The sequence below is a fragment of the Neopelma chrysocephalum genome, unplaced genomic scaffold (assembly GCF_003984885.1).
Source record: "Neopelma chrysocephalum unplaced genomic scaffold, ASM398488v2 Primary Assembly neopelma1_96710, whole genome shotgun sequence".
Classification (NCBI taxonomy): domain Eukaryota; kingdom Metazoa; phylum Chordata; class Aves; order Passeriformes; family Pipridae; genus Neopelma; species Neopelma chrysocephalum.
In genome coordinates this window covers 1,283,133-1,347,287 of record NW_020925354.1, presented here as the reverse complement: position 1 = coordinate 1,347,287, position 64,155 = coordinate 1,283,133, and the positions used below count along the sequence as shown (strand labels likewise).

General features: G+C 42.3%; 3 protein-coding genes and 2 long non-coding RNA genes across 17 annotated transcripts; 2 read left to right on the top strand and 3 right to left on the bottom strand.

Annotated features, from left to right (window-relative positions):
- Nucleotides 1–4,098: 4,098 nt before the first annotated feature.
- On the top strand, nucleotides 4,099–15,536 carry HMGCS1 (3-hydroxy-3-methylglutaryl-CoA synthase 1). Of its 2 annotated transcripts, XM_027709228.1 has the most exons (11): nucleotides 4,153–4,232; nucleotides 7,750–7,777; nucleotides 8,767–9,224; nucleotides 9,604–9,729; nucleotides 10,222–10,386; nucleotides 11,083–11,251; nucleotides 11,377–11,547; nucleotides 12,334–12,440; nucleotides 12,780–12,905; nucleotides 13,176–13,339; nucleotides 13,739–15,536. In XM_027709228.1, the coding sequence occupies exons 2-11, from the start codon at nucleotides 7,764–7,766 to the stop codon at nucleotides 13,829–13,831; spliced, it is 1,593 nt and encodes a 530-aa protein (XP_027565029.1). In that variant the 5' UTR covers nucleotides 4,153–4,232; nucleotides 7,750–7,763; the 3' UTR covers nucleotides 13,832–15,536. The 2 variants fall into 2 exon arrangements, with proteins under 2 accessions (XP_027565030.1, XP_027565029.1); XM_027709229.1 differs by lacking the exon at nucleotides 7,750–7,777 and having other exon boundaries at nucleotides 4,099–4,232.
- A 1,251-nt stretch (nucleotides 15,537–16,787) lies between these two features.
- On the bottom strand, nucleotides 16,788–25,751 carry NIM1K (NIM1 serine/threonine protein kinase). 2 transcript variants are annotated; one of them, XM_027709231.1, is made up of 4 exons: nucleotides 25,681–25,751; nucleotides 24,880–25,118; nucleotides 19,872–20,140; nucleotides 16,788–17,927 (listed from the first exon to the last, which is right to left on the bottom strand). In XM_027709231.1, the coding sequence occupies exons 1-4, from the start codon at nucleotides 25,749–25,751 to the stop codon at nucleotides 17,178–17,180; spliced, it is 1,329 nt and encodes a 442-aa protein (XP_027565032.1). In that variant the 3' UTR covers nucleotides 16,788–17,177. The 2 variants fall into 2 exon arrangements, with proteins under 2 accessions (XP_027565032.1, XP_027565031.1); XM_027709230.1 differs by lacking the exon at nucleotides 25,681–25,751 and having other exon boundaries at nucleotides 24,880–25,482.
- Nucleotides 25,752–25,786: 35 nt separating this feature from the next.
- On the bottom strand, nucleotides 25,787–43,504 carry LOC113981690. The gene is made up of 3 exons (XR_003538495.1): nucleotides 43,315–43,504; nucleotides 40,406–41,391; nucleotides 25,787–26,062 (listed from the first exon to the last, which is right to left on the bottom strand). It is a non-coding gene; the product is annotated as an uncharacterized LOC113981690 (long non-coding RNA).
- LOC113981691 lies at nucleotides 42,610–48,260 on the top strand. 2 transcript variants are annotated; one of them, XR_003538498.1, is made up of 3 exons: nucleotides 42,610–42,725; nucleotides 45,990–46,090; nucleotides 47,431–48,260. It is a non-coding gene; the product is annotated as an uncharacterized LOC113981691 (long non-coding RNA). The 2 variants fall into 2 exon arrangements; XR_003538497.1 differs by lacking the exon at nucleotides 42,610–42,725 and adding an exon at nucleotides 42,949–43,333.
- ZNF131 (zinc finger protein 131) lies at nucleotides 44,084–60,225 on the bottom strand. 10 transcript variants are annotated; one of them, XM_027709224.1, is made up of 8 exons: nucleotides 57,170–57,306; nucleotides 56,447–56,585; nucleotides 55,700–55,801; nucleotides 54,553–54,697; nucleotides 52,416–52,779; nucleotides 52,091–52,313; nucleotides 48,271–48,401; nucleotides 44,084–46,346 (listed from the first exon to the last, which is right to left on the bottom strand). In XM_027709224.1, exons 2-8 carry the CDS (start codon nucleotides 56,568–56,570, stop codon nucleotides 45,684–45,686), a joined length of 1,752 nt encoding a protein of 583 aa, XP_027565025.1. In that variant the 5' UTR covers nucleotides 56,571–56,585; nucleotides 57,170–57,306; the 3' UTR covers nucleotides 44,084–45,683. The 10 variants fall into 10 exon arrangements, with proteins under 10 accessions (XP_027565025.1, XP_027565024.1, XP_027565021.1 ...); XM_027709223.1 differs by lacking the exon at nucleotides 57,170–57,306 and adding an exon at nucleotides 54,802–54,955 and having other exon boundaries at nucleotides 56,447–56,558; XM_027709220.1 differs by lacking the exon at nucleotides 57,170–57,306 and adding an exon at nucleotides 60,144–60,225 and having other exon boundaries at nucleotides 52,091–52,779.
- Nucleotides 60,226–64,155: the final 3,930 nt, after the last annotated feature.

Here is a 64,155-nt window from a genome sequence, read left to right as displayed (position 1 = left end):
TGCATTTCCTGGACCTACTTTAAAATACAGGCTTTGATATTTTTGTTTAAATTTCCCAGTTCTTCAGATTGGGTGTTGTCTTCTATCACGTTATCCTGGAATAAGTAGACCAAACTGCGATGATTACGAGATCATAGAAGGCCACTCTCCACTAACAATTGTGTTTCAAGTTTGAGTTCCTGTGCATTCTTTTGGGAATTAGAATGACTTTTACTAGTCATTCAATCTAAAAAAACTTTCTTCCCTGATACTGGTATATGAAATATCAAACCAGCACTTGAGAGATCCACTGTCTTGTACAGTTTCACTTACCCCTGAACCCTAACACACATATGTAGAAGAAAAACCTTCCCGTTTCCAAACTTTCATTTGTGTGACCTCACACCCTCTGTCCCTGAGCATTATTTTTGACCTTTGCTATTTTGTACTTGGCAACAAAACAAAATCAATGCCTTTTTCATCTCAACATCTCGTTCTGTAGAAGAGATTGTTAGGGCACATGACTTTGTTTTCCCTGAAAATGCTGGATAAAACTCCCTTTCCAATGGGTTTAGGTGCCTAAAGATGTAGTTGGCTGCATCTGAAAACCCTAGTGAGTATTTTAGTGGCTTAGAAGTGTAACTTCCATTGAATTAAGTCCGAGTTAGGCTTGTAATAAATATTCTTGAAAATTCCAACAAATGCACTTTTAAAGGGTTTTAAGAAAGAGCTTAACAGATGCTTATCATCTAGATTTTCTGCTTATTCTAAGAGTTATTAACCTAATGTGACAGTCTCTATCTCTCTAGGAGGCTTTAAAACAATGTTACAGATAGCACTGCTTAAGAACTACTAAGCAGAAGCAAAGAAACTGTTGGATGTATTGAGACAAAACCAGCACCCCGAATTTGATACTCTGGCTTAAAACTAGAAGGTGAATCATCAGACTGCAAACACTTTTCTTTCAAAACAGTATCAGGTTAGGAGTTCCCGCCCACTTTTATATAGCTGAAAAACATTGAGAAAAACTCAAATTCAAACTCCTCTTTTATCAAAACAGGCTGGATTTTAAAGGAGGAAGAGAATGTGTGCTCTCACTAGCACCATTCGAGCATGTTTCTGCTCCAAGGTTATTCCGAGTCATGCTGAGTTTCTCTGGTAATAGCATCTTTATTAAATGGACCTGTCTTTTCTTAGGTTTCCTGTTCTAAGGTTACTGAAGTGCAGCATTCATTTTGGTGCATTAGTACAAATAAACAAATTCAGCCTTGATTGAAAATCTCCTTGGGCAGACTGGTTCAGCTCTAGAGCCATGAAAGGGAAATGACCTGCATTCTCACTAGCTGGGCTGCAAATAGTACCATCACATGTCTGGAGCACAATTTGCTTAGAGGACTATAATTAATTACCTAAGAGGTTTGGAACAAGATTCACCAGCAACTTTAATGATATTAATGCAATCTTTATGAGAAATGAATACAAAACAATTGTAGTCTATTGCAACAGGAGTATAGGCATATCCTTTCTTGTGAAGAAACATTTGTAATTCTTTTTGTAAGTATTCCCTTGTAATACACTCAGTGGCAGGAAAAGCAATAGTCTTATAAAGCTGAATAAAAAGAATAATGCTATTGACAACAATTATAAAATAAAGTGTACTGATTAATAAGAAAGAGTAGTTTTTAGTTCTTAGGCTATTAAGAATTAGTCATCCAACTAGCCTGCAAGAGGGGGACATCTGGACTGGATATAAATTTAAATTAGCATCTGGATCCATAAACATCCTGAGGAGGCAAATACATTGCTTTTAGCAGCATAGAGACCAGGTAAGTTTCTACCTACCTGGTAGAGATATCTAGACCACAGAAAAGAAAGCAATAATATGGATCACCTCCCCAAGCTAATTAGCAGTTAGTAATTTTGGCAGCTTTTTTTTAAATCAGATCTGTGAAGATGTAACAAAGAAGATTGCTTTTTACATCTGCATTTATTGTTGACTACACACAAAAAAACCCCCAAGTACAAAACCCAATTCAGACTTCACAGTTGTGAAAGCAAATATGACATCTGTCATAAAAAAAACACCACATAAGTGCAGGCTCACAGGTGAGCAGATTTACAGTGTCAGGGAGCAGGAAGGGCAGGTGACCTCAGAGCTGGACACAACAAGGCAGCAGGCAGGGCAGTGACCTCGCCAAGGACACGCTCCCACGGTGCCCAAACACACATGTAGAGCAGGGCCAGTGACAGCAAAACGGGATCAACCAAGAGTCCAAGTTTCCAGGCAAATCTGTGGAGATGAGTAGGTCGGAGCTGAGGCTGGAAAGTCAGTGGGTCAGGATCAGCAAAGATCAAAGCCAGGCACAGGCACACTGATGGTGCCTATCAGGCTAAGGCCCAGGTTTGAACAGGGCTCCCAAGTGAAGGGAGAGAGGCTGCCCAGGAGGCTCCTCACACCTCCCTGTCACTCTGCTCCCTCCAGTACAGCCCCATCCCAGGCTACACGAGCAGGTCAGACCAGAGCCAGCCCTGCACACAGGTAGCTGAGCCCCCAGGGAGCAGGGAGGGGGCTGCAAAGCTCCGAGGGGCACTTGCAGCCCTCAAATGAGCTCCCACAAACTCAGTGAGATGAACTGATTCATCTGCCCCTGAGCACCTGTTCCCTAAAGCCAGGACAGTTCAAGCACCCCCATGTCAGGAAACTTTTAGCCACCAAAGCACATAATGGTATTAGGAACCCATTTTGACATCTAGAACAAGGACACAGATCTCATTCTGGTTTTTTGGTTTTGTGGGTTCTTTTATGGTAGGAATGGAAAAAAAGAAGCAATTGGAGTCTTAGATTCCTAGAACGGAAGATGAACTTTCCTAACAAGTCCCTTTGGTCTGTAGGCACAGGAGGTAACAGCATCTCTACATGATGTTACTAAGCCATTACATACCGAGTTTGCATTTTGTCAATATGTTTTTTCAGAACAACAAGTGGAACTGGCTTCTACACAGACTGGCACAAGCTTATCAGGAGACTGCAGGGTAACATGTGCAATCAAAACTTTTCTCGATTTCTCGGTAGTATTTCTCACTCCTTTCAAGAGAGTTATGTGACAAATCTGTGATGATTTTGCATGACAACAGCAGAATAGTCACAAGTTCAAAACAGACTGAACAAACAGGACAAGAGGTAGCACTTTCAGTGACAGTTTTTCTCTTTCCTTTGCAGTATTTTTACCTGCCCCTAAGATGGTGGTTTAACACCCTGAGGTGTCAGGTGGTGGCCTGTGCTAGCTGCAGCAATCAGATGTCACAGAGCCTGACAGCTGCCAAGGGAGCACCATTTCCCTGACCTGAGCAGTGCTTTACAACCTAGTTATCCAGGCTGTAACATTTGTGTTTGACTTCTGTCATGCAGCTTCCCATCGGCAGCAGAGGTTTGTGCTCCCCGTTCTCTGGGGATGCCCCATGGCCTGCGCAGCAATGGATTAGGTGGATATAAATCATGGCACGCCCCGGAGGCACGCGGGGATGGACGGGGAGCCCGCACATTAGCTAATTGCCAATTTGTCAGGCAGCGGCTAGCCCGTGATGTGCAGCTTGACACATTGCGGATTTAACGAGCTGGGACGAGACTGTGACGGGAAGATCCAGGGCAGGGCTGCATTCATCACACTCATCACATCCTCCGTGAGGCAATTCTGCTGGAAGCGCCCGTGCGAGTCCTGGGACCGAGGCACGGCGGCGCCGGGGCACAGAGGGGCCGGGATGCTCCTGGGCCGGGACACGCTGGGTCTGCGATGATGCTCCGTGTCCAGGATGCCCCGAGAGGCGGCGGCCAGGGCACGGGGACACTCCCGTTGCCGGGCAACAGCCTAGAGCGCGGTCCGCGCCCGTCCTACCCTCACCCGCGGTCGGCCGCGCGCTCCCATTGGCTTCGCCAGCGAGGCGCTCGGCTCCCATTGGGCGCCCGCCGTCCCTGCCGTGTCCCCATTGGCGCACCGCCCTCTGCCCACGCTACGTCACTTTCTCACGCCATTGCCCTCCGCCCGCCCCTCCCGCCGCGGGCCGGTTGGGAGGCGGGGCCCGGCGCGGCCGCAGCCGTGATTGGTGGGTGGGGCTGCCACTCAAGGCGCGCACCGGGCGGCGGGCGGTGCGGCTGCTTAAAGGGGCCGCGCGGTCGCCGGTGCTCTGTTGAGTGAGTGCGGAGCCACACCGGGATCCACGCCGGCAGTCACACCGGGAACTGTCGCCTCCGAGGGGTGAGCGCGGCTCGGGACGCGGAGGCCCTCGGGGCCGGGGGCGAGGGGCTGCGGAGCCGTGTGTGGGGAAGCACACGTGGGGCGGCGGGGCTGGGGAGCCGCAGGCAGGGCTTGGGGACGGGTCGGCACAGCTGGGAGAGGTGTTTTTAGGGGATGTGTTTGGAGTAGAGCCTGAAACGCGGCGGGGGGAGAGATAACAAAAGCAGGGGGGAAAAGGAGGAAACGAAACAAAAAGAAAAGGAGAAAAGGAAAGAAAGAAAAAAACAAACCAACAAAAAATACCCCAGAAAGGCGTGTCCTGGTGTCCTAACGTCGGTGCCAGCCGGAACCCCGCGCCGGGCGCTGTCTGGAGCATCTGGGAGTATCACAGCCCCTGGGGCGACGTGCGGCGCCCCCTGGCCGGGCAACCAGGCCTCTCTCGAAGGAGCCGCATCCCGGGACAGGGATCCCGGCCGCTGCCCACGGGGGAAGCCCCTGGCTGGATGAGCTGCCGTGGGTGGATGATGCGGGGCTCTGCCCCCGCCTAGGGGCCACCGAGAAGCCCTCGGTGTGCCCCTCCATCGCCTCTCAGTGTCGCGACAGAGTCGCCCTCCCAGACCGGGAAAGGCGGGGCGAGCGTGTCCCCCTGCCTTCGCCGCCGCCCTTCGGGTAGAAGCAGCCTGGAGCTGCTCCCAAGGATGCTGCCGCCCTCCTTCCCAATGGGGTTTGCCACAGGGATGTGGGCATCCCGGCGCCCGCCCGTGTTGCTGACGGAGCCCCGGTGTCGGATGTGCCGCCAGCCCCGCGGGTGGGACAGCACGGCTCGGTCCGACGGTCCGGCGCTGTGGTCTGGAGCTCTGCGCGGTTCGTCCGTTTTCCGGCGCCCACAGATAGGCGAGCATCCCACGGGGGTGCCCGGAGCTGAGCGTCCCGTGGGAATGTCACCGCGGTCTGGGCGGAGGAGCGGCATCTGGTGGCAGGAGCCGTGCGGGGACAAGGCAGTAATGTCACAACCCGGGGCTGCCACCAGCGCAGTCCCTCCCACCGGTTCCCCGGAGCCAAAGGCAGCACTTGAAGCAAAGAAGGCCGGGGCTTGTTTTCGAACTTTGAGTAGAATGTTCTGTTTGAATTAAAAATTTAGGCAGGAATTAAAAGAGTCAAATTATTGACATAATATGCTCGAATTCTTAAGAAAGACGATGAACGCCACCAGTTGTTGTGGGAGAACATGTTTCTGGTAACAGCAGCAGAAAGCAGTGGCTTGTCTTATGCTGCTTGTTCATTCCCAATGAAATCCTAAGATGACTCAAAACAAAGCAGGCTTCTCATTTGTTTATATCAAAGCATTTGGGATTGTTGGTCTTTTAAAAGAAATCATACTTCTGAGAAAGTTGTTTGCTGTTTGACCAGGAGGACAAAAGGCTGCTTGTTTTAAACCAAGTAAACACTTTTTTTTTCTGTAATGACTAACTGACATAAGATGTCATATGTCCCATTTCCTTCAGTGATCAGAGCATACTCATAAAGCAGTGCTTCTCACTGCAATACAGCCCAGTAGCCCAGACTGCTGCCCTGTTAGGAGTATCTGGGGAGCTTGGTATTTGGTGAGCCATGGGAATGTGATAGAAAGACCCTCCCTCTAGTTGTCTTCTGCACAAAGTTTTCTGATAAGAGACCTGCAGCCAGTTAAATGCCAGTTTTGGATCTCAGACCTCTGTAAGGAGCAAGTACAAAGCACACTGTTTTTCCTTAGCCCCCCCAACAGTAGAATTCCTCTTGGCATACTGCTTTTCCTAATAATTCATTGCCTGGTTAAAAGCTGCTGTTCTTCTATGGGTACTGCAGGTCGAGTCCATTATGTGCTCCATGCAGGCTCTGGGGAGACCTTGCTGCAGCCTTTCAGTACTTAAAGGAAGCTTACTAAAAAAAAAAAAAAAAAAAAAAAAAAAAGAGGGAGAGGAACTTTTTGGATGGGCATGTAGTGACAGGACTAGGGGGAATGTTTTCCAGCTGAAAGAGAGTAGGTTTAGATTGGATATTAGGAAGAAATTCTTTACTGTGAGGGTGGTGAGGAACTGGAAGAGGTTGCCCAGAGAAGCTGTGGATGCCTCATCCCTAGAAGTGTTCAGGACCAGGCTGAATGGGACATCAAGCAACCTGATCTGATGAAAGGCATCCCTGCCCTTGGCCCCAGGGGGTTGGAACTAAATGGTTTCTAAGGTCCCTTCCAACCCAAACCATTCAATGATTTTTTATACTTTTTAAATAAAATGAAGCCTCTGAGATTCTCTGCAGCCTCCAACTTTCAACTTTCTGGCTCTTGGAGCAGTAGTGAGCTCTGGTCTGGGCTCACCCTCAAGGTGGCAGCTAGACATTGCTGAACTGGCAGCAGCTGGTATTTCCTTTTGGAAAAAATCCTTTTGAAAGATAATGAGGTATTTTGTGCCAGAAAGAGACCTGAACTCCAGAGCCCTTTTCCCAGCAGGGATCTTGGGATCTCACTGTGGGTGGTGTGTCTGCATTCATATGGGAGCCGAAAAGCAGCATCCTCCTCCCCAACAGTGGCTGTGCAGATTTGGGGTAAAACAGAGCCAAGTTTCATACCCCAGCGCTGCTCCGTGACCCCTGGCCATGTGTGTGCCTGGCTCATGGTAATGCTGAGAGGGGATGGGACATTGCCTCTCTCCGCATGAGAGGGGATGTGACCATGCCCCGCAGCTCCTGGGGATCACCACGCTGCTCCCTCCCCTGGCTGCGGCTTTAGCAAATCAGCTGCTCCACTTCCAACAGCATCAACCTGCTGCCGTGCGACAACAAATTCATAATCCTGCCCAACAGCTCTTCCTGGAGGCAGGAATAATGTTTTTTGGAGGGTTAGTTTTTGGGGTTTTTTTTGCAATCTGGATCATTTAAAGCAGTGTATGGCACCGCTCCACCATGCAAATAGTAGCGAGGTGCCACCAGTGTGGGGTAGGGTGTGGCCAGGTATTGTCCAAAAGAAAAGAAAACAAAAAAAAACCGCAGGAAACCTCCCCAAACTGGAATTTTGGGTGCTGGTGAATGTTTATTATTATTTATTGTTGGGGGTTGTTTTCACCTCAAGCACGGTGGTGAAGCCAACCACACTATCTCGGCACTTCTAGACCGTCCCCCCCACCCCCTGAGGCGGGAGGGCGTGGCCGTTCCCGGCGCACGCGCGCCTCCCGCGGCCCGCACGCGCATTCCGCCGGGGTCGGGACGCTGGGAGCCGGCCATGGGATTCCGCCCTGTGTAAGGGCCGGAAGCGGCGGTGGGAGCGGAGAGCAGAGAAGGAAGGCAGGAATGCGTCCGGGCCCCGCGCCGTGCCGGGAACACGCTGCGGGAGGGACGCGGTGTGACCCTTCCGGGCCCATTCCCGGGGCTCCCGGCCGGCTCTCGGCTGGGGTATGGATAACCTTGAGGCGGCGAGGGCGGCAGTAGCGGGCACAAACGACAGGAAATTGGTAGTTTTGCTTAAAGCAATATTTGCTGTAGGGGCGTTCTTTATTCCTTTGTATAGCTCGTCGTGGTTTTATGGAAGAAGCCGGGTAAGTCAGTGCAGCGGTGCCTGGAGCTCGGTAGGGAAGGGGCAAGGGCTCCGTTAAGGATGCAAGGCAAGGGACAGGAGGATGATGCCTCTCTGTGTAATAGAGGTGGGGCTGAAGGAATAGAATGAAGTATGTCCTGGAGTGTAATATGTCCTCGGGTGCAGTGACGGGAAAGTCATGGGATTAAAACAAGGAAACTCGGTCTCTCAGGGAGAACACTGTGTGTTCATCTCCTCTTAGCCTGTGAAATATTCCTCCAGGCTCGGTGTTGGAGTTGGGAGTTCCAGTGTTCCGGAATGCTGAAACAGAGTATGTTTGAAGGAAACAAACAGGAAGACCCCAACGACAATACAAAACACCTCCCCCTACCTCGTGCAGAAAGAAACCCCAAACATAAAACAAAAAAAACCCACTCTGAAACAATTCTGCTTTGTTGCAAGTATAAACAAAACACAGTGACCTGTGTCACTTCCTTTAAAATTAAAAACAATTTTGAAAAGCCCTAGCCTGTTTTAAGGTAGTGATTTTCTGGTAAGGATAAGTTTTCAATTTAAGTTCTCGATTAGCAACATTAAAAAAAAATGTCAGTGTCTCTAGCTTGGTTGTTATATGCAAAATCGAGACCTTGCATATAAGCAGAAGTAAGATAATGAACATTAATTTCTCAAACACTGAACACTTACTAAGTGTGTGTTTTGCCTCAGGAAGATAATTTGGGCTTAACCTACATCTCTTCATCTTTGGGGCTGAAATTTATATTTTCACTGGAAAGTACTTCTTAATAAAAAAATGTTACAAAACTCCAAATGATGTTTACTGAATGCTCTGACCAAAGTTTCACCAGAGGCAAAGGCATGCCTTTTGCAAATGACCTTGCAGAATACGTGAAATATAACTTTTTACATAAAACTACAGAAACTGAAAGTAGATCCCTCAAAATGGATGTGAATAAAGCAACTGGTTTTGTGGGTTTCTTTTTTTTCTTAAAGATCTACCACGATGCCTGGGTCTCTTCCAGTGAATGCTGAATCCTGTTGGCCCAAAGATGTGGGAATTGTGGCACTGGAAATATATTTTCCCTCTCAGTATGTTGACCAGACAGAGCTGGAGAAGTATGATGGTGTGGATGCTGGGAAGTATACCATTGGGCTAGGCCAGGCCAGGATGGGGTTCTGCTCTGACCGGGAGGATATCAACTCTCTCTGCTTGACTGTGGTCCAGAAGCTCATGGAGAGGAACAGCCTTTCCTATGATTGTATTGGGAGATTAGAAGTTGGAACAGAGACCATAATTGATAAATCAAAATCTGTGAAGACTGTCCTGATGCAGCTGTTTGAAGAATCTGGTAACACAGATGTAGAAGGAATCGACACCACCAATGCATGCTATGGAGGCACTGCTGCTCTTTTTAATGCTATTAATTGGATTGAGTCCAGTTCTTGGGATGGTAAGTTCATGGTCTTTTCTTGAAAAGTTACATCATCCTTACATCAGTCTGCCCTACAATGACAGTGTTCATTTCTAACCATATGAAACCCAGAGGGTAAACTGTTTTTCTCTTCTGGTCTTTTTCTTAAATGCTGTGGCCATTTGCCACTAGTTCTGTTACAGTGTGAAGAACAATGACATAGCTACGAATTGCTGTTCTCATGTAAAGTTTGGCAATTGCCAGAAAATAAAAACTTGGGGGAAAAAGTCAGGATTGAAGATCCCTTTAATCTTGGTGTCATCTCCTCAATAACCAAAGTCTAAAAGTTGCTGATGGATGTTAAGACATGCCAGACGCTTAGCTGCTCCTCATGGTTTTTCCTGTGTGTTTTTCTCAGGACGCTATGCCCTCGTGGTGGCTGGAGACATTGCTGTCTATGCCTCTGGGAATGCCAGGCCGACTGGTGGGGCTGGTGCTGTTGCCATGCTGGTTGGTCCAAATGCACCCTTGATCTTTGAGAGAGGTTAGTGCTGTGGGAGGACACACACTGTTCAGGCAGATTTGTTCTGAAGCCTGTTTCCCTGTTTTTTGTGCCTTGCTGGAGTGGTGGATTAACTCCCACTAATGTCAGAAATTCTTCTGTGTCTCCTCCTGCTCTGGGCTAACTCAGCCAAGTCCTGTTATAGGATGAAGCAGGAAACAACTAGAGATGGTCCTATCTGTTTATTTCCTTGGGAATTCTCCAGTAAAATTGGCAGAGTGGACTAGAGCTGAATAACACAACATTCTGCTTCCAGGACAGTATGATGACTGTCTTTTGTTGCTTGTTTGTCATGCTCAGTCTTACTGTACTTAACAAGCAAGAGAACTGTGTGAAACCTTACCTAAAGGGTGCTATGAAAACCTGCTTGATGGAGGGCCAAAACTGCTTGTTTCCGCACGTGTGCTGTGTTCCAGTTGACTGGGAGCAGCTGAGTAAAGCAGTTTCCAACTTCTGTCAATTTCTGCCCACCAGGGTTGCGTGGAACCCACATGCAGCATGCCTATGACTTCTACAAACCAGACATGGTCTCTGAATATCCTGTGGTGGATGGCAAACTCTCTATACAGTGCTACCTCAGTGCTTTGGATCGCTGCTATACTGTCTATCGCAACAAAATCCACGCCCAGTGGCAGAAGGGTATGTAGCCTCTCCTGATGGTACTGCAGTATCTGGCAAGTGCTGGAATGTGTAACTACACAGACAATGTATTTTCAAGTTTTAGATTCTGATCTAAAGACTACTCTATGGGTCTCTTCATGTTTGTGTGTTCTGAGGCGATTGAAATATTTGCTCTCTCTTGTAAGAAATTACTTAATTCTGTTCTCGCATGGTTAAGTTCCTGGCAGTCTGTAATTACAGGCATGTGTTCATGTAAGGTGTATTACCATGTTCAAAAGCATGCTATTACCCACTTTCACCCAGGCTTTTAAGAAATTTAGATTAATATTTAAATGTTACATAACAATACTCTTTTTTTTAAAAATCCAATATGTTTAGTAATTGCTTTACTCAAGTGGCATAGGTGTGGAGAGAGTTAAATGACAGATTATTATGTCGGAATGCTAGGTAGAGATTCTGCTAAGCTTATATCTCTTTATTCTAGAATAAGAGCAAACATTGTTAGCTGGTGCAAAAGATAGTAAGGAATTAATTTTTAAGTAGAAGAACTGTCAGTGCTTTAAATGCACCTGACAACAGTATTTGGTGTTACTCAGTGTCTCTTGTATGCTGACATGTTCCGATGACTGGTATCCTGCCAGCTCCCTGCTTTATTTTCATAGTTGAAGGGAGTACTAAACATAGGTTGTAACACAACACTTCTGCTACTTCCAGAGGGGACAGACAGACGTTTCACCTTGAATGACTTTGGATTCATGATCTTTCATTCTCCATACTGTAAACTGGTACAGAAGTCCGTGGCTAGACTCTTGTTGAACGACTTTCTCAGTGACCAGAACCCAGAAACAGCGAATGGTGTTTTCAGTGGTCTGGAAGCTTTCAGGTGAGAATGGCTGCTGTATTCCTTATTCACATAATCTTACTCTGTTACACATCCAAGGTGTGTTTTTACTTTTTGCTATTTTAGTAACTGTTTCTGAACTTCTTTTTTTGTTTTGTTTTTAATAGGGATATAAAACTTGAAGATACGTATTTTGACAGAGATGTGGAAAAAGCTTTCATGAAAGCTAGTGCAGAGCTCTTCAATCAGAAAACCAAAGCTTCATTACTCGTGTCCAATCAGAATGGAAATATGTATACCCCTTCAGTCTATGGTTGCCTTGCCTCTCTTCTAGCCCAGTAAGCATAAAATTTGGAAAAAAGTCATAGCTGTTTATGAATAAGGACATAAAAGGTTTTTGTTTTAGAAAGACTTCTGTAAAAGCACTGTCTAGCAACCCGTTTCCTACGAGATTGCCTTGAGCAGAAAGACTAAAGTTAAAAAACAATTCTGCATATGCATTCAGGTCAAGTGACAAGCAGACTGAAAATGTGTCAGAAGCTGATGTGAAACAGCTGCTTACTGCCTTCCAGAGTAGGATCTTACTTGTGAGGCAATGTCTCTTCTCAGCCCCAACCTTTCCCCTTTCCCTTCCCCTAGAAAAATGCCTGCAGTGGAAAAGAGAATCAGAATATCTTCTTTGTCTCACTATAACCAAAACCAAATTAAATTAGCATTTAAATTTTTTTTTTTTTTTTGCAACGACAGCCTTTTGCAAAATCATGTTAAGTTTAAATTAAACCACTCTTTCTGGATTGCTTTTTCTTTATTCTGACATTACCTTCCAAGATGTGTTTGTTCATTTTAGGCTTTAGGTCGCTTAAGAATGAAAACTGGCTGCCTTCTAGATAATCATACTCTGTGCATTTCTCAGCTCTGTTTTGCTTAGGCAGCTTTGGAACTCATCACATAACAGTATCTGAATTTGTGTTTTTAAAAGTCAGCATTTATGCACATAGCTAAATGTGTATTGTAGACCATATGATGTGCTGGCTGCTTTTCCTAAGGTAGCTGCAGTTTCTAGTTATTTAAAAGTGACACCTGGGCTTAATTCTCACTTTAAAAAGCTGTTGTTTGATTTGCAGGTACTCCCCAGAGCAGCTGGCAGGACAGAGAATCAGTGTCTTCTCCTATGGCTCTGGTTTTGCTGCTACCCTGTATTCCATCAGGGTCACACAGGATGCCACTCCTGGTGAGTGACATGAGGAGGTGTTAACCACCTCCCTTGCACAGCTCACTCTCAGTGCCCTATTACACAACCCATGAGCATCATAAAACCTGCAGAGCAATGCCTAAAGACATCAGTGCCAAACTGAGGGTGTTCTAGCTCCAGGGAATGTTTGTGTCTCCTTGAACAAATAATATTCTTCAAACTCCATTTATGTTTTGATTGGGTAATTGGGAATACTTTTAAATGACTAACAGTTGAGATTCTATAATGCGAAGTACTTCAAATGGGTTTGAAATGTTAATGTGCTGCTGTGCAGTTCTCAGCACTGGTGCTGCCTTACATGATGGTTCTGTATTGCAGGTTCTGCACTGGACAAAATAACTGCCAGCCTTTCTGATCTCAAAGCAAGACTTGACTCAAGAAAGTGTATTGCACCTGATGTCTTTGCTGAAAACATGAAGATCAGACAGGAAACACACCATTTGGGTAAGAACTTCATAAATATAAATCATTCCTAGTCCTACAGCAAAATGCTCATCACTTATTTCAGCTGACTTTAAATTATTAAGGTGTAGAATGAAGGACATGTCCAACCCTTTCTGCTTCTGAGTAGCTTGTCTTCATTGGCCCTGTGTGGCTGAACTAAAATCCAGAATTGTTTCTTTTCTGTCTTAGTGCATTCAAACTGCAAAGGCCTGTGTTGAGTAAAACTCTCACCAGGAAACAACTAACAGTCTGTTATTCCCTTTTTTACAGCCAACTATATTCCACAGTGCTCAGTAGAGGATCTCTTTGAAGGAACCTGGTACCTTGTGCGCGTGGATGAAAAACACAGGAGAACTTACGCCCGGCGCCCACTCCTGGGTGATGGACCTCTGGAGGCAAGAGTTGGAGCTGTGCACCCAGGCATTGTTCATGAGGTGAACACTCGGCACTCTTTCAAAGTTTGATGTAAATGGTGGAACCATTTACATGTCTGTCTTAGCATGTGCACGTATGTTAAGAGGAAATGGTTTAAAAAGTTATATTAAATACTTTGTTAACGTGCCTAACATACAAGCCAGAAGTAAAGAGTTGAACATGGGATTTTAAGAAAGTACATTTCATCATAAAGAGAATGAAACTGCACAAGAACAAAACAAGAACAAAACTGGCTCTTCTCACAAAATCTGTTTGCATGAAGCATGACCGATTTGATTGACTTTAGGCCAAGCCGTCCAGTGTAGCGTGAATGTTGTTTGACAGTTGGACTAGCCATGAAGTATGAATGTGTGTGAACTGGAAATCTGTATTTAATGGTTTTTTTCCCTTCTTCTTAGCACATCCCAAGCCCTGCTAAGAAAGTGCCAAGAATCCCTGCAACAACAGAAACTGAAGGCGTTACTGTTGCCCTTTCCAATGGGGAGCATTAAGATACCTCTGTGAGGTGGGGAAAGAAAGGAGGTGTGAGGGCAGGGTGAGACAGAGAGAAAAAGGATTGCAGTAGTGCTGAAGTTTCAGTCTACACTAGTACTTCATTGGAGCATGAAAAACCTGTTAAAGCTCCTTGAAAAAAATCATCATAATATGGTGTGCTGATTTTAAAGTATTTTCAGAACACTAAAATCAGGAGTATATTGGAGATAGAGGGACTTGCTAGGTCCTCTGTGGATTCCTTAACATGTCTGAATTTTTTTAATTGCTGAGAAGTAGCTGTAGTCTATTACAAAGTCTTTGTACATAGAAAAAAAAAGAAAGGAGTCTTCTGCCTGCTCTTTCCATGTAAAATGATTTGAAAGCTACACTGTTAACTTCTACCAGTACTCAAGTGTGTGCAAACTAGTCCATGCTTTTAATGTTAGGGTTCTCAGTGCCTTGACAATAAGCAGTCAGTCTTCTGAATACTGCAATTCTCTTTCACTTTATCACCTTCCCTTTCTTCTCCCAGTCTGCCTCCCATCACCCCATCGCTTTGGGAAAGGTATAGAACCAAGTAACATCCATTGTTGGAATGGAATCTCTCTTCCCTTCAAAATTACTGGATTAAGAACAGCTAGGCTGACAAGTGGTTTTCTTGGAAGAAACTCTGTTATCCATTGTGTTAGTTACCATGTAATTTCTCCTAATATCCACGTTATGTGTTTTATACCTGCATTGCAAGTCACAGCAGCCTGAGAGGAAAGAGGAAAAAGAAGGGAGGTAGTAAATTTTTTCTTCTAAAGAAATGGGATCATTGATTTGGCACCTTTCTGGATTGTTAAGTAGAAGTATCTAAGGGAGCAGAATTTTCAAATAAAACTTCTAGACATTATGGAGTTGCTGTAATTGGCAAACAAAGGAAGAGAGTCATCTTCATCAGTTTGTCCGGAACTCTGGCCTCTCACTAGTCTTTATATAATACATTTCCAAAAGAATTTGGCTTTGTACCTTGAAGTCCTTCTCACTATTGGTAATACTGTATAGACTAGTGTCTTTTATTTCTTTTGTTTTGGTTTGGGTTTTTTTCCAACAAGCTATCCATTTTGCCAGTGGTAGATTTATAGTGGTAATGGGGAGCCCATTCTGGTGGATTTTTAAAGCCCAGATTGGAAATGAACTATGACATGAGCCTTTTAAGCCTGTAATATATATATCTATCTATCTATATCTCTATATATAGATATATATATTTAAATTCAGCTAATGTACAGATTAAGTTTTGTTGAGTTTATTTCCTTGCTAATTCTACAAAGCCACATTATCTAATATAAAGTAGCAAAAAATTATTTCTCTGTTAATCACAATTTTTTTGCGTGTGTAATTAAGTGTTTGTATTACCTGTCACTCGCTAAGACTTGATTACTTGCTGTATTTGTGCAGTCAAGCCTTGATAAAATAGTTGTTTAATATAAATTGATGAATACTAATCTGTTTGTTCTGCTAAAAATGATGGAGCAATGATGCATGACGATAGTGTTTGCAAGTATTTTGGTTTAGATTGCCCTCGTGAAACTTATCTTGGCACCAGGAAAACAAACTGTCAAGGAACAAAGTCCATTGCTGGCAGTGGACGAACCAAGAAGTGAGCTACTGGCACAGACCTCCCAGGTCTGTGAGGCTGATCCTTTATTAAAATAAAGTTTGAGATATTTGACACCTTTTGGAGTAGTGCTGACTTGTTGGGTTTTCAGGACACTTTATTTTCAACAGGAAAGAAAGAGGAAACTGGCTCTGTGAAAACCTGAAGTTGTGGGTTCACAGGCTGTGTGGATATTCTGGATCTCTCTTCTTTGTTTCATTCCCAACAAAATGAAGGGGTTACTTAGGCTGGTGTAAAACCACTCCATCAGGGCTATGTCTCAAGATAACTTAAAATGTTTTCATGTGGAAACTGTTTATAGCAGAGGAATTAATCCCCACCTCACAAAATGGAATTAATCTTTATTACTGTCTTACAGAAGATGGTATTGTTTTATCCCCCTCAGAAAATCTGCGAAGGGGACTTGGTTCTTGCTTTGAACATACCTGAGCCTCACTGAGTCCAGTTTCCCAGGAGTGGCTTTTCAGACTCATTCTGTTGCTCATTTCAATTAATTACTCCTTCCAAAGTCAACTAATTGCCCCATCAGCCCTCATAATATATAAGGCATCCTGCCCTTAACATTTGAAAGCACCAGCTCTACCTATATAAACCTTCTGTCAGCTATCTTACCTTAACTATAGTCATACAGGCTCTACCTCTTAGCTTAAGCAGGTCAGCTGAAGAAAGCTACCACTCTTGTCCTTTGCATTGGAGCTGATGCTGTTGAAGATGAAAGTATAAAATCAGCAATTAAAGCTGAAAATTCGAGCATCTACGTCTTGATGATGCTCAGAACAACTGGTGGTGTCAGCCTATCCAACTTTAACTTGCAGTGGTCAAGCATCAAAATCATCTTTGTTCCAGCTTTGGTTGCCAAAGCAGGGTGGCAGGAGTGAGTGCAAGCCTGTAATGCTCAGCAGATACAAGTGGATTTTGCTACTGGTTGCATTCAGCTACTGATAACAAGTGCTACAGCAAGAATTTAAAACTACATGAGTTTTGGAGTACATTTATATCTTTCTTTATTGGAGTGCAATGAGTCCAAGCAGTTCCCGACTGACAGAATCATGCAAGTAGTGGAAGGTGTCAGAAGGTTAGCTGATGGTAGTCCAACCAGTCAGGCATTAGGAATTGCAGCCACATATGCTGCAATTTGTCTTTCGGAATCATGACAAACAGAACTGCAGTCAACAGCAGCATTGCTGTTTCTTAAAAGAAAATGCTTTTTTAAAACTATCTTGATGAGGAAGTTCAAAAGAAGAATTTGCAATTGTTTAGATTATGGTCTGGTCTCTGCTTAAATTTAGTTCTGTGCAAAAACTGTCCTGGTTTGCAGTGGTAAAGTTGTGTCAAGCTGACACACAGCTTTTCAGAAGTTAGCTGTTACATGCCTGTACTAGGAATCTCGAAGTGGGTTAAATGCAGTGGTATGATCTTTACTAAATGATCACCTCCACTCATGATCCTTTCAATTACTGGGGTTCTTGCACTGGCTATACCATGTCTCTAGAGCAAGGGTCAAACAAATGCACGAGAGCTCAGTGTTTGAGCGCTTCACTGTGACTTGAGAAATGCAAAGAAGAGGAGGCATTTTTGGTTTATTCAAAATACAAATAAAAAACCGTAACACCAGAATTTAGGAAAAATCAATAATCCCCTTTGAAAAGTGAATAATCCCCTCTGTCAAATGTGCTGAGTATAAAGTCTGCAGTGCAAATTTATAAAATAGAACACAGCTTGGATGTGTGCTTAATCCCACTGTAAGAATGGATTGCTTTCCTCAAGTCTTGTTCTGTGGGGTCTGAGTGGGACATGACAGGAACAGATTCAAGTGCCCTTTTCTTCTGTACTCTGTGCAGCACAATCCTGTAGACCCCTGTTATTGAGCTGCGTGCATCTCTTCCCTGGTTATTTTGAATGTGCTGCTCTGTGATTCCCAGATCTTCCAGAATATTTTTCACTTCAATTTCTTCTTCTTTGAGCATACTGATGTCTGATAAATACTTAGGATCCAGTTTAAATGTCTGTAAAGGTTTGGGAAACTGTATGCCTTGCATCCATTCGCTGTTCATAATCAGTTTGACAGAGTATCGCTTGGTTGGTATGGGCTGAAGGACTCCTTTTATCAGTTTCTGGCAATTTTCTGAGAGGCAGGGAGGCAAAGTGTACGTCCCTTCAAGAATGCACTTCTTCAGTTTCCCTACAGTATCTGCCCGAAATGGCATGCTACCCGTCATCATGAAGTATAGTAGGATTCCTAGTGCCCAGATGTCCACATAGATGCCTATATAGTTTTCATCTCGGAAGAGTTCAGGAGCAGCATAAGGAGGAGAGCCACAGAAAGTTTTTAAAGTTTCATCTCTTTTACTTACTGTGCTGAATCCAAAGTCTCCCACCTTAACACAGGTGTTACTGGTGTAGAAGATGTTTTCTGCTTTCAGGTCCCGGTGAATGATATTATTGTCATGCTGTAGGACAAGAGGAGAAGTTGGTATTGGTTTGTTAACTGGAAAGTTCTCAATGGCTACCCCTAATTGATTAGTTACCCCACAGGAGAAGGGGAGTTATCTTGGGCAAAGATAACTAGTATTGCAACAAAATTGAAAAAGTATTAAACAAATATAACCTAATTCTCTAATGATACAAACCCAATTGAGTAGGGGGAAATGAAGGATGCTGGGATTTTTTTAAGAACATAGTATAGTCCCAACTATACTAAGTATTTTTGTGAAGCAAATTCATGAGGGCAGAATGGCTAATCCTACAAGACTAGATAGATACCTTCATGTGCAAAATCTGTATTTTTTCAGGGTTCACAACACTTGGTTTTGCAGTTATACTACATGTAACAGCTTGTGGAAATAAGTGCTTATTTAGTTCACTGAGTGAACATAATCACAGAGTAAGAAAGTTACTACAATTATGTTGGGTGATCTAATGTCCTATGAGGAACTGGTGGTGGCAGGAGAAAAGGACCACAGACTTGGGCTTCATGGTATTTCATGTTGCAGGATACCAAGTTTAGTGGTGTCTTCTAGTTTTAAAAAGCTAAAATAAATACATTCACTGTAACTTCTACTTTTTTCCCTTGGAAATGGTAGTAGTTGCTAAGGACTCAAACTGAATTTGTTCTGCTTAGTCACAACATACCTATCTTGATTAGGTAAGGGTTTAGCATCATTTTTGAACTAACAAGAAGGAATGGATGTGTTTGAGCACACTCTGCCCTACCCTCTGGAGTAACAAGGTGCAGTATCTGGAGGCAATAAGGAAACCATTTAACATCCTATTTCAACTGGCATCAGTAACAGGCAGGGATCCTCTGTTCTTGTTGTGGACTGGCAGCAGTCAGATGGGATTTATACAGTCTGGATTTGATGTCTTAACAAAAGTAAACTTGTGCAGAAGTCTGTGTGCACAAGTGAAGAGGTTGGCCAGCTCAGTAATCTGGGTTTAATTCTAATCTGGGTGTAATTTTGAAATGTAAATTAAGTTCCTGTAGCTGCAGGGTATCTGTCCTGTAGAAAAAGTGTTGGAGCTAATCCATCACTTACAGGACATACAATCATTTTGTCAAAATATATAAAAAATGCATACTGTTTATATAAGACAGGAGCAGCGTGTGACCTGGGAACACCCTTGCTTCTGACCTCACCAGAGGCTATTATGTGGCAAGAGAACATGAGCCGCCAGAGGGCACTCTGAGCCAACTTTAACGAGTACTACTTTTACTTGTCAAACTTGTAGAACAGTCCCCCGTGTTTTCATGCTGTGGTTTGAAGTACCTGTAGTTACTATGCAAGGTTCAGAGGACATGGTATTGAAGTAGTTAATTGCTCCTTTCTGCCTTTACAAGGTGCTTTGAGCTCTACACAAATGGCATCATCCCAGGTGCAGGTACTGAAGACCAGGCGAGGGGGAAGGGACTTGCTGGTGTTAACCTCACGCTAAAGTGAGGACCAGGAATGGCCTGTCTTTACGTGACAGACTCCCACGTTCATTAATAAGCAAGCTGGATGTTTGCAACACCTAACGTGCCTCTCTGGAGCACTTTGTTCTAGCAGAAGAGTGACTAATCCCATGTTTTGAAATAGGTGGAGGAAAGAAATGAAGCTTTGTTCACTGGTGCCCATGGCACCTTAAGGCAGACAGAACACTGTTGCAAAAGGGATGATTCCACCCACCAGGTATTCCCACTTCAGTCTTCTCCCAAAAGCTGTTAACAGAGAGGCAGTAACTCGAGGTAGATGTGCAAGCTCTCTGGTATTCTCTTCTCCAGCTGTTTTGCTTTTCAGAAATGTGGGTCTGAAACTTTGGGTAACAGTAAATCTACTAGTTGAAAACCAAAAGATACACCCACAAAATCTGCTAAGACTAGTGAGGGGCAACATGCCTGCGTAAGAGCAACTTACCATGTGCTTCACAGCAGACACAATCTGGGAGAAGATTATTTTACACTCCATTTCTAGCAGCTTTCCTTCTGTACTGATTTTAGTGAAGAGCTCCCCACCTGCTGCATACTCCATCACCAGGTGCAGTTTTGAGAGTGTCTCCACCACTTCATACAGCCTGATGATATTTGGGTGGTGCAGCTTCTCCATGCTGGATATCTCACGAGACAGCAAACGTTGAGTCTTCCGGTCTAGCTTTGTCTTGTCTAAAATCTTAATTGCAACTTTCTCTGAAAAGGAAGATATTTTTCCATGTTATTAGTGCAATAGGTACAAATGGTAATACTTTTTACGACAATGCTTGGTTGTTTCACACCAGACAGACAAACTTCGGGGAAATTTAGAGGCCCTGGCTATAACCCTGAAGGTTTATAATGGAGAGATTTTGAAGTACATGCAACTTAGAGAACTCTTCCCTAACTTCTTCTCTCATCCCCCCCCAAATTCTCAGTTAGCAAAATCAGTATTGTTGAGGTTTGTCTTTGTCAGGACAGCTGTGCCAGTTTCTCCAATGTGTTCATGTATTAATAGTTCTTGATACTGTTCAGAATACAGGAAAAGTACATTTTTATGTCTGTATGCCACAGTGGGCCATGAATCCACATCACACACAAGATTTTATTCTGAGGAAGGGAGAAAAGAGTGAAGCAGAGTACGCTGCAGGGATCCTGTAAGACAGCAAACCTAGCTGACATATGCTGTTCTGGTAATGCAAAGCTGCTGTTAAGTCCTAGATGTTTTCTGTAGCATATCTACAGTGAAGGCAAGGGCCACAAAACACATATACATCTGCAGCTGTACCACATCATCAGGGTAGCTCGGAGCAGGATGAAGAGGTCAATCACAATTGTCCTTATGTTTCTGTATTAGTTTGTAGGTTATGGCCTTTGTCTTCACTATTCTGAATACAGCTGGTATTTGAAGGATTAGTCTGGTTAAAACAGGTTTACAGTGGCTTTGTATAATTTGTCAGGACAGCGAAATTAAACTGGATCACAGCAATAAAAACAACTATTTATTCCTGAAAATAAATATCTTAGTCAACCAATCACAGATTTCTTAGCAATGAATCACTTTTAACAAATCTTTCAGAAAAAAACTTCACCCTGGTTTCTAGCACATGGGAGTAAATTAGGGAAAAAAAAGGGTATTGTTCACTTTTTACTGTAAGAGAAGAGTGAGAAGGGTATTATATTTGTACATGCGTTCTGGTAGAAAAGCACTCAAGATGTTTCTACTTAATGACAAAAAGTTTTTAACTCAAGTTTAGTATTTCAACATATCTAAAGGAAGTGTTAAGGATACTTATGTATATATCTTACAGATCAAGAAAACTCCATGTTTGGTACATTTACATATTTTAGTACCACACATGCATCAATTGATTTCTCTACTGAAGTGCAGCAAGTACTTGAAGCAAATATGATTCTCTTGGAAGGCACTGAATTACCCTTGATGTGCCTGTTTTCAGGAGTCTGTGCTTAGTACAGGGCAGTTTTCTCCATGCTGCTGCTCTCTGACCTCTTTCATGCTTTCTAAGGAGCTCCTTGGGTAGGCAGGTACCTGCTCCTGCGTGGTGAATTGGGAGGAAATGCAGCTACTGATACTCATCCTGGCAGTGCTCTGACTGCTGACTAGCAGTGACAGACTAAAATCCTTGTCATGTTCCTACCATACGGATCTCTTAAACCACAAGGAATGAGCATCAGCTTGCAGTAGGCTACATTCACTCAACTAAATGGTTAGATACTACAGGCAGAACAATTCTCACAATCTTAACCATTCCATTTCATCATTACATCTTGATTTATAAAAGTTGGGGTCATTTGGGCTTTAAAAAAGAAATCTTCTTCCCTTTCCTTTTGCTGGAAACTACTATTCCTCCTTGTCAGTTTTCCTGCAACGTTTTAAAAAGAAACACGGGGGGAAAAGTGCTTGACCACCCTTTCAGTGTGGAAATTTTTCCTACTGTCCGATCTAAACCCTTCCCGGCACAACTTGAGGCCATTTCCTCTTGTCTTATTGCTTATTACCTGGGAGAAGAGAATGACCCTCACTTGGCTACAATATCCTTTCAGGTATTTGTAGAGAACAAGAAGGTCTCCCCTGAGCCTGCTTTTCTCCATACTAAGCACCCCCAGCTTCTTCAGCCGCTCCTCATCAGACTTGTGCTCCAGACCTATCACCAGCTCTGTTGCTCTTCTCTGGACTCACTCCAGTCCCTCAATGTCCTTCTTGCAGTGACTGGCTCAGAACTGGACACAAGATTTGTGGTGTGGCCTCACCAGTGCCCAGTACAGGGGGACAGTCACTGCCCTGGTCCTGCTGGCCACACTACTGCCGATCCAAGCCAGGATGCCATTGGCCTTCTTGGCCACCTGGACACATTGCTGGCTCATGTTCAGCCACTGTCAATCAGCACCCTCAGATCATTTTCCACTGAGCCACCTTCCAGACACTCTTACCCCAGCCTCTAGAGCTGCCTGAGGTTGTTGTGACCCAAGTGCAGGACCTGGCACTTGGCCTTGTTGATCCTCATACCATTGGCCTCAACCCATTGATCCAACCTGTCCAGATCCCTCTGCAAAGCCTTCCTGCCCTCCAGCAGATCAACACTCCCAGCCAATTTGCTGTCATCTACAAACTGATTGAGGGTGCCCTTGTCCAGATCACTGATTATGACGTTAATCAGGGCTGGCCCCAACACTGAGCCCTGGGGAACTCCACTAGTGACAGCCTCAGCTGGATGTAACTCCATTCACCACCACTCCCGTGGCCCAGCCATCCAGCCAGTTTTTTACCCAGTGAGGAGCACACCTGTCCAAGCCACATCACAGCACCAAAGATTTTTCTGTATTCTCTAAACAGCCAAGACAGCCCTTGTGAGAGAAACAAGGTATGTCATCCAGTATGATCCTGAAGTTTTTTCCTCTCTCTCTCTAGAAATCATGTGTCCTGCTGTGACAGACCACAAGGACAACAGAAAAGCACACACAGTGTAATTGTTACAAAGGCTCATGGTAGTAAAAGCCAAAACTGTTTCTCCGTTTGATATAGGGTGACATGTATGGAGAGAGACCATACTTAACACTATGGTAGTAACTGAGGAGCTGAACAGCCCTGACACATATACCACCCCCTACCAGAGAGATCCAAACAGCATTAATAATGAAGCCTTTGTATTTATATAATCAGCAAAAAAAAAAGACTAGTACTCATTAACATTGTGCAGGAACATCATCACCAATACAACGATGTGCATCTACTGCAAAAAACAGAATCCTCTTTGTGGGGGTGGTGAGTGGGTATGGATGCATGCCTGTGTGCACGTCCCTGTTCTTCTGTCTATGTACTGTATTTTATGAGCACAGATAAGCTCACAGGCAGAGATGAGTCAGAAAATGCTTATCTTTTATTCTTCCTTCCACATGACAGTTGCAAATTTAGTATCAAGAAATCAACTCTTTGCCCAGTGAATATTTTAACCAAAAAAAGGTACAAATAAGCAAAAAAAAAATAATTGGAGAGATTTCTGGTGAAAAAGAAACTTTTCAAGAAAAAGGAAGAGTTTTGGTTTTGGTATTTAGTTTGTCCAAGCTTACTGTATTCACCAAGTTCAAATTTTTTCAATCGATTCTATTCAAATGCTAAAGCAACCTGTTTTATAAGTAAGTTCAGCAAGTAAAGGGTTCATCCAGATCAAATTTCTAACTGCCTTTCATTAGCATTCCTCCTGCTCCAGATACAGGAGCAGAATTTCTTCCAGCAGTAAGTACAAGACAGTTACCTCTGGAAGAAAAAAAAAATCACAGAAGAGGAAACAACTTGCCATGGGCCAAGTAGAACTGAGTTGCTTTTCTTAAACAAGCAAAATCAAAAACTCCATACCCAGTTAAAGCAACCCTTGGGCGGAGGCAGGCTTAAAAGTGAAAAATTAACCATTAGTTCTCCACTTAGATTCCCAGTGCAACAACTCTTGCACACAAGTTCTCACCCTCTGAAGTCTGGGCTGAAAGAGGCAGTCAGAGAAAATAATGGGAGATAATACATGGGTTTCAGGGCATATCTTGTTCTCTCACCTACAAAAGGATGGAAGGAAGGACAGCCAATCAGATTGAAAAAGAAAGCTCTGGTATTGCCAAAGTGGTGTTTGTGTTGAATTGTCAAGTATTTTTCTTGGTTTAAATAAGAAAAGCATCCTATCTTCTATGAAGGACTAGAAGGGTTAGGTAACTGCAGTGGACATTTCAGTCACAGGTATAACTAAGAACTTGTCATCAACTGTCCTGTTTCTTTTTCTGCCTCTGTCTGACAATAATAGAAATTGTTCTTGTTTTCCATCAGGGTGACTAGTTTTCTCTGCATCTTTGTACACTTACTATTGTGGCATTTTTCTCAATCTGACTCTCCTTCCAGGGCTTGTTTCCCTGCATCTGCTCAGCCCACACCTATAGCCCCATCCCAGCTGTCTGCAAATGAGTCTGTAAAGCAGGCATAACAGTTGTCACCAAAATTACTGTGACCAAATAAAATCTTGGTCCATAGTAGTACTATTTGTGATGAAACAGAGGAAGCCTTGCTACGTCTGGCTGCAGGCAGGAGCATGCCCAGCCACACTGCCATGGGCATTCACCACCTGTAGCCCTGCAGCCCATGAGCTGGAGCAGGGAAGAGGACAGACTGGCAGGACAGGTTGTAGGAGGGGAGGCACAAACACACGCTTTAAAGTGTCGAGTGTTTGAACCATGGGATATGTTAACACCATGGACTGCAGTGATGAACTTTTCTTGGTTGCTATCTAGAGAAAATGTTTCCAACCTTGACCATTTTTCTGTGACACTGCCAACAGATTCACTCAGCAACATTAAAAAGACACATACAAACTATATGTGTATTTAATGTTCAGGCAACACCTTTCTTCCCATAGAAGGCCGCTTGTATAGGGCAGTCAACATGCAGTGGTGCCTACCTTTAGTTAGGGAATGAATTCCAAGCTTCACTTGTGAGAAATTCCCACTTCCTATTTCTCCTCTGACTCGATAGAAGGCAATTCTCTTTCCCAGGGTTAATTCTTTCACCACTTTTTCATTGTGAGACATATCCTGCATTAGTTTCTCAAATGGGGTCAGCCTGTGCTGCCTGCTGTCTTCATCTCCTCCATAGCACTCCAGGTGCCCATCATCTTCTCCACTATCCTCATGATTCCACCTGGAACAGCGGTGTTTTCTATGACCTCCTTCATTCACATATCCTGTTGTCATAGTCTACAGGGTAATCACTTCCCCATTAACAAAATGTCGCAATAACAAGCTTAAATGAAGTAATTCTGAATGAATATGCAATCCTGCACATAATAGAAACTGCGACAAATGTAGCAAAAAAAAAAGCTGTTTACGGAAAGTCCAAGGATTAGTTTGAAAATTACTTAAAAACCATATCTGCCCAACCTGCATATTGCATGTCCTGTTCAAAATCAGAGATAAACTGGAAGCCGTATACATCAATTTCTCACTTACAGAGTGAGTATGTCGGGATCTTCAGCTACAAGGTGAAAGAGGCTTTGCAATTAAAACTGCAAACTTTGTGCAAGAAAGCAGCAAGGTGCTCAGCGTCTACACAGTACATTTGACACATGGAAAATATTTGACACAAATTTTCAGGCTTTAGCTTGATGCTTTGAAAACCAACTTGATAGATAAAGGTCAAACAGAAAGCTGATTAACTGCTCCTAATAAATTCAGATACTTCCAGTTAATTTTGAATAGCTGACCTTAAGAGCGCAGTTCTACTTGATTCTGGTACCATTCCAAGAGCTGGCTGTAAGGTTTGCCTTTGATTCATTCTTCAGCTGTGAGCTTGTCACTGTGACTTGGAAATGTCACTGTGTGTTGAAGCCTTGCTGTAGAAAGTTTGTTGCCGCTCTGTTTCCTTCCCATGGTGGGTTTAACGAAGCAACTAATTCTAGAAGATGACAGGAAAGGCAAAACCTGTGCCCTAGGCAAAAGAAATGCTGCGCCTCAGTATCCCTGCAGTCACATGGCAGGACAATACAGGATTAAGTAACTGCAATGTCAGGTTAACTCTCCTTTATTTAGATGAGCTTTCTTTAACACCTTGAGCCTTCTCAAAATTTTGCCAGACATCTCGTGTTCCTAAGCAGACAGATGAAAAAAGTAATTAAAACCTTTACATAACAGCCACACGCTTCACTAAATGACAGCCTCCTGCATACCATTTCACCAGTTTAACTCTGGCAGCACAGACGTGGAAGTTCTTACTATAAATACACAAGCATCACTTACCTTTAAAGCAGCACACCACTATTTTCTTCTTTACCTTTCTTCTTTAACCTGGGAAAACAGGAGTTGACCAGCAACTGCTAATCATGCAGCCCGAGGGTGGTGAGCTGGGCATGAAAGCTCTTAAGAGGGCAGAGCTCACCTCCCCTGCTCTCAGCCTGCAGCATATCTGACTGATGAACACAGGAGACACCTGACTCCCAGGACAGATTCACCAGATTGAGGGGGAGTGAATTAGACCAGTAACTCAATGCCTGGGGCTTAGGTAGACAGTCAGCTAAGGTGCTGCACTAGCAGAGGGCACGTAACATTGCCAGGTGGAGCTGCCCTCCACCCCCCATCCCCGATCTCCTGTGTGAGCAAGACAAAGAGAGGTCAGAGGTACCACCTCAGATGTCTGTCACTCTCTCTGCCACTTCTCTGAATCAGGAATGTTTCTTATATTCTGTTTGTTCTCCCTTTGAGGAAAGGATGATTTCTTGCAGGATTGCCTGAATTCTGACCCATAGTTGTTTTCTGCTTTAACCTGTTTCACATCACAATTGTAAAAATATTTCAGGTAATAAAAAACTCTTTATATGAAACTTAACTGTATTTCACAGTTTTTGTGGTGGACAGCACTCTAGCAGAGCAGGGCTTTTGAAAACCACTCATCTGCTCTGCCACAGCAATGCAGACATTAGAGAGGCAGAACTCTGATCCCATTCTGCTCTATGAGCTTGAGGATAACCACAGCTGCACAGGCTGTCCATACAAAAGCCTGGAAAACTCCATGAGCAATGTCAGAAGTCCCACGTACAAACAAGAAGCTATTATTTAAATAAGTGTCTTTGGATGGGCGGTGGCATCCTTGTCACCTTACCAAAGAACAGCTGTAACTTATGGCTCTGAGCACTCTAGAATGGCAGGTATAGGCAATCTTGCTTTGCAAAAGGAGAAACACAGAACTACTAATGGTGGGGAAAAAAAACCACCTACCAAACAAAAAAACTCCACAGGAGGGTCTGGATAGCTCAGTCTTATGAATGCCAGCCTATTCAGTATCAAGTCAAAGTCACCCAGCTAAAGACCATCTTCTGCAAAAATTATCAGGGCCCTTGCAGTTACCTGGCTGTGCAGGAAAGGCTGACTGTATAAGAAGGATTTCCTTCAGACTTGTACAGACAAGCCCCTCCTGAATACATTCGGTTAAGGCAGAGAAGGCAGCTAGCCCATTCCAAGTGAATCACAGGGACCAACACACCACATGGGAATGCCAGAACCTTGTGGGGATAGAGGAGTCAAGAGAAAGGCAAAACTGCCTCAAACCATCAGCACATGGCTGAATTCTTCCTGAATTTGCTCCTGCGGAAATTTCTCCTGGGGCTCAACATGCTCTTTTTTAGAGCACAGCCTACCATTAATCTCCCTTTCAGGCCTGCCACTTAATTGTCAATCCTGTAACCTCCTGGCATCTGGCCAACGGGTGAGGTGTTCCCTGTCTTTTGAGATGAGCTGTTTCAGTATTCCTGGTGTTAGAAGAATATATGCCATCTATTTATGGCCTACATTCCTTCCTGTATTCTAAACCAGTAAAATCTATCCTGATATCACACAAAAGGGCACTGACTGTAAAAGAAATTCTAAGAGAGAAGGGAAAACAAGGAAATCAGAAGCGATCCAAATACAATGAAGGACAATAATTTAATTTTTTTTTGCCACTCTGGCTGACTGGTGACCTGAAGAACCTCAGGAGAACTTATCTGCCCAAATAATAACTTTAAAAAACAAAATAAACAATCAAAAGAAAACAAAACCAAACCCAAACCAAAACAACAAAACCACTACAAAAAGCAAAACAAGACAGTGAACAAACGTATCAATCCTTTAAGACCTGTGCCAGCCCAACACTGCTGTTGTTTAACCTAGTTTTTCAAACTGACATTCTAGTACTATTTTAAGTGCTAAATACCCTCAGGATTCAGCTGCAGGTTCAGTTTAAACCCTGCATAGGAACTCTAAGGAAGTTTGGAATGAAAGCAAAAAGGATCAAACCAAGACAGAGATGACTGGATATACAGACTTTGGTTCCTAAAATCCCATCTTGACAGATATATGTGACATATAAGTGACTTGGTTTTAAGAAGCTTTAAATGGAGCATATGAAAACACACAAGCAGCTAGACCAAGGCTCCAAGCACTGTGTTTCGCAAATTGGTCTCTTTTATTAAGCCTGTCTTTCAGAGAAGCAAAAAACCACTCAGCTTTGAGTGCTTAAATTGCTGCAGCTCCTGTTAACAGTGAATGTGAAAGAAGCCACACTGGAGGGTCTCCTACCACTCAAATCCTCAGAGTAACAGGGTTTTTATGAGGATGCCACTGGATATTGCAACACATTCACCATTTCCCTTTTCAGGCCCTCTGCTGTCTAGCCCGAGGAGATGAGGATTTTGAAGGTTATTTCCCTAGGGTAGGGGATTAGCTTAATTTGCGTAAATTCCTTTGAAGAACAGCATGTCTCCTGCTTAGTACATTATATGCACCATGAGCCAACTCCAGAACCAAACTGAATTTAAAGTAGCAGGGATTTTTTTTTAATGTCATTTGCAGGAAAAATATTGTCCCCATTTTTTAATTGTAGCTTTGAAAGTTAAGTTGTTGCAAGCAAATACCAACAATCCAGTATACTCCTGTGTATAGAAGACCTATCTTTTATAAAAGACAGAACAGTTCACAATACCTGTACCACAGACCACACATGACACAAAAGCTCTGCTGTGCAGCCAGACACCACAGGGAAAATAATAGCTCCACTTTTCTGCTTTTGCTACACTAATATTGAGTGCACAGCTGTTGTGGCCAAAGGAAATCAACATTTTTTCAAGGTTTGCCCTGAGCACACTTTTTGATTTAAGAAGCACTCTCAGTCTTACTTCTGTGAATGCCAAAAAAGAGTGCCTATATAAAACATAACCCAGAGCTTCATAGGAGTTGTTAAAAAAAAAAAACCAAACAACTTTTCAAAACACAAAATATAGCACAGTTACAGGCTGAATGCAGACCTGTATATTCCCAGATCAAGTGGGAGGAAATACTAACAGTAGAGAACCTCCAGAAACAACTTGCTCTTTCTGCCCAGGGCCACATGCCACCCATTTCTGTACATCCCAGAATTACTGCAGTTAGCTGGTATAGCACTCAGTTTGCCAGTTATTGTTTGACGAAAACCAGACATGATGAACATTATTCTTATCACCTTCCTGCTGTGCCTGGGAACACTTTGATAGCAGCCACAGCGATGCCTCTGGGCTGGCAGGTGACCAAGGCATCGCTGCTGTTCCTGTGCTGCTGTGCTGGACAGGCTGGAACTCCTGTGGGAACTCGAGCTGAAGGGACTGTGACCTGCAGATGAGTCCATGTGGGAGTAGGTGCATCTCAAAGCATCTGTGGCCGTGGTTATGACTGTGCCACAGCTAGTACACCTCTGAAGGGATTATGGTACATTTCAAAGCCACTGTGGCTGTGGATAAGTCTCTCCCACAGCAGGTATATATATCTCTGAGGAGACTGGCTCAGAGATAAAATTCCACTCCAAGCAGGTACAACCCTAAGGGACTACAATCTGTGAGTAAGTCCAAGCTGGAGCAGGGGCAAGGGGAGCACTTCACTGCAATGTTAAACCATGACACGTTGACCTTAATCATCTTAAGGATCTTTTCCAACCTAAATGATTCTATCATTCTCAGCCTTATAAATATTCTTGCCTAAGACATTACATTGTTTTTCCACATATGGAATCCTAACATATGCAGCAGCCCTGGCTGAAACAGAACATAAACACCTTCAGTGGTTTCTATGCGAAACCTTGCTTGATAGCCACAGCACCAAGAAGGGAAGCGGGAAGAGAAAACAAACATCTGCACTGTACTGACTCCTTCACCACAACGAAATGTCTGTTGTACACACTGTTATCAAACCAAGAAAACAACAATTCTGGTGTAAAAAGGAAAAAACAGCCACAAAACTGCCCCTCCACATTAGAACACACTAACTCTTGCCCACAACTTAATTCTACAATTGTAACTCAGAGGAGAAAACAAGGGACTTTGAAACCTACTTATAAGTTTAATAAGCCTGAGCCCTGCATACTGAAGCAGGATACATGTGGATGATTGCTCAAGTATCTCCCCTTAACTGCACCAGAAAGACTGAAACCCTCATCTTTTGGGTTGATCCCACACTCGTTCTGGGATGGACCCCTAAAGACACACACAGTTATTTCACTGATGGAACCTGATCTCTCAAGGATTTTACCTGATCAGCCTATTCCCAGAGCTGCTGATGGGATACAGGCAGGAGCGTGGAAAGCACAACTCGGCACAGGTCACCGTAGAAGAAAACTATAGATCCAAGCAAGTTCCCATGTTCATTTAGTCCAACTTCCTTCTTGCCAAAACCAGAGATAAGAGATAGAGGAAAAACACACTGGTGTGCCCTAATCTGTAATCCAGTCTTAAGAGATCTTTCCATGATCTTTAGGCAGTGACTGGCTGTGTCTAGGGAGCATTCCAGCTTGACTCACAAGACCCACCAGGGACTGACAGGCAGTTCATGCCACACTGATATCAGGGTGCAGCACAGACTCACCTTTCCACCTCCCCAGGGGTTATCTGCTGACTGGCTGGCATGAACTTTTGGATGAGAGATGAAGGAAAGATGCACAGAGCCCTCAGCACTCAGAGCTCATGTAACCCCACCAACACAGGCTGGGTGCAACCCACCTGGTGGAGCCTCACATCAAATCCACAGTCTGTAGAGTGCTTAGGGTATATGGAAAAGAAAATCAATGCATAACAATCAACGCAACACAAACAATACTAAGCTAATACATTAATACTTGTGAAGTAGAAACTAAAATGAAGGGGAAAAAAATCCCTTTGATCCTTTCACAGCACTGATGATAAAAACAGCTAGAAAGAGAATTAAAATTAATTACTCTGTCTTTGAATTGTGCAGAAAATTGCATTAAAAGCAAAGACAAAAAAAGAATTTATTAGCAGAGCCCATTGATTTCCCAGGTCTTTGAAATACATGGGAGGGATTAATTTGAAGTCTGATTGTCTTTTGGAATCAAATTTACCCTTTTAAAACTTTAACCTGGCCAGTCTATTTTATTTCCTTCCCTGAGGTATAACGCCTTGAATTTGCCTTGAAACTGTTCTTCTAGGATAAAATCAATTTCCATTAAACGTATTCAAAATCAACAGAGATGCCTTTTAAATAACAGAAAAAACTCACATCTAATTCAGTTATTTCACTAAAAATTATTTTGACATATAGGTTTTCAGTGAAAATAAAACAAATCCTCTGGAAAAAGCAAAATGTAGTACAAGAAGTAAGAAATAGGAAATACTTTGGGTCCCACTGAAATCACAGAAGAAATCAGTCTTTACTCATATCAAGAGAATGATTGTATATTTAGGCAGATAAGCATTGCCAAGTAGGTGGCATCCAATAAAATTACCCTGCCATTATTTGCAAGGAAGAGAAACTTAAAATGTATTTCCATACAAGGAAAACAGAAAATGTTCTGGTTTGGATTGCCTATCACAGTTTTCTTTCACTACTCCTCACTTACTAGATTGGCCCTAGCAAATAGAAACAACATTACCTCTTACAATGTAATCAAGTTTATCACTCTATATGCACTTCTCAAAAGTACTGAGAACTAAAAGGTTAAGTACTTATAAGGTGATTTTTCAATGTATCTGGGCAGAAGATAGGCAGTTGATATTATTCTTCAGGGAGCAATTTGAAAAGATATAAAAGATATCTTGCCCACTAAAGATTCCTTTTCCACTGGATTGAGAACAGGAGTGAAATTAGGACGGGTACTTTTGAAACTGGGATCTAGAGAAAAAGTGTAATGTCAGCAAGAAACATTCAAGACAGCCCACTGCAAATTCAACTGTTCTCTCAGCTTAATCTGCTGTGATGCATAGTAAGGATCCTAAGTGAGGGATATTAACCCAAAGAAGATAGAACACAACTCTAGATTTTACTCTTCTTTTGTGACTTTGGCTTCAGTATTGCTGCTAAATGCTTCACATGCAATCCTAGGCTTCTTTTATAAGCCTTTTTTTTCTCCCCCTTAAACTGGTTTTGGAGCACTGAAAAGTTCATAATATTGTCTCTCAAACCAAATGTTCAAATACATCAGTGTGCGCTGAGGAGGCTGTACTCCAACAGGTTTAGGCAACTGCCTCGTTCTGCTGCAAGGATCAGCAAAGAAGCCAGGGTTTGAGGGCAGGGAAAGCTGCCAGTGTTTGAGGGTAGGCACAGACCAAGACCCTTCTGGCTGGGAAGGTGCAGAAGAGGAACACTACAGAGGGCCAAGCAGTACAGGTCTTGCTACTGATTCATTGAAAGGCAGAGTCATGCAAAAAAAGCTGCTACATCTCAAATCCCTAAAAACCACCCTACTTTTCATATCACATTTGAACAGCAAAACCTTTCCTGACTTGAGTGAATATTAATGTTAATACATTTGGCTAGTATTTAATTTCATTAGCTAATCTTATTGGCATTTGTTCAGTATCTGTCCTTGAACTCAGACTATTATTATTGTTATTATTATTATTATTATTATTATTGTCATTATTATTATTGTCAAAATGAAGTTTTGACAAAACAAAACAGTGTTCCATTAGCAAGAACAGTGCAAATCTGAGTATCCAGCAGCATTAGGAAACCCATCAGTGTTCTTTCCACTTTACTTTTTCTAATTAAATCCACTGGAAAGGGAACTGTTTTTCCAAAGATTTTTGGAAGAGCTAAATATATATCATAGGGCATGAACTGGCATACAAAAGATCATAACACTTACCACACAGAAGACCACAAAACATCTCAAAAGCTAAGACAGCTGATATTTTGTTAAAATGTTAATGAGTAACACATTCAATGTTCAAGTTTAGGGACCAGATTTTGTCAAATTTGAAAAATGAAAATTAAGAATAAGTCCACGGCATTACATGTAACTCTATTCTTACATATAACTCTATGGTATCACACAGATACAAATTACATTCCATGATTTCCGGAAGTGTAGGTTCACTACGGAAGCAAAAAGCAAATATACACTGAAGTACAGCATAAGCAAATTTTAGAACATGTTTAAACCATAATCTTCCCTGCAAAGATCCACTCCCCCGGTGCAGTTCCGTTACACCCACCATTCACACAATACGATCTGAAATCCCACATTTATTTGAAAGTCTACAGTTAAGATACTCCAGTTCCTCACCTTCCCTCTATTTTCTCCTTGAAGAAATCTGCAGGAGAATTTCATATGAGAATGCAGAAATGCATCTGAGACTAGAGACATGCAGAAGAGTTTATAAGCTATTCCTCTTAGACTAAAGTTCTGAAATAGCAACCTGTTTTTAAACAGACAACTGTAATGCTGCTAGTGGTTCATTCAGTGACTAATCTATCCTGGATTTGCTTAATGCTCTACCCCTTTCCAGCAGCCTTCTATCAGCTCAAGAAAGAGCAGCTGCCTGAGGGAAGCAAAACTCAGTGTAAGGGAAAAAACTCTAATTTCATTTTACTTTGTAAAATGGGGGGAAAAAAACCAATAGGAAAACAATCAGAGGAACTAGTTCATAATTAGTGTTTAGGAAAAAAAGAGAAAGGAAAGAGAAAAAAATGGAGAGAGTAAAAAAATTGTAAGAGTCTATACTACTTTAATGGTGATAATTGCTTGAGCACAACATACTTTTTTCCATTTATCATTATAATTAAACTATAAAACCTCTTGGACGGGAGTTTTTTCAAGACACTTATGAATGCAACTGCTGTTTAAGTGGTATGCACATGAAATTATATACCAGCAGGAAAGGATGCTGAGAAAAAAATATGACTTTAAAACCACAATGATGCTTTGGTGTACTACTAAAGGCAACACACAGTGTCACTGGTGGTTCATCTGACATGTCATTTAAAAACATAAAGTCATAAGACCTACTAAGGTTTCTAGGACACCTTTTGCAAATAGCGGAAAATGGGAACAAGAGATACAGAGAAAGGGCCTGTTCAGCTTTTCCAACTACACAGGCTAACACCATGAGGCCAGCAAGATAAAATAAGACACGAAACGCTTAATGTTGCCCTGAAATCTGAACAAAGTGCAGCTGGCAATCCAAGTTTACATTCTCTCAGGACAAACTCTGACTTGTCAGGTGCTGGGCAGGACATCAGCCTGGGCACAGTCAAGAGCCTCTGGCAGTAAAAGGCCAAGTTCTCACCCCTTCTCAAGAAGGGCACCCTTCCACATCCCCGATTATTAAAAAAAAATGCATCATGAAGAACTGTAGAGTCAAAACCAAAACCTTTTACTCTTCACAGCCATTTACAAATGACATTACATTGTTTTAGCACTACAGAGTGATAGCAGAAATCAGGTCTGGAAATGAAGACATTTGCAGTATTTGCAGTAACAGCTTTATTTTCAGGTAAGAGGGGACATTTGATTTATTTGCTCTCCTATACCCTCTGTCTAGCAAACAAGTTCCATTAAGAGCCTGAAGCCTCTCAGAAAGCAGTCTCACGATCAGCTCCCAAAGAGGTGTATTTGAAGAAATTCTCCATCAAGCATCTCAGAGTAGACATGACACTGCCTTTAATCCTGCCTGGTGATGACGTGTGAACAGTCAACACTGCCTTGAGCTAGAACTGCCTGCTTTGCTGGCACGAAGCTTTTCAGCCTCTAACACAATGATTAAGAGCTTCTTCTGGTTCCTCCAAAGGTCTCTGACTCAACCTTGATGGACAATATTTACTCTCCTGTCTCTCCATGGCAGCAGCACTTCTCAGTGCCACAGCACCAGCTGAGAGAGAAAAAGAAAGAAAATGCATGTCTCTTGCATCCTCTTCATATAATTAGTACTTAACCCAGCTAATCACACCACTTAATCTGGTGACACTATGCAAAGCTCAACAGGACTGGAAAGAGATTATTCTCATAACCTCTAAATCACAGGGCTGGCATCATTTGGTTTACTGGATGAAAGAACTTCATACATTTCTGTCTCTCATTTTAAACCTGGGGGTACCCCTAACCACTCGAAAGGCAAGGATAGAGTTATTTACAGCAGTGATCATGTACTCAAAAAACAGAGAACCATTAATTTGAAAGCCTGTTCCCATCTCAAAGCCAGCATCAAGCTGACATCCTGCACCCCCTGCACTCTCCAGATAGAACTCCACAATTTTTCATAGACATGATATAGAACTGAACATATACACCACTTGTGTGCAAAGTTAAATCAAAAGCCAAGCAAAAAGGCAACTTCTCCTTGCTATGCTCTCTTCTTGTTCATGAAAATGAAATGAGGTGTGCACATAGACTAACATATTGTTCACTTTAGGCAATGCCACAACTCCTGCTTACTACCCCTGATGGGGATACTCCTAATATTCCTTTAAGGTGTTTTACATATTTTTCCAGTGTAACAAAAAATGCACATAGATTTCTGACTTGAAAGATTGCTAAAGGACCAAGACTGCTAGTGTGATGGATGAAATTATAACAATGGTGTCTCATTTGTGATGAAGAAGGAATCTGTTCACTTTTCCTATTTTAGTACCAACAATGGACTTTCTCATCACGTAAAGGAGTCTTAACAATACATTTACTAACTCTGAATTTCTTATTACAGCAGTAAATTTAAGACAGAATTCTGAGCTTTGAAAAGTTCTGCAATGCTACTGAATCAGATTTAAAAAAAAATTATACTGTGACTTCACATATGGCCTGATGAAGCTGAGTTCTCTTCCTTCAGCCCATACGAGAATTCCAATTCTAACAAAGTTTTCTTGTAATTATTATTTCAGAATAATTTAGATTGTCTTTTAATTCTGATTTCTAACGTACTAATTCAAGGAAGACAGAAAAAATACTGTTACTAGAGGCATATTTTCATCCTTCCTCAAGTGGTTTCACCAGGTGACCTAGTGTCAAAATTCAGACAAAAACCAGACATCTTTTGAGCATCTCCATATCACTTCTGTACTGAAACACATTTGTCAATCTCTCTATTAGCAGAATGTCTTACACATACGAAAATTATGGTAGCAGTGTAAAACTTGACTACAAATACAAACAGAATGAGAGTCCAAATAAACTTTAAAATTCCAGAGGCCTTGGCAGACAGTGCTTGTTCAGAGCCCTGAGATCCCTTACATACACCACGTTATATTTACTACTGGGAGGATTAGCGGAGACCAACACCAAAAGTGTACTGCCATTGCTAAAGCTGCCAAACTTAGGGAGTCTCCACAAAGTATTTCTGAAGCATAAAATTTCTGTGGAACTGTATTGCACCTAATTGTCATCTCAGCATCTACCAAGTGAAGCTCAGGTCCTTGGCGGAAAAAGACTCCAATATAATTAAGGAATTGATTCTCATTTTCATGGTGTAGCAGTCAGGAACCAGGCTCCTCTGTAGCACCATTTTGTGTAGACTACCAGCCACAACATCAGGACCATTGCTGAGTTTGCAAGACTTCAAAGCCCAGGCTCCTTTACTGAATGCATTCACCAAAACTGGCTCTGACTTTAAAATTTTCTCAGCATTCTTCTTCACATTTGCAGATAATTACACTTGTTTCTAAGGTGACCAGTAACATCAAATGAGAAGAAGGCCTTTCTCACTGTATGGACACACATCAGAGAAACATATGCTCCTTCGATGGAACCAGGGAAACAAAAGGAGGGTCAGATAAAAGTACGTAACCTCAAGGGTTCTCACTCAACTTTTTTCCCCTGTACTACAGCCCTAATTCCACATTTCTATTTTACATCCTTCTGATCCCATACTCAATTATATCTTAGGATGTACCTATCACACAGACACATATGTAAGTAGATAGCCACCACAGACTCACATGTGCGATATCCAAGGAAAACCTGCCAGAGAACCAGGGGTTGTTGCAATTCCTCTTCCCACATTGGCTCTGACTACCACCAAAGCACCCACTGCTGTTATCACTGGCTTTTCCCTCCCAACAGGCTGCCAGCAGTTGTTCCTCACTTGCCTGAAGAGAGCAAAGCATGGAGTGGAGGTCAATGGAAACAGCTTCTCCCATTCACCCCTAGATGTTGCAAGTCAACAGGTGCAGCAATTTCCAGTTAAATGTCACTGTCACTGTGGGCAGCCCAGTGCAATACAGCACATTCAAAATCATTTAGTATACTCATCCAGCCACATAAAGGAGTTCTCAGATCAGACTGGACAGAAGAAAAATAACCGAGAAGAAAACAAGAATACTGCCAAGACAGGTTCTTCTCTGAAGGAAACAATTCCTGAAACAACACGTCTGTACAGGAAGCTACATTCTTTTCGTGAGTTACTGATGTGTTGGCTTCACTTTTCAGTTTCATTGATACCAGTGTCTTTTCCCTATGAATAGCCCAAGATTCCATGTCCTGAAACAGTATCTTTTTCAGTAAAGGTCCTGTATGGCCCCATATGTTGGTTACGTGGAGCTGATAAAGGCAATTCAGTTTCTTTTAAGAATGTGAAGTTATTCCACATCTGGAATAAAACAACTTCCATATGTTTTTAAACAAAACAAACCCAACAGAACCCATGTCAAAAGAGCTACCACAAAATAGCCTCATGACTGAAGCACCTACTCAGATTTTGGTGGTGTATTTGAATCCCTGTTCTAAGCCCTGAAGAAGGGTTTCAGATGCAGTCTTTCCATGCGCAGAAGAACACTATCACTGCTCAACTATCTTACAGGTATGCCTTAAAAAAACCATAAGCATCTTTAAAGTAAATTTCTAGAAGGTTGGAGAGAGGACAATTCACTGACTGTGATGCAGACCCATGCAGCAATTTACACACAAAATTTATGCATGAAACTATCACCCCCTCATGTGAAGAAAAGTTAAAAAATATTTTCTCAACATCAGGCTTTATGGTTATAGCTCTGTGTGAGACATCCAAATAATGTGATGTTTAGCAAGAATTAAGCCTCAGTCACAATGAGTTTGTTCTGCTAAGCACAGAATTTTTGGCAACACCAATCTCTATTCCTATATATTCAATATACTTTGCTCAATGACTACATATTCATGTCATGTGTTGGGCTAGTTTCCAGGTATTTCTTAATTCAATCCTTGATTTTTCTACCAAACATGTTATCAGGCAGTCATTGAATCCAGGGTCACCAGAGACCACCAAAGAGGATGATATAATCCGCATCCAGGAAAAAGGCCAAACCCAGCTCTTACTGATGCCCCTATGCTTTGATTCTGAAGGGAAACTTGCATCTTATTTTTCTCTGCTTAGCAAGATATCAGCTGTTTCAAGTGATATCAAGAAACCAAAAGGGGTTTGGGACAGAAAAAGGCACAAGGGATTAAAAAACCCCAAAACAAAACCCTAAGGAAGAATAAGCAAGAAGGCATTGAAATAAAATCTTGACAAATCTTCACTACTTATGCAAAAAGTCGTCAATCTTAATTGCAACTGAACTGCTGTCAAGAGAAATCTCTGCCAAATGGAGCTGATTACACTTCAAATTAAAATAAAAATTAGTCATTGATATGCTGTGGAACATGACACTTTGCATTAGTACTATTTCTGAAAAGTTAACATCCCTGGCTAAACATCCCTGGAAAACTCAAATCCCTATGCCCCTCTGGCATGCTGCTTGATAGCTCAAACAGTCCTGTGCACTGTTGAGAGTAAGTAAAGAAAGACTTCCCTTTAAATGCTAATGAAAATGTGCCAATGGAAATTAAACACTGATTACTCGTCTTAAATTTTATATTTACTGAAGCTGGTAAGTGATCAGCTCTCCTTCAGTGCAATAATGCCATGCTTTGCCAGAGAAGTGGAACTTAATATTTAAGAGCAGAGCCCAAGGCTCAGTTCAACAGTATAATTCTTGTGCCTCCTGATTACTGGACTAGACCTGGGCATAAGTTGAAAGAGACTCTTCAACTTGAGTTCTGTAAAACCAAATGAGAATTCTGTGGAATCTGTAGCCAATGAAAAAACCCCCAAACTTACACTGCTCCGTCATGCATAAAAATGAAACCAAATCCAAGAAGCACTGGTAGATTCTCCTTCTATAATTACTAGTGTACTTTCATGCTGCCCCTCTCAGCCCACAATTAATTCATGGTGGCCTGGCAGGGCAGAGAAGACAACTGCCAGTGCAATCAACTCCTGCAGGACTAAGAAAAGCTGATTCTTTCAAGTGTGCTCTAAGGAAAACCGCATTATCTATGGGCCTGTTGTGCAGGACAGGGCTGACATTTTACACAAACACAGCCCCTAGAAGAGGCCACGTGAACTGAGTCTGATTACCTTGACTTCATGAAACCTTTCACAAACACTGAAGTTCACAAGTACATTTCAGCAAACTACAGGAAAAGCTATGGAAGTAAAAATTGGAAATAATAATGGAAATAATATGGAAATAATAATTGCAAAATAATAAAATATACTAATTACAAAATAATGAAAGAGGGTTCAAGACACACCAGGAGTAGTTGTCTTGAATTATTCAATGCCAGATGAGTTTTCAAGCACACCCCAACTGCCTTGCAGGGAATACTCATGTTTCTTAACTTCCTTTCAGATTAAATACCTCCTTATTTTGCAACAAGAGCTTTAAAGGTCATGATAGCATCAGCACGCATTGCTACACAGTGTAATAACCAGGTTCTCTTAATGAGGGACTATAGAGTCCCTAAACTTCTGATATAATCTCTAAAACATAAATGACATAATAATTCAGACTGAGAAAAATTATGTTAATTATAAACACCTGAAGAATACGGGACGTGGGACACTGAGCCAAGTTGTACAGTGCTATTACAGCGGCAAATTGCTCCATGGCTTAACACCATGTCTTTCCTAGAAAACTGGAGGCATATTGGCTGGACTCTGGGTGCTATTTTCAGAGAAGTGAACAGACAGCATTTAAACCAGCTGTTATCTATCTGTTCAGTATTGATGATCTAATTTGGAAACAGGATTAAACTGCACGCACAGATTAATACACTGTTGTGCAGTTGCATGGATTTGTAATTGTCATGACAACCAGCAGAAAATGTATCCCAATAATCCTCTACGAGCAGATCTGTCTCCATGCAGCATTAAGAAGATTTATCACTAGCACAGACATACTTACAATTATTTCATTGCAGATATTGAGAGGGGTATAATCTCTAACCCTCTCTGCATCTAAAAATACCAATTTACAACCAGAAGAGAGGCTCATCATATGAATGAATGCTGAAAGTAATGAAAATCCTTGGAAGCTGTTGGAAATGTATAATTTCTGAGAAAATATTAGTGTTTTCCAAGTAATTTTTCATGGTTCTGAGTGTGCAAATTTGTATTTATTTTATAAGCATAAAAAAATCAGTATTATCCCTATACTTCCCACATCAGGCATAGTCTTATATTTCAAGCAAGATTTCTATTTTGGAGTTATCTTTCTTGCTAATTTGTTTTCCTTGCAATAAGAAGAGTCTTTGGTTTTATGCTTCAGGACAGAAAGTCAGAAAGCTGGACAGTGTTTTCAGTTCCATTACTGCCTGCTTGTAGAATTACTTAGTCTGTGTAACCATAAAAAATACAGAAAATTAAAAAGGGGAAAATAAAAGCCATTTACGTACTTTATAGGAAGAGTTAGAGGCTGAGCTAAATAATATTTGCCAAGTGTCCCAAAAGAGAGCTGTCTATGCATGAAGGACTACTTTTTTTCCAAACACAAGGAAGAGCCATACGGGAGGTTTTCTCAGTGTTAGCCAAGATTTTCAAAGGTTGAAGTTTATTTCCCACCTCACAGTAAAAATCAGGAAAAGAAGCAAACATGCCCCACTTCCAGGGCTTCGGAATAACACTGGAGGCTACAACTGGCCATGAAAAAGTTGTGTGGTATTTGCAGCTGTAAGCAGTTAATCCTTCTGAGAGCACCTTTTGGACATGTATCTTACAACCACCTCAGTTACATGTGCTTCCCCAAGCAAAGCTCTACAGCTGCCACGATGCTGTGTCTGCTTGGGTCAGTGCTGTGTAACTCGTGGAGCAGGAACTTGCAGTGGCTCCACTCCATGGAGCATCTCATTTCCTCAGAGGTGAAATCCAGAAAATCCTGCTATGAAGTTCAACCTACAGGAACCAAAGAAAAATCCTTTTTAGCAAAGGGCTAATAGATCAGTTTATTGCAATGTGGAGGCAGTATGAACAACCAAATATTTTCAAGTGCCACTTAATTGCCTTCAAAATTGCCTAGTAATATCAGAATGTACTATAATGAATTATTTACATCTGCAATAGTCCTGTCTTAGTTTACAAAATCACTATTTTCATCTGATAAAGCTATGGACTCCACAACTGGAGAATATTTTTTAAAATACCCCAGAAGGTGCGATTTAAAAAAAACAACTTGGAAAATATTCCAAACAAGCAATTGTTAAGAATAGGAATATTGGCATATTCAGGCATCTTTATTTTTTAGTTCCCAAACAGACCTACTATCTATCTACCTAGCTATCTATCAATCTATGAAGTCCTTGCCTCTCGTTGTGGGATAAGATACCATTTAGAAAAGAAGTCTCAGTTGAACTAAAGGCACTAGAAGATGGATGATAATATATAAGTGGACAGGAAAAATAAACTCAATCAAATTATTTGCTCATTTACAGTCATGAGATTGCTCAGCTCCTGGAACTGGTATAGATCTGAGAAAATATTTAAAAAGTAAACACATAGTGCAAGAAAAAATATCATATATATAATTTAGGACCCTTTTGGATAGACTTATACATCTTAAATTCAGGTGGATTTTTTATATACATATAAACAAACACTCTTCTCTCTCTGAAAACAAGCATCAGCTTTCAGTTTTCTTCCTGAACTGGGACCATTTAAACATGCTGGAACATGTGTGTACCCATAATATCAACAAATCTATTGGTGTGAATCAACTGAAATGCCAGACTACATCCTTAAAGGAGCATTCTTCTGATACCTGCTGTTAGGGAAGTGACTGTGCCTGACACTCTGGAGCTATATGGAAAGATTACACTATCTAAGGAATAACAACCCAACCAGAAAATGTAGTAGTATGTCTCCACTCCTTCCATGGAGTCATGTATTTTGTAGGTCAAGCACAGGATGGGATTTCTTCGAATGAAAATATTTTTGCCTCAGGCTCCCGTTAGTTCTAAGTGTGAGAGAGTGTCAGATAAGACACGCGTTTCTCTCAAAGAATCTACATTTAAGTAACAAATGGAACCTACTCCCCGTCATGAGTACAGCCTCATGTTGCTCCGAGGGTTTTGAAAAAGCCTCAGCGTTAGGAAAATGCGGAATACTGCACCACCGGGAAATGCCAGAATTACAGAATCGTTAGGATTGGAGGGGATCTCTGGAGACCATCCAGTCCACCGCCCCTGCCAAGGCGGGGTAACCTGGAACACGTAACACGGGAACGCGTCCTGGTGGGTTTGGAATGTCTCCAGGATTCCTTTTCGCCAGGATACTTCCTCTAGGCAATCCGACTCACAAACTAGAACAGCAGCGACGAGCTATTACTGAAATTATCAGTAATAACTCCCCCAGCGGTATTTTAGCAGATGCTCGAGGGGGGGGTTCTTTCGCCGACACGCAGCTCCCGACGCCCGGTGCCCAGGCTGGCTGGGCTCCCTGGCGAGGGAAGCGCGGGTACCTGCCTCCCTCCGCCTCCATCCCCGGCTCCGCAGGGCCCGGCCGGTCCGGCCCTTCCCTTCCCGGGATCCCGATCCCGGGAAGCAGCGCCGCCGCAGCGCCCCGGCCCTTTCGTGCCGCCCGCCATTTGCTCCCCTCAGGCGTCCGCGCCATTTCCCCGCCTCCTGACACCGCTCCCCTCGCTGCCCGCGGGAGAGACCCCCGGCACCCGGCAGCCTCCAAACCTCGGACAGCTCCGGCCCCTGGCGGCGTCGACCAGCCTCCACTCCCCACTGGCACCTCCAGGCCGTCCCGGCCCCCCCCCCACCGCATCCCGGGAGCCACAGCTGTTCCCCCTTTCCGGCTCCAGGAGTTTTAAATTACAGACAGGCGTAGTTCCAAGGTACAACTCCCAGGACACGCGTCACACAGAGCTCCGGGGACCTGAAGCGCGTGCGTGTTTAGGGGGAAGAATTCCAACAGTGCATTGGGAATACGGAGCTCAGAGAGGTCTGTGTGTCTATACAGACATTGGGGGCAGAGAGGGGATGGCAAGGTGGCTTTTCCAGAGCTTCCACTCCCCCATCAACCTTCCCTCCTTCAGGATCAGCTGGTGCAGCAAGGAGGCACAAAGGACTTCACGGATGGGAGCATTTTGGGCTTCAGTCATATGGGAAGGGAATTACAGGGAAGGGGGGAGCAGAGCTGCCACTTGAGGAGAGCCTTTCTCCCTGTCCCTTCGGGGGAGGAGGGGACGAGTCATAGTCCCATCATACTCCCACCCAGGCTCATCGGGAATCTAGAGGGGGTACCAGTGGGCCCAAGACCAGAGCATTGTTTCTCTCCTACCAAATTCATGAACTGTTGTTGGAAAGGGGAGATCAAACTGAACGAAGAAAGAGCCCAACTGTGCTTACCAAACCACTGGCCTTGTTACCAATACCAAGAAACTGCTCAGTTGATATTGGACTTAAATTACCTAAAAGTAGGTTTCACTGGTCAGACCCACAGACAGATCCTTCCTTTAATTCCACAGAGACTGACTTTGTCTATATGCACAAATACCCCCAAAATTTCAGCGCTATGCAGCTAAGCAAGGAGGCCTGTCCCCTCCATGTTATCAAAAGACAAGCTGCTTATCAGAAGCCAGGTATAAATATAATAACTGATTTTATTTTCATGATTAACACTGGACCACATTCTTCCCTCTGCACAGAATCTCATCACAAATTACTTGCATCTCAGAAAACACAAAACATAATAAAAAAAGAATGCAAGTTGCATTAATCAAATGGCTTCAAAGTTTAATTGAGATCCATGTTTGTTTTGCAACAGTTTCTCAAAAGCTACAATGAAACATATTCTTGAATGAGATTAAATAAATGCACAAATCCCAGGAAATAGTTCTGCATTTGAACATGGAATATAAAAGCCTGATTTTAGCTAAGACCTACAAGATTACCAAGAGCATTAGGGAATGTCCTTGCAAAAATTCCTCCATTTAAGGCTTTGAAAATAGTTTTTCAGAAATGTGGAGCACCTCTAACCTCCAGCAGTAATTAAGAATTAGTAGTTCTTAGCATCCTTGAGCATAGAGATAGACAAGTATTTTCTAAACAAATCTAACTTTACAGTAAAGAGATAATAATCATATTAAAAATGAGACTGCTTCTTAACACTGGAAGCTGGCACTGTAATTGCCACTCAGTTGTTCCTAATGGATAAAACAAGTAATGCAACATTTAATGGTTGGTATTGTTTTATTGTCTATTATTGATTAAACTATTTACATTTCTACTTTTCAAACCACAGTTTAGCACTCATACCTATGGCTTTTACTTTTATGTTTAGCATATCTTTGTGTCAAGTGTCAGAATTTCTTTTCAAAAAACCCAAGAACCTGATACCATATAGACAAATATCTATATTCTGTTTAAACATATTCATTTTCAAAAACGATTATTTATAAAAGAAGAGTCTGGTGGTAGCTTTTTTCCAATTTGTGTTTGCCAAAGACTCTACCAAGTTTTTTCTGTTTTTAAGTGTCCCTTTTAGAGTGTCCTGCTGCCTCCATGTGGAATCTGTTCCCTCCCTCAGCCCCCCACCTCTAAATTTAATGCAAAAAGAAAACCAGTAGCTGACAATTTTAAGCAAAAATATAAAGCACTATAACATTACCTACATTGCCTTTTATAGAACTAAATTCTCAAAAACTCTAGAAACTTTTGGGAAATTTAACTAGTCAGTGCTGAAAAGGCACGGGATTTTTGTGCTCAGACACCTCCAGCAACAATGCTAATTTTAGCCCAGCCTGAAAGATCTGAAAATTCACAGGTACGTAATTGCCACTTACAATAGAAACCCTCAGATTTTAGTGATTCTCCTGCCACAGACACCCTGCAATACTATACAAGAGTTTGCTTCTACTGCAAGAGGAAAAGAGGTGAAATTACTCTTACATATACCCAGGAATGGTGTAACAATGATACAAAGCTATTCATTGCTAAAAACCTCACAAAGGTGTCCATGTCTGTGGTAGCTTCTGTTCCATGGCATTACATGAATGGGAAAGTTATTTTTCACATATGAGAGAAGTTTAATTGTACATGAAGAAAGCTAATTTTGGTCCACTGGTCCAGCTTCCTAAGGACAGCATATTGGAAAGGTGACCACTGACAGTTCAAAAACCAATGTAAAAGTTAACAAAAATAATTTGGTATTTCATTCCTAAACCTGCAGTGTCATTATTTGTCCTAGTCATCCACGTTTTCATTCTGCATGTCCACTAACTGTTGTGTTTTTAAGTCTTCAGCTTGTTCATGATGTTCCTTATCTGTATCATCTATTTGATTAGGTTCTTTTTCTTCTGCTTCTCCTTGATCAACACTTTGATATTCTACTTGTTCAAGGTGTGTTCCATCTATAAGTTCTGCCTGTACCTCTTCCATCTGTATTTGATTTACGTGCTCAACATGTAACTGCTCCACGTGAACTTCAGCACCTTGTTCAGTCTGAATGTGTTCAACTTCCAAGTAACTAATTTGCACCTGTTCTTGCAGTTCCTCCATCTGTGTGCCTTTGACTTGACTGTCCTGTATGAGATCCTGGTGCATCTGTTCCACAGTTACCTGTGCAGGATCCACCTGTACCTGAATTACTGGTAGGACATGGACTTGCTCAACTTGCTCTATTATTGTCATTGACGTTACTGGTTCAGCTTCCATAGCTTCCACTGGAAGAACCTCTTCTGTCACCAGTAGTTCTGAAATATTGTGCATTTCTTTGAGATGCCTTCTCAGCTCACTGCCTTGCATAAACCACAAATCACACAAGGTACAGTGGTTGGGTTTGTCACCAGTGTGTATCACCAAGTGATCTTTGAACTGATCCCAGCTGTTAAAAACGCTGTTACAAACCTGAAACAAAAGATACAGTATGTTAAACAGTGCCAACAGAAATATGACAAAGTATGGTGCCTCTCTGAGATCATGGCTTCACATAGTGTGGCTTCTTGCTACTTGGATTCAAAAAACATAGACATTAGATGTAAAAGCTGAGAAGCAAGCTTCAGACAAACAGAAGACCTGGTATTTATTTATTCATTTTTTAAGAACAGTGAGCTACTTTGAGTTGTGCCTGCATAGGACACTGACAAAATTCGTCAGTCAGTAGAGCATTTGAAGAAAAATAAAGCCAATATTCAGCAGTTTTCTTCTACATAACCCAGTTTAACCTCAAACTGCAGCCATTCTGTGAAATGATTGAGATGACAGCCTTAAATGAAAAGTAAGAGAAAGACGGAGAAGGGGGCTTGGGCAGGGGAAGAGAGACTTGGGGATTCACAGGGTGGTGAGTGATGGGAGTAGGGAGAGAGAGGAAAAGAAAGGGGGAAGGAAGAGAGCAAGGAAAAGAGCAGGGAAAGGTGGCAGGAGAGGGGAGAAGAGCAAGAAAGAATGAGAGAGAAGGGGGAAAAAGTGGGGACAGAGGAAGAAGAGGAAGGGGGTAGAAGGAGTGGGGAGGAGGGAAGAAGCATATGAAAGAGCATGAGAGGGAGAGGCAGAGATCGAGGTAGTGCATGTGAGAGCATGAGAACTTGCAGGAAAGCAGGAGGGAGCAAAAGAAAAGCAGGGAGATTGTCACAGCAGTGGGGCAGCAAACCAGCAAATAAAAATGCTACAACCAACTTCAGCTCTTTTATTTCCTAGCTCTTCAGAATTGCTTTTAAAAGTGAAGTAAAATTTATCTGAACAGCTTTTCAAATGACAGTTACATACAGTGACCAAGTACCCTAACAACCTCTACAGCATTTATTTTGCTTAAAAGACATTACAGATTGCCAGTGACGCATTTGAATATTTTGGATTTTTAGCTTTTTGTAGATTTTAGAGTAGCTATGTAGTAAATATAGATTTTTAATATAATTGTATAGTCTCTCACACTTTGAAATAGTAGTTTACACTCTATTTCCCCATTTCAGATCAAATTTTCTAAATTCTTTAGGCTTGTTTAGGCTCCTTTCAAGGTAGAATTGTAGAAAACATCTTCTGTTTAAGAATATTTGCACCCCAGGCCTGAACAACAAGATACCATCATAGTCTGGAACGCTGGAGAAGCTCCAAAGACAGTATGTGCCATGAAGAAGAGGAAGACGAGGAAGAAAGGGGTCTCAGGACCCCTGACTCAATTTCTGGACAGGCATGCTGGGGACAGATTTGGTGAGGAACTGGGGGACACATAGTTCTGGGATTGGATGGACAATACTATAAAATTGTAGAACCACTGGACACGGCGCGCGTGCATCTTTTCTGTACTCCCATGGTCAGAGAGCCTTCATTAAAGACCCACTCTATTAACTTATCTCTACTAAATTTGCCTGGAGTTTTTTTGGCTCCCAATCTTTAGGCAACACTACCATAAGTTGGAATTACTTTCCAGATAAAGTTAGTATGTTTGGTATCAAAGAGGATAATAATAAAATAAAAAATGAAATATTATTTTGTATTTTGAACTTTAGTGAAGCGTGCTCAGAAGTGGGAAGGGCCTAGGTCAGTGCATCGAGAACCTTGAAAAGGAAGCAGAAAGACCAGTAAAAGGCAGCCTACCCATAAGAATCTCTCTGATTATAAGTATTATGAAGCTCCACATCAGTAATTCCACATTTTAAACGGAGCTACTTAGATATAAGAATTTATCTGCATATTGTGTTTGAATGTGATCTTTATTTTACTAAAGTAGCTCTTGGAGACATAAGGCCACTCTCCTTGCCTTTCTTGTTCAGGCCCCCACTCCCTCGAAGGACGGAGGTATCTAGCCTGGGACTCTGCTACTTCCATTACCCACCTGACATTCGTAGAGCTTCTTTCTTCCCTTTTTGGCTCCAGCTCCAGACTGACAGGCCGTCAGGTGACATTTGAGCGTGCTATTCCTAGCAAAACGTTCATGGCAGTTTGGACATTCAAATGGTTTTTCACCTGTTAAAACAGACACAGGATTTGTAAATGTATAAAACCACCCAGTCTTCTGTCAGGTCTCTCTTCTTCCCCTTTCTTTCTCTTGTCTAGGTTGATAAATACACTGTAAAGATGTGGCCAGCTGGATTATTCTAGAGAAAAAGAGATGGATATGCCATGTAAGAGGGCAAAAAAACAAATGTGGAGTCATAACTCTCATTTAGAAGAAAACCAATGTAACAATTACCAGTACCATTTAAGGTACATTTCACTTTGGTGAAAATAAATTTAGTGGAAATTAGATTACAATTCCAATGAAGTATCTTGAAGAAATAGCAGCTTTTTCTCACTTTTCATCTGATAATTGCTATAATTAAAATATCAACATTAGTAAATATACAAAGTGACACATTAAAGAAGTATTTAAATAATATAAACTTTTATTTTAAACAACAGTAACAGTTTATGCTTGAGAGCTGAAACTGAGCTCCAGAAAAAGAAGGTGGCACATGATGAAATAACAATTCATTAGTGTTAAAACAAACAAAACCCCCCTCCTCTCCCAAAATACAGTGAAAAGCAAGCACAGAAGGACATAAATGGGTACAAGTAAGATAAAATTCCTTTCAGTTTGGCCATGTCTTTTTAACGATGGTATCAAACACAGAAGCCAGCTAAGGACAAAACCAATCTTTTTATCATCAAAGGCAGTGTACTATCATCAAATAGTAATGAACAAAAGGTCTCTCTTTACTAATTCCACCATGCACAAACACACTGAAATTCAAGCAAATTAAATTACAAGAAAACTGCAAGAGTGTGTTTCTTCTGAAAGTCTGATAATTAACCTGGGGAGGTACAACATCACTACTGAAACAAACTGCTCGATGAACTCCAAAAGAGCCATTTCAGTGAATACCATAAGAATCTACTCGAGTTAGTTTAAAAGCCTGCATTTTCAGAAATGCAATAGTTAGCGGATATTGAGGTGGAAAGCCAATAAATCCACATCTTCAAAAATATTCAAAAGCTCCTAATTATCTTTTCAAAAGAAATCCACAATTCTCACTTAAAACACCTGAAAGCTAGACAAAGATGTTTAAATGACAGGAACATTGCCCTCAATGGTTAAAAGGCTACATTTTTGGAGACTATTGTAAAAGTAATGCAGAGGATGCTGAACTGCCTTCAGTTTTGCAGGTCAAAAATCATGGATTTTGACCAAGCAACTAATCAGGTTGGAATTAGATGATCTTCAAGATCTCTACTAACTACAATACTACAGAGCAGGGATGAACAAGGAGCTTCTGCAAAAACTGAAACACAAAAAGGAAGCCTAGAATGGTGGAAGCAAGGACAGGTAGCCTGGGAAGAATACAGAGAGACTCTCTGAACAGAGAGGGATAAGGTTAGGGAGGAAGGCTAAAGACCTCATAGAATTAAATCTGACCAGGGACACCAAGGGCAACAAGAGAAGCTTCTCTAAATACATGGGTGATAAAAAGACTAGGAAAAATGTGGGCACTCTCCAGAAAGAAATGGGAGACTTGGTTACCTGGGACACAGAAAGCTGCAGGTCCTGAGGGAGCTGGTGGAGGAAGCCACTATCCATAAATTTTGAAAAGGTGTGGCAGCCTGGTCAAGTTCCCACTGACCAGAAAAGCAGAAGCATAACCCTTTTAAAAAAGAAAAATAAGGAAGACCCAGGGAAGTACAAGCCAGTCAGTCTCACCTCTGCGCCCAGCAAAATCACAGAGCAGATCCTCCTGGAAACTATGCTGTGAAGACAGGCTGAGAGCATTGGGGTTGTTCAGCCTGGGGAAGAAAAGGCTTCAGGAAGACAGTACAGCGCCTTCCAGTATTTAAAGGGGGCCTACAGGAAGGCTGGAGAGGGACTTTTTACAACAGCATGGAGTGATACAACAAAGGCGGAATGGCCTTCACCTGAAAGACAGTAGGTTTAGATAAGATGCTAGGAAGAAATTCTTTACTCAGAAGGTGATGAGGCACTCCAGAGAAGTTGTGCATGCCCCATCCCTGGAAGTGTTCAAGGCCAGGTTGGATGGGGCTCTGAGCAACCTGGTGTAGTGGAAGGTTCCCTACCCATGGTCCCAGGGGTGTAACCAGACAATATTTAAGGTCCCTTCCAACCTAAGCCTTTCTATGATTCTATTTCTGCTGCAGTTACTATTTTCATGTAATTTCTGGCATAGTGACTGATCAACAACAGGATCAAACACTTTTTAGTTCATTTTGTCCTAGGCCTTTCAGTTTCATTTTAGCATTTAACCAGTGCTATACAGAATTTGGAATTTAGAAAGCCTGTGACTGAATGGGAGTTTTTCCACTGACCTTAGGAGTTAAATGGTGATCTCTGTTTTGATTTTGAGCTTACGGCTTTTGAAAATGCTAAACTGGAAGTAATTAGATTCCATGTTATATACTTATTAGATCAGTATATAAAGTATTCTGTACCTTCTGTGATATGCTAACTTCCTTTGAACCAAAAATACTTTTTTGCAAGAGCAAACAACATATTACGTATTTTGAGTTAATCTGGTTATCAGCCACAAACTTTTTTCTGAAAAGATTTTTGTTAAGTAGCTTGTATTTGGATTGCTCATAATGGAGAAACACTCCCTGCTTCATAGGGGATAAGGATTTGCCAAAATCTATTTATAAACTGAATTTTTAAGAGGCTATTTGGAATATACTGGACACTGCTATATATTCAATACTCAGCAGTCCCATACACAGATATATTTTTATTAAATTAAGCCATTCTAATTAAAAGGCTTTAACAGTAAGAAGCTGAAACAGAAATAGAGCTGCTACCCTCCATTAAATTTTTTCTCATGACTCATGACTGACATATTAAACAAAAACATCTGGAAGATCAAGACCACATATATATTACATTCAGAGTTATCTGTGTCATGCTTGCTATCTGTTCAGACAGCAGACTTTTCAGTGAGATGAAGTAATACTTCCATACTATAAGGAAGAAAAAAGGAGCACAAGTCACTTTGTACTCCAAAAATGCTATCTAGATTTCAAAGAGGCAAATTTCACAATCAAAAAGTGTACTAGAGTGACTAGAAATGCTCTGCTGTTCTTAGTAGTTTTGCTTAATTAACAAAGAAAATTCAAATCACAGATGAGGTGTCAAGAGCAAGGATAAAACTTTCCAAACAAGATGGTACAAGAGAGAATTTTTTGAGGGTATTTTATGTCTAATGTACTAATAGGCATTTACTAAGAAGTTCTATTAGATAAAGAAATGCTCTAGACTGTATTCCACCAAGAAGGTCATGATCAGATCATATTTCAACAGAAACTTTTATCAGAAAATTTTGAAAATAAAAGTAGCTCAGTTTGGTACTTTTGAAGAAAGGAACATGCCTTAAGAAGGTATTTTGAAAAAAAGTCTTCAAGATTTAGTAGACTTGACAGAGAAGCTTCATTAGTGCCTTCTGGTTTTAGGTGCATATTTTTAATCAACTCAATCCCTCAAAAGTTTACAACAATGTAAAACAAAAAAAAAAAACAAAAAGACACACCAGCATTTTAGTTGTAACTAGAAACCAAGTATTTCTAGCACTCAGGACTCATGTGTTTTCTTCAGCATATTCTCTATTTCCCCAAAGCATGCAAAGCCCCAAAATGTGAGAACGAAGGCCACAAGATCCGGACTGTAGCAGTACTCTTACCTGTGTGCTTCCGCAGGTGCTCTTTAAAATGTCCAAAGTGGTCAAACTGCTTATCACAGTACTGGCATATATGTATTTTCTTGCCAGGTCTTTGCTTCTTGCTGACACCACCTTCATCAAGGTGGTAACAGGTGAGGTGCTGTTTCAAAGCACTCTCTCGTAGGTATCTTTTATTGCATATGTCACACTTGTAATTCTCAGTAGAGTGTGTTTTCATGTGTTCCTTAAAATGGTAAAACAATTTAAATGAACGGTTACATTTCTCACAGTGAAATAAATTGTTCACGTGTGACAGCTGAAGTTCCACAATTTCAATACCTTCTACCTGTTTGCACGAGGGATCAGTTGCATTATCACCTTCTTCTTGGATCTGGCATTTTCTCTCTCCCTGACGATACTTGCTGGTGATATCTGCCAAAAGAGCCAAAGCAGATTCATCTGATGTACCTGTTGTCTGTATGTACTTTATGGATTGCTCTGCAGAAGCTACTTCTTCAAGTGTTTCAATGCTGTCGTCTTCCATTTTCATTGTCCCTTCCGCAATCTCAACCTCAATTTCAACAGGCTCTGATTCTGCAGATGGCAGTGTTTCTGTGATAACATTAGAGGTTTCAGCAATCTTCCTCTTTTTTGGTTTATTTTTACCTTGCGCTTCATTTGATTTTAAGAGTGATGAATTTTCTTTGTTCCTGAAAATCATTTGCATAAACATCGTTAAGATCCATAAGCACTGACGTAGGAACTCCTCCCTAGTAATGAGCTTCTGCATCCAACACTCTCTAGCCATTTCCTAAAGTTGAGTGATGACCACTTAATCTGTGTGCATGTCAGAAGTTAATTTGTCCGTGACCTACACTCCTTAGTGTAGTAAAACAGCATGGTTAAAGCTGCTAAGGTGCTGCTCAAATGACACAAAGCACCTATCAAGAAGAAAGGCCAGTTAACCTAATGACATAGGCTTATCTAAAAAAATTGTAACGTTCTGTACTTGGAAAGAAAAATCCCCCAAAAGAAAGAGTACTTTGGCCTGCCTACTCAGAAATAAGGTTCAAGTCCCTCCTATGCTCTTCAATTCTTAAGCTCTGAGTGTGTGCAGCTTCCCACAGTGCTTAGAGCTTGTTAGAAAACACTACAGCTGTGACTTCACACAGTGGTTATCATAGCATCTTGTACTTCAGGAAGGCACACAGCTAACAGCTGAGATAAAAGCCAGCAGGATGTGGAAAGAGTATTCTAGTTTAATTTTCTCTGCTTGAACACAACCCTCAGTTCTGTTGCTATTCTCCCTGCGTAACACACACTCAACCCCCCTTCCTACACAAAATGTCAGAGATTGCATGTCATCTCAAACATAGACAGAACTGAGCAGGTCAATGCTTTCAAGTCATCCACAGCACTTCTGTGCTGCAGGTTTCATTACTCATTATCAGTTTTGAAAACGAGCGGGTATCTCTCCCTCAAACAGACTGACGGGGGTAAGCCATGCTTTTACCCTCCTTTGCAGCACTATGAATCCTTTCACATAATGCATTCCCTATCACTTCCACGTCTTCTAGTAATAGGAGACAAGACTTGGCCCAATATCTCCAAGTCATATGTCAGAGATATGTGACTAATGATGTAATGCAGGACACAGCTTATCAAATTGGACTTTACTCTAGTCACACACAGGGAAACAGAACAGCTAAAGTCAGTTTCATCTAGCCTGGATTTCTGATGTCTACAAGATGATAGTTACATTGCACATTACTGCAAGGAGCTCTGGGATCATGTACCAAAAGCCAGCAGTGTAGCATGCAGAAGGAATGAGAACGTGAGAGCACTTTGTGGAAGTAAAAGGGAAGAAAGGGGATGAAAAACAGCATGATGGGACTGGCACCCATTTTTCTCATGCTGGAGCTTGGCAATGGAGTACAGTTCCTGGTAGAGGATAAAAGCTGCCACAGCAACATTGAACCCAGATAAAACTGACTACAACAGTTACATTCATTCAAGAAATTTGACAGGTTAGTTTTGCAGCAAGAAATTTTAAGATCACTGCTTATTCTCTCAGAATAGCAGAAAGCTGCATGAAATACAAACACCAGCACAAACTTATTAATGTGTTCTGATTACCTGAGGCACACTGTCACTGTGCAGCCAGTTGTCAGTCAGGTGTGGGCCTTGAGGCAGCACAGAGACCTGGTATCAGTTACCACAAAGACACAGCCCTACAACTTTGGCAACATTTATGAGCCATGTCACTTGCCATTGAGTTCCAGTCCAACGAATGTGACATTCTTTTTTTAGCCTGTATATTTCTGACATGTATGCCATAGTAGAAGAGTTATGGTGCTACAGAAGCTAAGGAGGTTCCAGCATAAGGAACAGCACTGCAAAATACTGGCAGCCAGCTCTTACAAAAGGATTCTTAAGACTCTATATTTTAAGTGGTGGGAAGAAAAAGAGGCTGATGTGCTTACCTGATTTCAAGTGCTTTGATTGCTTCTAGCATCTGTAGATACTCAGCTGCTTTCCAAACATCATTTGCTTCTTCCTCACCTTGGACCATTAGTTTTGCTGTGTAGGTGAACTCAATTAGGTGACGAAATGCCATGTTACTTACACCTGTATACAGAAAAGAGAAACAACAGTTTCTTTTAGCAATTCCTCAGTCTCATCTACCTGATGAATCTTGCACACTTGCCTGCACACCATTGTGGTCACAGTACCTGCCAGTTTCATAAAGATAACACTCTTAAAAGGCTCCACAGAACCACTGAATGGTTTGGGCTGGAGGAGACCATAAATATCATCTACTTCCAACCTCACTTGTGTTGGAATAGAAAGTCTGCTACAGAAACATGTGAACACTATGGAGTTTTGCTGCGACAAAGATAAAAAGAAGGATAAGATGGACAAAAAGCTGTTTGAATAATATATAGATTTAAACACAAAAATATTATTCCTCTTTCAAGAGGTCTCTGAGCAGCAAGGTACTGGAGGGTGAAATACTGCTCCAGGAATTTGCTCCTTGCCTACCACACACGTATTGCTCAATGCCTGTCATGCTCTTGCATCCCAGCCAAGGCATCTGCCATTGGCCATCACTGTCAACCTTTTTCATCTGACCAGACTGGCTGTTCTCAGCGAAAAGATTTTGTCACACTGCAAGTTCTAAAAACATGCAGGATCTGCCTGACCTCCACTAGCCATGTATCAGGGAAAGAAAGGAAAAAAATTAAAAAAGCACCCACATAATCTCACACTTTCCCTTCCAACAATTTAATTCAAGACTGTTCTTTTTCTTTTTGATTTTTCTTCAGGGGAAGTTTTTTTCCAGTGGTGATAGCTGTCTCAGAACAACTCAAGAGGTAAGATCTAGAAAGCTAATTATATGACCAATCATCTTTAAGTGTTCAAGGCCAGGTTGCATAAGGCCTTGAGCAACCTGGTCTAGTGAGAGGTATCTCTGCCCATGACAGTGAGGTTGGGACTAGATGATCTTCAAGGTCCGATCTGACCCTTAACATTCTATGACTCTATGTATGTAGGCCTGTACCAAGGATGCTATATTAACTTCCAGCTTGAGCACACAACTGTTGTTTTTAATTGTACAAATCAGATTACCTTCAATCTCCACCAAAGGCTCTTGAGTGAAATCTTGGAAGAATTTGTGGAAGAACTGGCTGCAGGCAGCAAGAACAGCCTTATGAGCTTTGAAATGGTGACCTGCAAAGAGAGTGCAGAATAAGTGCAGATGCAGAAAAAGACTACCTGCTTTAAACAACTATTCCACTATTCCAGCAGCATATAGTCACTGTCTCCATAAAACATGGGATACTACTGCAGCTATCCTATCCCATCTCTTGCAGAACCTTGGTGACATTGCTTACCTCGCTAAAGGTAACTCAACCAGATGGAGGACTCAGTCACTCCAGTGTTTCTCTTTTTAGATATTTAAGTTATGATACCAGAGAAGCAAGAAGTAAATCTTATTTCAAGGTGCGATTTTATTTAGACACAGTATTTGTAAAAGTTCTCTGCGTACAAACAGTCAGCTCAAGTCAGAGAAAAATATTTTAATAATGTTTTTGAAATCCTTAGACAGCATGTTAAGTACAGCACAGCAGTTTCAAAGAGGGCTTCTATCTGAAAATATTTAGCCCTTTGTTTGGAAAAGCAGAAGCAAAATTATTAATCACTGCTGGAGTCTCTGTTGACCCTGAGATGTTAAATGAAACTTTGCAAGTAACTTGCACACAGTGCAGAACCAGCCTGTTTGCAGCCCAGTCTGACTCTGACCAAACCCAACAGCATCCTAGCGCAGCCTTTAGAATTTCCTGTATACCAGCTGGTTCCCAGGCCCATACATACCATCAACAATCAGGGTGATATCTGTAAACTGGTCCTGCTCACGTTGTTCATTCAGTCTATCCAAAATAACTTTATAGTGTTCAGGGAATTCCTGGATGCATTCCATCGTTTCCTCAGCTTCCATGGCAAAAGACCTGGTCTGCAAAAAAGTACAGTGTGAGAGTAAGAATTCTGTGCCACTTGGTAAATACTGTGCACAGTCAGGTCTTTATACAGACATAAACTAACTAGAACTTTGCATGGACTATAAAACCAATAGAAACAACAAATTGTTCTGGTAACAGGTTTTTTACCTGATGTGAGCTGACAGGTAGGAAATGGCACAGTTACTGATGTGGAATATTGTTTTATTTAGACACATGAAAAAACAGTCAAAGTGGATAAGCGTATTTCTTTATCCTACAGTTTCAGTAAGGACCCACCATTCTCAAAGCAAATACTGCAGGAATGTAACATCTCCATGGCTAATTATTCAACACCACAGCAGGATAATATCAGAATCTTTATAAAGTTACTTCTCACCATCCCACCACTCCACCTGGTAGAAGAACAGTTCTTAAAAATTTCATATTAAAGTCACATTTTGCTCCTTGTGAACACAAGATGTTTACTTCCTTCAAGCATCCATGTAATCGAGCAGCAATTTTCAACTTCTAAGTACATTAGAGTTGCCAGGGATTTCATTTGCTGTCACACCCAAGCTTATTCATCCCTCCTGCTTACATTTCTTCCCCTGCAAGGTGAAATATTCTTTGCTAGCCTTTCTAAAGAGACACATATGCTTGTAATTTCATGGCCCTTCCTTATACAATATGCATAGGTGGGTGTAGCAGTTGCACAGGATCTCAGACATAAAGAGGTTTAGCCTGTGGATGAGATGCAGATGTTAGTCTGCTGCTTAAGCAAAAGAACCTCAGGAGAGCATCCAAGTGCTTCAATGAAAGCACTTCACAAATCACCCCCAGGCAAAATTACTTCAGATCTATGCAGCAACATTCATCTTCAACTCCCACATTAACACGGCTAACACTTAGAATGCCGCAGAAAAGAAGAATTATGGAGCTCCTATTTTCACCACAAAACACACTCTTTCTTGCATCTCAGAAAAAACTGCCCGGAGAGAAGTCATTTTGCCAAGAGAACAAAATAAATAGAGAACAAGCAACCACTTAGGGAAATCCAGCTCCACCTGCTATTGCTGCGTTGCCAACCAGGAAAATATCCACTAAAATCAGATCCATTACCTGGCATGCAACAAGCCAATAATTAAACATTGAGAGAGACATTGATTATCTATTTCAGTTATGCAAGCCTGGGTTCCCGGTGGTATTCCACAAATCAAGCACACCAACTATCGAAACTTTTTACTATTATATGTTACTATTTTACTATACTACTATACACTATATTACTATGCATTTTAGTAAACAAAGGAGCTAGTGTTCATTGGCTACAAATTACATGGTTTTCTTGTTAATTAGTATTATATCTTCTATTGGTTAATGATTCTCTTGCTTCTCATGCTAATTAATCCACATTCTCAGTCTTTCTCCCGAGTCCCTAGGTTTCTTGGGTTGGTGGTCATGATCACTCCTTGGCAGAATTACCTTTTACCCAATTGGAGCAGATTTCAGCACAGTTGCTGGTTTGGCTTTATTAGTTTCTTCCTCACCTTGGAGGTTCTTCCCAATGTCCCTGTGGCCCGTAAATTCTGCATTCTTTGTGTCCACTGTAAGTGGGGATCCTTCTTCCAAAGCTTTGTTAACCTCCCCCTAGGTCTGAAATCATTGAAGCGTGTCCAGTCCTAAACCTTAACAAGGCAGTTTTACCAACAGGTAATGTGTTTTTCTAATGCCTAGACATGACTTAGAGCTTGTTGGCTGCTCTCTGTTTCACGGATTAAATCTCCCTTCTCGTTGATCAGGCTTGAAAGTTTACAAAGATCAAACATCAAAGAACATCCTTTCTTAAGAAAATTTTACATATTCCACTTTTTGCAACAGAAACACCTGTCAGGGTCTTCAAGGAGGCAGAGACCAGCCTACAGGGGAAGGTGAGGTGGAAGGGAGTGGATGCTGCTGCTGCAGTGACTGCACCTCATCTGTAATGATGGGTCTGAGACAGACAACCAGCAGCTCCTGCTTTCCTCCACCATACGGTATTTCACATAAAGTCTCATGTGGGAAGTTGTCAGCCACTTAGTTCACTGTTTAATTCTTTTTGCCCATTTTTCACACATCATAAAAGGGTAGATGACTTGCAGTTAAAAGCATAATTCCGTAAAACAAGCAAGATTTTGATCTCCAACTCTCATGATTTCTACCTACCCAAATGCGATTTAGTTTCAAATTGTTTGTTTAGAGGGATATCCCAAAAAACCCTCCAAACCCTCAAAATATTAGAGTAACCTCACCCCAGCAAATCCAAGATATTTTAAGAAGTTTCTTTCTCAGAACTGTTATGAAACATGAGTGAGGAGACATACAACTTATGTTAGCTAGTTCATTGTCATAAATTTACACAGAACTAGTAAAAAGCGTGAATTTACTGTGTAGCTCAACGAAATTGCAGCATTCACTGCGTACTCTCATGTTAAAAACTTGGTCATACTGCAGAAGAAAGCCAGACAGAACAGCACATGTTCAATAGGAGCACGACTGTTCTGCACAAAGAAAAGAAAGGTACAGCTGGGAAAACAGAACAGCTCAGGAAGATGGACAGAAGTGATCCGAGTTCCCTCTTATGAGCGGGCTCACAGATGAGGGATGGATACTGGAATACTTAGTTGTTCACCCAATTTTCTTGGAAGACTCGTTCAACTACTGACCATTTTTCCAGCCTGTACTCCTTTCACGTCACATGCATACGATTTGCAGATTTTTATAAATCCACCGCAATGGAAACATCTTATTACTACCACCCTCCTGGACTACAACAGGAACTCCTTGTATTTTAGGCACCAGGCACTTTCCAGCGCACGGGTCCCACAGGACAGCTCGGCGGGGCTGGTGCAGGCTGCCCAAACCACCGCCATCTTGGGCAAGCAGGATCTGCGGGGTGTGCAGTGAAGCAGCAGGAATCCCTCGTGCACTGAGCCGCACGTTTTTGCCCAGAACCACCACCCCAGCAGACGCCGCTCCCGTTCCCATTTCCGTTCCCGTTCCCATTTCCGTTCCCGCTCCCCGTTCCCGCACTGCGGGGCCGGGACTGCGCCCCTCGCGACCGCCAGAGGGCGTCACCGCCCCCGCGCCCCGCCCGCAGCTCCGGCCGCCCACGGGCTTCGGCCCGCGCGCCCCGGGACCCCATTGGCGGGCACCGCTGTCAGTCAGCGCAGCCCTCGCCAATCGCGAGGCGGAGGCCTAGCCCGCCCCGCGCCGAGAAGCCAATGAGCGGCCGCCGAGTGCCCGGAGCGGGCGAAGGCGGAAGGCCTGGCCCGCGCCCACGGCCCGCTGGGCACGGCCGGTGCGGGCGCGGTGCGAGCGGCGCCCGCGGGCGCGAGGGTCCCGCGGGGAAGTCCCGGGGGGGAGCTCGACCGCCGCCGGCTCGAGTCGGGCGCTCGGCAGCGCCGCCGCCTCGTTAGTCCTTATTACGTCATCAAAGCGCGCATTAAATCGATCCCTTTTCAATTCCTGGCCGGGTCGCGGCCCAGCGGCGCGGTGCGCCGCAGAGTGGCGAGACGGTTCCGCCAGGGACTCACCAGGAGCAGCTCCTCGCCGCGCCGCTTCCCGCTCCGCCGCTGCCGCTTCCTGCTGCCCGGCACGCTGGAAAGGAGGCGCGCGCCGGCCAATCCCGACTCGCATTCCCGGCCTGCCCCGCGCTCACCTGACACGCGACAGGGCGCGCGCGCGGCGGGGGCGGGGCCCGGCGGCCCGGGGCATGCCGGGAATTGTAGTCCGTGACTGTGGCATGGGTGGGGCGGGCGAGGGGGTGGGATGAGGGACACAGAACGGGACAGTGGGTTATCAGGTCCAACTACCTTGCTTTAACAGGGCCATCTCAAAGCACATTGCACCGAATTGTGTCCAGACAGCTCTGGAATATCTCCAGTGAGGGAACTTTCTGGGCAACCTGTTCAGTGCTTAGTCACCACACAGTAAAGAAGTTCTTCCTCGTTCAGTTTCTCTCCTTTGCTTCTTGTCCTATTGGTTGGCACCACAGAGAAGGGCCTGGCTCCATCCTCTTGGCATCTCCCCTGCAGATACTGATAGCCAATATATTGATCGAGGTCCCCTCTCAGTTGTCTCTTCTCGAGGCTGAACAGGCCCAGCTTCCTCTGCCTTTCCTTGTAACAGAGGTGCTCCAGTGCCTTGATCAATTTTGTAGCTCAACTTTGTTCCTCTGTGTTATAGGTAAATAAACCAAATCAAAATTTAGCAGCAAAATTTATTGTGAGATTTATATAAAGTGCAGATAAGCAAATCAGCGCGCTGGGTGGCCTGAGGAGACCCCTGCTCCCCACCGGCCCACGAGCCCAATAAAAACAAACAGCAACTTTTATACTTTTCCAACTCCCCTCCCATAGTCACTTGTTAGCTCTTGATTGGGCTTGGGTTCGCAGGCTTTGTTCTGGTTGGTTCTGTTGTAGGCCCCTTTTGATTGCCAGGGACTTTCCATCAGTACTTTCCATCAATAGCTTTAATTAGCCCAATGTCCTTGGAGCTGAATATGGGAAGGTGTCCAGATGGTCCAGATGTTCTCCTTGGCCCTTCTTTATCATTTTCATCCTTGACCCTCTGATCCTCATTCTCTTCTTCTTTTCTAATGAGTAACTTAGACAATATTTTTAGAAAAGCAGGATATCGTATACGTGCTCAGTAAAGCAGAATACTTTATCTTTGCCAACTTGGGAACTGCCATTTGCAGGACAGTCAACTTATAATAATAATACAGCAGTTAACTATTCCGCAGCTTACAATTCCCTAGTCCCAACCAAGCATTAGCTATAATATACAGAAAATACAATATATATATTTTGACGAGTAAACATTACTATTGCTTACTTATTACACTCTGGCTGACAGGGAACACCTGTGTCTCCTCTTCCATACACACTTTGTAGTTGTATTGCAGTGTTTTATGTGAGTGACCACTTTCCTTAGTGTGGAATGCCAGAACATTGTGGAAGGCATGTGGTGGTGGGGCCACATGCACCCTAACAGACAGGACCCACACCAGTGAGATTCCCTTCAGTCCATGTCTCTCCTCTCTGCTACATAGCCACTCTTCCATGCAGTTCCATAACGCTGTTTTATTTTATAATTTAGATTGAATGGTGCTCAAAATGAGTATCATGAAGCTGTGTCAAAATATGCAAACAAAATACTGCCCAGCAAGGCTTCTGTTCCACTCTGTGGTGTCTAGCTTTGCCCCTCCAGCTCCAAGGCCCCAGATCTGAGGAAGGAGAGGCCCAGGCAGCACCTTGCAGCTCCAACGGAGCTCCTGAGTTATTTGGCTGAGGCACCTTAGGAGGAGGCAGCAAGTGCATGCCACTGGGTGCCACACCAGCCCCTCTGCCACCCTGCCTGAGTGCTGGCGATGGGAAACTCAGGTTTCTCTTCTAGGCCAGAGTCTTCAGGGGCACCCCTGGTCATCCAGGCTTCACAGCCTGCCACCAGATGAAAATGTATTCATCCAAATAAACCAGTATAATAACTTAACTTATCAGAACAGACACAGTGATCGCCCCTTTGACAGCCTCTGTGTCAATGCTGACAACAGAACAGCATACACATGCAGTGGCTCTGTGTTCTAATGAGCTCACCTGTGTTAATGCCTGCAAATGGACTTGTTTGTGTATTCTATCCCTTTTCCATGGTGCCACACCTACACCATTACTTTTGCTGTATTCTTCTTCCACTAAAAGGATAAATGTGAAGTTAGGGCAGCTGTTCAGCATACAAATCCTACAACATCAAACTAACATAAATAGTAGATATTTGGTCAAGTTCAAGCTAATTTTTATATACTCTTTAATATGCAGAATCCTAAAACTCTGTGCAGCATTTTATAATACAGTAATACAAACAAGTTTTGTCAATACTAATGTTTTGTAAAACAACATAAAAAAGTCAAATTTATTTCCCTTTTATTTGTTTATGTTTTTAATGGCCTTGCTAATGTAACCCTATTAGTTGTTCTTATTAGTAGATCTGCTCAGACAGTTGTTTTCAATCTTGGAGTTGCCTGCCACACCCATTCTTCTTTTCTGATGCACAGCAGCACATAAACAATGTTGATGCCTCCTGCATTTAAAAATATATAAAGGTTTGGTTTAAACCAGTGGAGATCTAATTTTTAGTTGAAGAACTGTAGCTACAATAGCTTATAATTCAAATAAAAATACTGCTAAGGTTACCACTGTAGCACAGTACAACACAAGAATTAAAAATTTCCATTCCAGCACCTTCTATCTATCCAGACAAAGTTGCTGACTTGCTTGTTTTTCACTAATGTGTGGTTTGTTCTGCCCATTTACTTTTTTCCCCATGGCATTTTCCATTGTGTTTTTTTTTCCTGGGCTTCACCCATCCAATTTTACTGTGAGGTTAGATGGAAGCTTTTAAATGAACAGTTCCTATTTTGTCCTAGTAGCTTTATATTTGAATATAAAATTAGACTGATTAAGCTATAACTCTTCAGGTTCCCCTTTTCCTCTCTCAGAGATGGGTGTGCTGTTTCCCAGCACTACCTCTAGGATTTCCGAGAGTTATGTTACAAAAACATACAATTTAGTTGTAAATCTGAAAATTACCTGGTTTACAGTGCATTTTATTTGCATGAGGAAGAATATGTTAAGCAAACATCCAAAAGCTTTCTGTTAGTATCTCCAGTTCAACCTCTATTTGTGTGGCTAAAAATTCCCTATGCTTTTCTCCTTTTCCAGAATCACCTCAATGACATCGGAGAATCCTTCATGTATTAAGATGACCTGATAAGTCTTCTGGACATAACATTCAGCTGAGTTTGGGAAAGTTACTGAAGAGTATATGTTCTCTTCCAAGGTGGAGATCATCTGTCCAAACTGAGTGTTATAAGCCTCCCCTCTTCACAGGGGGAGCTGTGAAGTAGCAAACAGAGAATAATTAATACTAAACTAATAGTAGAAAAGCATGAATCATACATTCCCCTTCTTTAATAAAAGAAACACCTCTTTGTCTGAAGAAATGCAGGAATGAATGAACTGCAGATGTGAAACCAAGAATTCAGAAGGTGTGTTTATGTGCAGCAATGAGTAGATAACTATTTTCCAAAAGCAAGTGATTCAGATAATAAATGAAGGCCAAAAGGGACCATTAGCTTACCTAGCGCAAGGCTATCCACCTAGCAACCTGTGACCTACACTCAGCTTGTTGGACAGTTCTGACTGGCTCCTCAAGTGGTTTTGAAAGCTGCTTAGTGCACTGACAGCACACCCAGATCTCTCACATCAGAACCAAATTATTCACCCAGGCAGCTGCAGAATTCAAACAGCTGCAATGTGGCATTTACTGGTCTCTTCTATTAAAAAAATTATTACAAAATCAACTGTTTGTTTCTGTAATGTTATCGATCATTTGCAAGAAATCTTCTCTTTATCAGCATGTGTCCATTTTACAATCACTTGTTCTGTGCGTGAAAAGGCTTTACTGTCATGCCTGGAGCAAGCCAGATGTGTGCTGTTATGCAAGAGGAAAACATTTCTGTAGAGCCCATTTGGTAGGTATACCCAG

What these genes read in the sequence shown, in the direction of transcription:
- ZNF131 (XM_027709218.1), bottom strand. An exon ending in TATCTTTATGAAACTGGCAG is followed by an intron (nt 54,698 to 54,801) that starts GTACTGTGACCA and finishes TTCTGTATACAG; the next exon opens with GTGTAAGTAACATGGCATTT. An exon ending in AGAAGCTCTACGAATGTCAG is followed by an intron (nt 46,347 to 48,270) that starts GTGGGTAATGGA and finishes CTTTTGTTTCAG; the next exon opens with GTTTGTAACAGCGTTTTTAA.
- NIM1K (XM_027709231.1), bottom strand. Translation starts at nt 25,751, where the DNA reads ATGAATCAAAGGCAAACCTTACAGCCAGCTCTTGGAATGGTACCAGAA. An exon ending in AATTCATTCCCTAACTAAAG is followed by an intron (nt 20,141 to 24,879) that starts GTAGGCACCACT and finishes CTTCCTTTTCAG; the next exon opens with AGAAAGTTGCAATTAAGATT. An exon ending in TGTCTGCTGTGAAGCACATG is followed by an intron (nt 17,928 to 19,871) that starts GTAAGTTGCTCT and finishes CTTGTCCTACAG; the next exon opens with CATGACAATAATATCATTCA.
- HMGCS1 (XM_027709228.1), top strand. An exon ending in TGAGTCCAGTTCTTGGGATG is followed by an intron (nt 9,225 to 9,603) that starts GTAAGTTCATGG and finishes TGTTTTTCTCAG; the next exon opens with GACGCTATGCCCTCGTGGTG. An exon ending in ACCCTTGATCTTTGAGAGAG is followed by an intron (nt 9,730 to 10,221) that starts GTTAGTGCTGTG and finishes TCTGCCCACCAG; the next exon opens with GGTTGCGTGGAACCCACATG.